We start from the raw sequence: 60,948 nt of genomic DNA on the forward strand, positions 1-60,948 counted from the left end.
CCCCGCCCCCCGCCCCGGAGTTAATATGGCTTAGGTGTCTGCTGTCTTTTTTGCTTAGTTTTCTGTATACACTCAGCACAACGTTTGCCTCAGTCTCCTCCTCTGTGTCATTACACAGGGACTGATGTGTGTGCAGGAGACGGAAGCATGTCAGACTTATGATATGGGAGCTCAGGCAGGTGGGTGTGAAGATTGTAGCCCCATCTCTGCAGTAAGACTTTCTAGATTCCCATTCTGGCCCTCCCCTTAATTGTGGTGTGATATTGGGCAGGTTTCTTAGCTTCTCTGTGCTTCAGTTTTCCCATCTGCAAAACATGCATAAAATAGTACCTGACTCATAGGGCATTGAGGAAATTCAGGTAGATAACATGTGGAAGATAGCTCAGTAGCAAGCAGCAATGAATATCAGTTCTTAAAATCTGATCCAACAGCACATGGCTCAGCTCCAGGGTCTCCCCAGAGCCTTGCACTGGCCCATCACGAACCTGTTGACATGGTGCCATAGGAGGCTGCCCTCCTGCTGGGGAGGACGTGGAGGCAGCTCCTCCAGCAGCAGCAGCTCACTGGAGGTATGTGTGACTGGCACTGCCCTGCACGAAGCTGTGTGCTGGCAGAGTGGCACAGCGCCTGGGCCAGGCTGATAGCCACCCCTTGGACGGCAGGTGCTCTGGGCACCGGGGAAGCCTGAGATGGAGAAGGGCTGTGGTGGGACAGTCAGGCTGGCAGGAGGCTGGACTGGCCAGGGAACTGCGGGTGCATCACGGATGGGGTGCTGCCCCCAGTGCACAGGATGGTGTGTGCTGGGTGAGGACTCCAGGACAGGGATTCTGTGAGGTGGGTGTTTGCAAGCTTGGCTAAGGAGGGAGGAATGTATTCTTGCCACCTATACAGTGTTGTGAATTAATGTTACCTCCATAAAAAGAAAAAGAAAAATGGCTGATTTCAGCACAGAGCCCCTGGGCATAAGGCTTTCACCCCATCGGTTAGCTACTGCTGTGTGAGAAACCACCCCAAGACATAGTAACCTATATGACAATCATTCCTTACTGCTCAGGACTCTGTAGGGGCAGCTGGGTGATTCTACTGGCCTTGTCTCTCCCTGCAGGTGGCAGTACCATATAAAGGGGATCGCAGACTGACCCCTAATCTGCCTTCTTTCACCCGCCGTAGTTTAGATTGGACCATGTTGTGTGTATCAGCAGTTTATTCCCTTTTATTGAGGTGTTCATTTTCTATTGCCTCTATAACAAATTACCATGGTGGCTGAAAACAACACAAGTTTAGGGCCTCCCTGGTGGCGCAGGGGTTGAGACGCAACCTATGAAGCAATCCACAGCCACTGCGCAAGAGTTCGATTCCCGGACAGCCAGGGAGAAACACACATGGTGGGACAGACCTCTCCTATCTCAGCAGTGTATTTCAGTCAATCTGCCTGTTCTGCTCCCCACTCTGTCTCTGGTGAATCCTCTCACCCCCCTGCATCTCTGGCCTGTACCCCAATTCTTGTATAAAAATAGATAAATCTTTTTTAAAAAAACAAAAAAACCACATGTTTATTGTCTTGTAAACTGGTTCCTCCTGGAGGCTCTGAGGGGGAGAATCACCAGCTTCTAGGAGCCACTCACATTCCTTGGCTTGTGACCTCTTCCTCTGTCTTCACGTCAGTCACTGCCTCCTTCTCCTCTGACTCTGAGCCCTCCTGCCTCCCTCCTGCAAAGACCTTTGTGGATAACTCCCCACCTCAAGATCCTTAATTTGATTACATCTGCAAAGCACATTTTACAAATTGAGGTAACATATTTGCAGGTTTTGGGGATTAGGGCGCGGACATGTGTGTGGGGCCATTGTTCTACCTACTGCAACTGCTGAGTAACAGTTCATTGAGTGCTTGTGTCCTGGACGGGTATTTATCTATTTACCAGTCTAAGGACAAGGGCGCGTATTTAAAAATAACTTTGTTGAGGTGTGTTTCAGATGTTCTGTTTGATGAATTTGACAATTGAATAGTGATGTAGCTTCCACCATCATCAAGGTGGGACATGGTTCCATCACCATAATGTTAGCCTTGGCCCCTCTGCATAGGCCTCTTCTCCAGCCCAGGTGACCACCCATCTGTCTCCCATCACTACGCTTTTTCATTTTCTAGAAATCTCATGGTAGATGTGATTTCATCTCTTTTACTTAGCATAGCATTTTTGAAATTCACTCGTCATATGAATTAGTTGTTATTTGTCTGTTCATTTTCTAACCGATTGACATATGGGTTGTTTCCAGTCTGGAGTTATCGAATAATGCACCTTCTGTGGAAGCCTTTATGTGGACATATGTAAGGATTCAGAATGGGATTGCTGAATAATATGGTAAATGGATGATTAACTTTGTAAATACTACCACACTGTTTCCCAAAGTGAATACACCATTTTGCATCTCCCCCCACCCTCCACGAGTAATGCATGAGAATTCTAGTTGTTCTGCATCATCTTCAACACTTATCTTTTTAACTTTAGCTATTTTAAGTAGGCATATAGTGTCTTTAATTTTCTTTTCGTGATGACAAGTAATGTTGAGAATCTTATCATGTCTTGTTGGCCATTTGATAACGTGACTGTTCAAATTGTCCATTAAAAAATTAGCACATTGAGTTACAGGAGTTTTCTTTCAAAATAAATTCTGGATACAAACCTTTACCAAATATTTGCTTTTTCCAATTTGGGACTTGATCTAAGTTGTACTTTTAAGAAGTTAGAAGAAGAACAGCAAATTAAACCTAAAATGTTGGGAAAAAGGAAACAAAAAAGAACAGAACTAAATGAAATAGGTATAGAAAACAGTAGATAAAATCAGTGAAACCAAAATCTGGTTCTTTGAAATGATTGTTAACATTGATAAGACTATGATTAACTTGAACAAGAAAAGAAGAGAAAAAAAAACATATTACCAATTTCAAGAATAAAAGAGGAGCTATCACTACAGATAATTCAGTCACTTAAAGGATTATAGGAAATATTATGAAAAGTTGGTGGCAATAAATTTGACAAATTGATGGGGGCATCCTAATATTACCTCAACTAAAAATAAATAATACACATAGAAGCAATTTAAATTAAAATAAATAAAAGATAAATATTCCATTAAATAGAGATAAATAAATTTGACAACCTAGAGGAAATGGACAATTTCTTTGAAAGACACAGACGAAAAAGAAATTTGGAATAGTGTTACATACACTAAAAAAAAAAGGAATTTGGGACCTCCCCTGGTGGCACAGTGGTTGAGCGCTGGGTTGTGAGGCTATCCGCAGCCTCTGCAGTGCCAGTTCCAGCCCCGGTAACAGGCGAGGGTACCACAAAAAAAAAAAAAAAAAGGAATTTGTCATTTAAAACCTTCCCACAAAGAAACCATTAAGGAAAAAAATAGCGTAAACCCTGCACGAATCATTTCAGAAAACAGAGGAGGAAGGAATACTCTCTCAATTTTATTAGGCAAATAAGACCCTAGTGGCCCAAACAGACAAAATATCACAAGAAAAGAGAATCACAAACCAAAATTCTTCAGAAATAAGCAGTCATGCCTGTCTTAACAGGGATAAGGACAGGGATATTTAGGCAACAGTGTCACTGGAATATCACAGAGTGTAATTCCATAACCTAGAAGGCCCACAGCCTGCCATACAGCTGCAGCACATGACGTGGACTTTGGGGATCACCGTGGTCTGGGCCATCTGCACTGACCAGAATGTTATTAAGTGACTCATGACTATAGATGCAAAACTCTTTTTTATTTGTATTACTTAAAAATATTTATTTATTTTCTTACATCATTGTTAATTTAACCCCTTCCTCCTCCCCTACCTCCCCTGCTGTATGCCTGACTGGGAGAACATTTTTGCACACAACACTAATGATAAAGGACTGATCACAAAAATCTACAAAGAGCCGATGAGACTCAACAAAAACAAAGAAAATAATCCTGTCAAAAAATGGGCAGAAGAGCTAAAAAGAAATTTCTCTGAAGAGGAAATGCAAATGGCCAACAGGCATATGAAAAAATGTACAACATCACTTGTAATCAGGGAAATGCAAATCAAAACTACCATGAGATACCATCTCACACCAGTGAGAATGGCACATATTAAAAAAACTAGCAACAACAAATGTTGGCGAGGGTGTGGAGAAAAAGGAACTCTCCTGCACTGCTGGTGGGAGTGCAAACTGGTCCAACCACTATAGAGAGCTGTGTGGGGATTTCTGGACCTAATAAACATAGAGCTTCCATATGATTCAGCAATTCCACTCCTAGGTATTTACCCAGAGGACACAGAAACATCCATTCCAAAGAGCACCTGCACCCCTATGTTTATAGCAGCACTGTTTACAATAGCTAAGCTTTGGAAACAACCCAAATGCCCAAAAACAGATGACTGGATCAAGAAGATGTGGTACATATACACCATGGACTATTACTCAGCATTCAAAAAAGATAAACCCATGCAATTTGCAGCAACATGGATGGCACTGGAAGGGATCATGCTCAGCGAAATAAGCCAGAAAGAAAAAGAAAAAGACCGGATGGTCTCACTCATAGCAGGAATCTAGAAAACTTAAATAAGGGACCAGCAAAAAGAATAACTATAAGAAAGAAAATATCAAAATCAACAAATAACTATGAACAAGAGACACTCTATGGGTGATGGGGGGCGGGGAAAGGAGGCCTTGGGGTCAAAATAAAGGGGTTGTATTGTACGGGGAATATAAAAATAAAATTTAAATTAAAAAAAATTGTTTTTCCTTCTGACTTATTTTGCTTAGCATAACCTCTTCCAGCTCCGACCATGTTTTTGGATGGAGTTAGGCAAGCTTTCTTAAGTAAGACACAAAAGGCACAATCTAAAAAGAAAAAAAATAAATAGAGATCATCTTAATTTTTTAAAGTCATATATGATACTATAACTCGGATTCCCTCCCACTTGAAATATATTATTGGGGCCTCCCTGGTGGTACAAGGGGTTAAGACGCAACCTGTGAAGCTCTCTGCAGCCTCTGCAGCACGAGTTCCATCCCCGCCCAGGGAGCTACCCACATGGCACAGCAGACCTCTCCTGACTCACCCACTGCTCCCCTCAGCAGAGTATTTCACAATCTGTCTGTTCCCCACTCTGTCTCTGGTGAATCCTCTCACCCCTCACACCTCTGGCCTGTACCCCAGTTCTTGTATGCATAAATAAATAAATCTTAAAAAAAAAGAAATTGTGGACAGTGCTCCCCATTAGCATATATGGATCTAACTCATCCACTCAAAAAATGGTGTTAATAAGCCAAATAAAGGTTGTTTTAGACTTAATTTACCCAGTGCATTTTTATCAACATTAAAGCTGTTTACACTATTTTTACTATTGTAAATAATGTTTGCACATTTATTTTCTCATGTGCTGGCATTTCTGCTTGCTGTCACCCTAAGTGTGTGGTGTGTATCGCTTTGAAATTAACGATAGTTTCTAGCTAACTGCTCTTCTGCAAAAGTTACATCATTTTTATTGATCTATTCCACCAATGGTGGAGGAGAACACTCAGTTATCTATAGGCCTGTCACCAAGGATATTCTCACTCTTGTTTGTATAATTTTCTCTCTCTCTTTTTTTTTTAAGATTTATTTATTTATTTATACAAGCACTGGGTACAGTCAGAAGTGCAGAAGGATGAGAGGATTAACCAGAACCAGAGTGGGGAACAGAACAGGCAGACTGATGAAATACACTGCTGAGGGGAGCTGTGGGTGTGGCAGAAGAGGTCTGCGTGTCATGTGGGACCCTTGCCGCCGGCCGGGGATCGAACCGGCGCTGCAGAAGCTGCGGGGAGCTCCACAGCCCAGCGTTCAACTGCTGAGCCACCAGGGGAGGCCCTGTGTAATTTTCTTTGTGGCCAATCTGCTAAGTGAGAAATGATATCTCACTGTTTTTAATTTTCATGTGTTTGATTATAAATGAGGACATGCTTTCTTTTCATATGTTTATCGACCATTACATTTCTTTTTGTGTGAATTTCCTATTTTTCTATTGGGTTGTTTGTCTTTTCCTTATTGATTTTTTAGCAACACTTTGCATATTGTAGATATTGACTGTTATTTCATTATATGTTTTGCAAATTCTCTTTTATTGTCTATTCTTTGTTTTTTACATTTGTTTATAATATCTTTCCCTATGTAGAAATTAGAGCTTTTTAAGTAGCCCAATGAATCAATTCTTTTTCTTTATATTTTCTGCTTTTTGTACAATGTTTGGAAAATCCCTCCCTACATCAAAGTTACCCTAAAGTTATTCATCATTTTCTTCAAAAAAGTAGTGAATTTTTGTGTTTCCGTTTTATTGGTGATGTTTTAACATTTAAGTTAGGTCTGGGGTACATATGTGTTTTTAATATTATTCTGGTTAATCTTTTGTGTGCCTTGAATATTTTACAATATGTCTTTATAAAGAAATAAAGAGAGGGTAAAATCTAAATACATTTTTGAGGGAATTGCACTGCCAGGAAAAAAAAAAAAAAGAAACTTCAAATCTGGCAGAGATAAACAAACAAAACAAAACTATGAGACATCATCTCTAAGCCTAAGCAATTTCTAACGTCTGGAATGTGCACCATCTGGAACTGGCCACTACGGAGATGAAAGCCCCAGTGCCCACCTCAGACGGGCAGGGAGAAGGGTGGGCAGGAAACAGCCTCTCAAGGAGCAGAACTGGGGCAACCGAATTGGCAGCCCAAGAAAGTCACAAAGAAGTATGACCCAGGCCGTGACATAGATGAACCTTCACGACATGTGTTAAGTGAAAGAAGTGAGACACGAAGACCACAAAGCGTATGGTTTTGTTTATATGAAATGTCCACAATAGAGACAGAAAGCAGATTCGTGGTTGCCAGGGGCTGGGGGTGGGAGAAATGGAGAGTTATTAGTAATTGGTCTAGGGCTTCCTTTGGGGGTGATAAAAATCTTCTCAACTTGGATTGCAATGATTTTCACCATTCTGTAACTATATTAAATTCCAGGCATGCTGTACCCATTTACCACTGATCTCCTTTTCCATGTTTTAGTGTGGATCAATACTTCATTCCTCTTTCTGTTCAAGTAATATTCCTTTATATGGACATACCACATTTTTTAAAAACCCACTCATCATTGGCTGGCATTTGGGTTGTTTCCATTCTTGGACTATCATGAGCCATGCCCCTATGAACATTAGCTGGCAGGTGTTCATCTGTGCTCCTGTTTTCATGCCTTTTGGGTGCATACATAATTGAATAGCTGGATCCTCTGATAATTCTAGGTCTAATATTTCCCAATGTTCTTCCTCTTTTTTTAGTTTTTTTTTAAAGATTTATTTATTTATGCATACAAGAGCTGGGGTACAGGCCAGAAATGCAGGGGGTGAGAGGATTCACCAGAGACAGAGCGGGGAGCAGAACAGGCAGACTGACTGAAATACACTGCTGAGAGGAGCAGCGGGAGAGTCAGGAAAGATCTGCTCGCCATGTGGTTCAGCTCCCTGGCCTGCCGGGATCGAACTTGTGCTATAGAGGCTGCGGACATCTTCATAGTTTGTGTCTTCACCCCTCGCGCCACCAGGAAGGGCCATTCCCAATGTTCTTCTAACAAGATGTGAGATGAGCTCTAGGCCAGTGCCCAGTGCTGTCGTCATCTTCTATCCCCTGCCCCACATGGGAGTTGATAGACTGTCCTCTCTTCTCTGTGCAGACAAGTTAACAGTTAAGCTTTAAAAAAACATCCATTTAGTTTCTCACAGTTTTTGTGGGTCAATATGCCCCTATTGAGTTTTCTACTGGGTGTTTCCCAAGGTTGAAATCAAAGTGTTTGCAGACTGAGCTCTTTCCTGGAACTCACTGAGCACGGACCCACTGCTCTGGAGGCTGTTGGCAGAATTCAGTGATTTACTGTTATAGGAAAGGGGCCCCCATTTGTTAGCTTTGTGGCCCCTCCATTTTAAAGAAGCAATAACCTTGGAATCCTTCTTAAAAGAAAGAGTCCCTCTTTCCTTTCTGCCACCTCTCTCTAATATCCTCGTCTGCTTTCTTCTGACAAATTCTCTGCTTCTAAGGTCTCCCTCCCATGGTAACGTGGTGCCTCTCAGAATAATCTGGGATCATCTCCTTATTTTAAGGTCAGCTGAGTAGTAACTCTGTCTGCCGAGTCCCCTTTGCTACACAAGGAACACATGCACAGGCATCAAGAGTTCCAAGATGAGAGGGGGTGTCTCTAGGGATGCCAGTGCTGCCCACCACACCTGGCAGGAGAGGGTGGCCATGGAGGCTGGGTGCGATCTGGGAAGACTTCTGCGGGGGCTGCTGCTCCACATACATGCCCATTTTTCTGAAATCCTATCTTGACTTTCCTGTGGGGTCGCTGCCCTGTCCCCACGGAGTTGCTGAGGGTGGGCTTGTGGCTCACATGGGACCAGTCTGCCCACTGGGTCCTTCTGGTCACAGGGGTCAATTCTGGGATGAGCGCCTGACCCAACCAAAGAGAGTGAGAATTTGCAGAAGCTGCTAGAGGAGTGTGTCACCGCCTCTGTGCGTCATGAAGTTGAGGGTGCTCTGCTAACGACAGGGAGAGCAGCCACCACTTAGGGACCTTGCGTCCAGAGACAGCATGGCCTGTGATTTCTCCTGGGCCTCACGGCAGCCAGAGAGCTTGGGGGGCAGTTCCTGAGGGCTCGGGTCCTGTTTGTGTTCTGACACCCACCCATGAGGCAAACATCTTGTTGGGTCAGCTCCACTCTATTTAAAGACCCTGCAGCCACCCTCTAAGTGCTGGTCACTCTCGTTTGGACTCACGGGCCTGTGCACAAACAGGCTGCTTTGAAACACCAATAAAAAGGAATCTACGTCTGTTCTTTCATGGCTGGCCTCTCCCCCTCACTGCTGTTGGTGAGATGCCTCCGCATCGCGGACCCCCACCACGGTTTCACTGTCACACACACCTCGCCAGTGTGGCTCGAACCCGGCTCCTTCCTCCCGTGCCCGGCCTCTCTGTCTTCCAGGTGTGTGATTGTTTGGTTGCTGGCGCGTCAACGGGTGCTGCTGAGAACCTTGCCCGAGAGTGAAACGCTGAGTTGAGGTGCCTGTATCTCTGCTGGGATCGCCAGGCGCTTGCTGTTGCACCTCCCCACCCCCATGGATTCCCCAGCTTGTCCTTCCATTTCTTTCTGCAGGATGTGGATGGAGCTGTCCCCACCCATGTGCCAGCCCACAGGAAATGCGTCTGATTTCTCTGCCAGCTGTGGGAAGCTCTGCAGGGCCCCATGTGCTCTCAGTCTGGTCCGTGCTTGTTTTACTGCGGGCTGGGCTGCATCGGGTGCCTGCCCAGTGGGGGGGGGCCAGGCCAGGCAGAAGCCAGCCCTGTCTGCATGCTCTTTCTCTCTCCTGTCTCTGTCTCTCTTGCCCCGTCTCTGTCTCTCTCAGGCTCGCTATACCTCCCCATCCCTCAGTCTCTGTCTATCTGTCTCTTATTCTATGCCTCTTGCCCCGGCTGGGTGCTCAAGGGGGCTGAGAGGGAGGGCAGACCCCCCTGGGCGGGATAATTAAAATGGAAAGTGCCTCTGTGATGCTGGCCAAGGAGGATTCTGTGGTCATACTGCCCACCTGGGATACCCCTCCCTTGTGGGCCTGGCACCCAGAACCCCCTCGTGGGGACTAGAATTATTTTGTGAACTAAGTAGCCACCTGCATATTACAGGATGAGAATCGCCATCCACTCATCCACTATCTACTGAGGTTAACTGTGTGCCGGGCTGTATCTTTGAAGCTCTGGATACACAGGTGAGCAAGAGAGATGAGGTCCCAGTGCCAGCCGTGGGCTACCTTTTCCTCGGGGCCACCCTTTGCCCTTGTCTCTTTGCTTGTATCCTGGGGTGGGGGAGGGAGCCTCTTCCTGCAGGGGTGATTTCCCAGACTCCTTTGCCAGCTGGGTTCTGCTGGATTCAGCCAGTGGCAGGCCCTAGAGGCATGAGGAGAAACCAGGGTACTTCTCCCCCTTCTTCCCCATCTTGGGTGGCATCCCTGGCTGTGGCTTCAGCTCCCCAGGGCAGGCCTGCCGAGCTTCCTCTCCTCTGGGTGGCCCAGGCGCTGGACTCGGGAAAGACCACCTCCTTCCTTTGTTCCTCCAGTTCAGGGAGAGATGGTAGCTCCCTGCTACTAATTTCTGGTTTGTCTCACTGTCTACTGTTCTCAGAGGTTCCACCCCTGCCTCATCGTGTCCCTGCATTTAGAATTTTTTTTTAAAGATTTATTTATTTATTTATACATGCACTGGGTACAGTCAGAAGCGCGGGAGGGTGAGAGAACTTACCAGAGCCAGAGCGGGGAGCAGAGCAGGCAGAAGGACCGAAGTACACTGCTGAGGGGAGCAGCGGGCGGCAGGAGAGGTCTGCTCGCCATGTGGGACCCTCGCCGGCAGCCGGGGATCGAAACGGCGGTGCAGAGGCTGCGGGAAGCTTGCAGCCCAGCGCTCAAGCGCTGCGCCACCAGGGGAGGCCCTGCATTTAGAATTTTGAATTAAGCTGTAAAATTTCCAAGTGGTTGCTGTTTTCCAGGCCGGACCCCAGGGCAGTGTCCCTCTCTTCATGTTGTTTACATTAGGGTGGAGGGAGAGGATGGTGAACAAATATGGAGACAGACAGTTATGTCACGTGCTAAGAAGAGAATAAGCAGGGTCTCCTCCGTGGGGATGAAGCTCATCCCGGGAGGGGGGCACAGAGAAAGGCTGTAGAGGAGAAAGGCCGGCTCTGCAGGCTGGAAGAGCAAAGGAGGAAGCAACAGCTACTGAGCACCTACCTGATGTCAACCAAACTAATGAGTCTTCACAAGAACTCCAGCCAAAGGTATCTGTGGCAGAGGCTGCTGGGTATCCTCTAAAATCCATTCTTTCTTCTTCCATAGGAGACCGAGAACATGGCTTCCCAGATGAAGACTACACTGCCCAGACGCCTTTGCTGCTAGATATGGTCATGTGACAGTGCTGTAGCCAAGGGGACATATGTGGCTGTGTCAGTTTTCACGAAACTTCCTTGAGAGACAGCTAATGTGCGTCTTTTATTGTCTTCTCTCTTCATGCTCCCTGGAATGTCGTCATGATGGTGAGACTGTAGCAACCATCTTGGATCATGGGGTGGGGCTGGAAATAAAGGCCAAGTACTTGCAGCAACAAGGTAAAGTTCTGGTCTCTGACACCAAGCAGTGACACAAAAGCTCTCGATCACCTACTTCTGGATTTTCACGTGATGGAGAAATGAACTTCTGTCTTGTTATATGTAGCAGAATCTATTATTAGCAATACACATTAATACTTTTGACTGGTGAAGAAACTGGGACTCACAGAAGGGAAACAACTACTCCTTGGGTCTCATAGCACAGTGGGGACTCAAAATCAAGGCCATCTGCTGTTAGGACTCTTTCGCTCCACTGTCCTACCCGTGCAGCCTTTTGGCCGGGTAGTCCTAGGCATGTCAGCTGTCCCACCTCTCTGTCTTACTTCTCAATCCAGTGGTTATGTGTGGCTCTTTGCTAATAATTGTTGCTCCATTAATCTATAACTATGTGCATGCACAAGAAAACCACAAAAAAAACTAAACACAAAAATCGAGTGGCTTAGAACAGTTCCTTATGAACCCATCTCGCAAAACCATGGAGCAGGAGTTGAGCTGAAAGCAGCAGGGGTTGCTCCTATCTGAGTCTTAGCCTGGATGACTCAAGTGACCGGTGGGTGGAACAAACAGTCAGGCAACCCTTTCTCTGCACCCGGTCTTTCCACTTGACGCGTCGGGGCTTCCTCACAGCATGGTGGCTCAGGGGAGTTGGGTTTTCTGCTTGGAGCTCTGGACTCCCAAAGAGAGGACTGAAGGAGAGGTGAACACTCCTGGTCTCTTAAGCCCCGACCCTAGAAACTACAGTGTCACTTCCACTATCTTCTCTTTGTCAGCAGGTCTCAGGGACCACCCCGACTCAAGGCCAGGGGCTGTTGAGAATAAGCAGGGTCTCCTTTGAGGGGGTGAAGCTCATCCCGGGAGGAGGGCACAGAGAAAGGCTGTAGAGGAGAAGGGCCGGCTGCGCAGGCCAGAAGAGCAAAGGAGGAAGCAACAGCTACTGAGCACCTACCTGATGTCAACCAAACTAATGAATCCCAGTCACAAAGATTTTGTGGCCATCTTTAATCTACAATAACTATGATTACAAAGACTCTTACTTTGTAAGAGGTGAAACCCCAACTCATATCAATAAAGGGAAAAAGAAACAATAGGGGAGGTTGTAATAATGGCTTGTGTGGCTGAAAAGGCCTGGGAGACATCTGGCTTCAGGCACAGAGGTCTCGGCAATTTGTTGAGTCTTGACCCTGACTCCAGGTTGTGGGGCCACCTGTCTGCCCAGATGTTGCCCAGAGACTGCAGGCCTCTAGAACCCATCTGTGGGCTGGCTGGTACCCACGCCTGGCTTCTCCCTTACCAGAAGGCATTCCAGGGAGACTTCTCACAGGAGGCAGTTTGGGCAGAGGCCAGAAGTATGTGAAGGAGCCATGTGGACTGCGGGCAGAGGGAACAGCAAGCACAAATGTCCTAAAGTAGATATGGGCCAGACATGTTGTGAGCAACAGCTTGGGCTTGGAATGGGCTGGAATGGAGCAAGCAAGTGGGATGAGATCAAAGGGCTGCAGGGAGGGTCCAGATGGTGTAGGTTTCTCCGAGTGAGGCGGGAGTTGAGGGAGAATGTGGAACAGAGCATGGACGGGTCTGACGCACATTTCACAGGACCCCTCAGGCTGCTGCATTCTGATTGGATGGTGCGGATGTTGGGAAACTTCCACAGCAATCCGGGTTTGGTGACGGAGCTTGGAGCAGGCGGCAGCTGTGTGGTCAGACTTGGGAGTAACAGCCCGAAGGTGCGTGTGCAGAGAGGGTGGTGACCTGGCTCACACCTCACTATCTCCTAGGGAACTGCTGCTCTGGCTGCCCCCCTGCTCGCTAGCCATCTTGTCTTACCCCTCCAGTACCTCCGGCCCACAAAATGCAGTTTTAACCCATCATACCCAGGTAATTCCAGATCACTTTATCTTCATAGTCAACAAATTTATTACCATGTGACAGAAAATACAAAATTGACTTACTGAACCCAAAATTTCATCTGTAATACAAATTCACTTTTTAGAAACACTGTGGTTTATAAAGCCATGAAATTGATTTAAAGAGCGAGATGAACAAAATAGCCCAGGAGGCAAAGGGAGTTGGCAAAAATTCTGAAGATGGCAACGGACGTGACTAGACCTAGGGGAGGCTCAACACACCTGGTTCCCTCCCATGATCCTGGCCTTTTCCAGAACAGGCCCCGTCCCTTTCACCTTCTGGCCTTTGCACATGCCGTTCTCTTGGTCTAGATCACACATGTTGGCTCCAAGATTTGTTGGGTGAGGTTGTTAGTCACTTATTTTTTCACATTTAACTTTTTAATCCATCTGGAATTTATTTGGGTATATGAGGGGTCCAATTTTATTTTCTTCCAGATGGATATTCACTTGTGCCAGCACCACTTATTTCACAATCTACCCTTTCCCACTGAATTGAAATACTACCTTTGTCGTATATTACATTCTCATATATACTGGAATCTATTTTTGGATTCTCTATTCTTTTCCATTGTCTATTCCTCTGCCAACGCCATATTGATTTGATTATAGTGGCTTTATAGTATGTTCTTATTTCCGGTAAGGCAAAAACCCCAAGTTATTCTTTTTCCAATTTTCCTTGGTTTATTCTGCCACACAATTTTGAGGTCATTTTATCCAGTTTTCTAAAAATCACCCTGTTGGTATTCTAATATGAATTACATTAAACTTATACAGAATTATGGAGGAATTGACATTTTTATAGTATTAAAATTTCCTATGCAAGAACATGACCTGCTCTTTTCCAGATCTTATTTTTAAATCTTCCAGAAGAATTAATCCCATTTATGTTTCTATACTTTTACTTTATAGGCTTCATCTCCATAAACAATATACTGTTGTGCTTAGTTAAAATGCCAACAGTTCTTTCTTTGACTAAAACACCATGTGATTTCTATCTCTCCTGACGATGTCACTGCTCTATGGCCTTCGATCCTAACAATATCCTGCTATTTGCTTATCCAGAATCCATGAGATGGGCCATTAGCTTACATCCAAAATTTCCTTTTCAAATGTATTTACAAATAAGTGTCCCGTGAATATCCTTTGCTGCATTTCTTTTGCTCACATATGAGGGTTTCTCACATGTCTAGAAGCAGAATTTCCAGCTCATGTGGCATTTGTATCTTCCACTTTGCTAGAAATGACCAAATTACTCTCTTAAACAGATTTCTGTTCCAGCCAATAGGGCAGGAGAATTTTTGTTTCCCTACATTCTAAGCAGGTGACATGAATTTTCTCCTTCAACTTTAAACTCCTGTTCTTCTTCATCTTTATTTTTTATAAAATATATTTTTATAAAATATATATTTTTATAAAATATATTTTTTATAAAATATAATATATATTTTTATATATTTAAACACATATTATATGTATATATATTTCACTCTATCTACCTAATATCAACAGTAATCAAAGCTAACACAAGGCAAGTCTCTCCCTTTCTCCCCAGCTACCAAAACCTTGGCCCTTTTGTGGATACCAACCATTGTTACCAGTTTCTTTTGCTTTCCATCCAGAGAAATTCTACATATATAAGCAAATGTATGTGTATCTTCTCTCCTTATTCCCATTTTTAATCAAATGGTGACATACCGCACTTAACTCTCCTGCGCCTTTATTTTTTCACTAATTCTATCTTGGGATCTTCAGTGTCTGAATGTAAAGAGCTGCCTTTTTCTGGTTTCTTTCTTTCCTTTTCATTTTTGTGACAACAGTATAACATCGCACCCTTGGGCTGCATGACAATACTTTTATGGGCTCTTCTAGATGCGCATCTTTTGTTTCCAATTGTTTGCCATAATGTACAAGGCTGTAGTGACTTTGCTTATAAATTTCAAAAGTGTAAGAGCATATCTATCAGATAAAGTTGTATAAATGGAATTCTTGGCTCAAAGCATAAATGTGTTTGTAAATTTGATAGTGTCACATTGCCTGGCCCACCCCAAGAGTGCATCATTGACACTCCCACCATCCCGTCTCCCTCACCCCTTAGGAACACAATATGTAGTCAAGGGTTTTGCTATTTGCTAATATTGATAGGTACAAATTGGAATTTTGATATATTTTTAAACTTATTTATCTTTATTTTATTATTATTTTTTAAAGATTTATTTATTTATTTACGTGCTTACTTATTTATTTATACAAGCACTGGGTTTATTTATACAAGCCAGAAGCGCGGGAGGGTGAGAGAATTCACCAGAGCCAGAGGGGAGAGCAGAGCAGGCAGAAGGACCGAAGCACACTGCTGAGGGGAGCAGCGGGCGGCAGGAGAGGTCTGCGCGCCATGTGGGACCCTCCTCCGGTGGCCAGGGAGCAGCCGGGATTGAACCAGCACTGCAGAGGCTGCGGGCAGCTTCGCAACCCAGCGCTCAACCGCTGTGCCACCGGGGAGGCCTAAACTTATTTATCTTTAAACAGCTTTCTTGTGGCATGGTTTACATTTCATACAATTTATTCATTTCAAGTGAACATTTCAAAGAATTTTAAATTGACAGAATTACAACTATTACAATCTAATTTTAGAACATTTCTTTCATCCCAAATAATTCTGTGCATTTTATATTTTCATTTCTCTGAGATTGAGCATGCTTTCATTAATTTGAGTCATTTCAATTTCTTTTTCCAATTCATACCCCTTGTCATTTTTTTCTATTTGCAATTTTTTTCTTATTGGTTTGTAAGCACTCTTTATTAATCATGCTCCCAGATTAGAGTAAATGCCTCTCCTTTTTAAAGCACCCCATGCTCTCCATTCGCATTGATCGGAATGAACAGGTTCTGTTGATGTTCCTGCACCTCCACCCCTGTGAGTTGCCTGTACACAGTGACCATACTAGGTTTAATTCCTTGTACCTACCACTCAGTACAGGACCTGACCCAGAATAGGTCTTTGCAAGCAAGCTTGGATTCAATATCTGTAAATATATGTCCCTTTCCTCTAGAGTGATAATGTGTTCATCCATGTGGTGAGTCATATCTGATTGCTCCTGGAGGGCAAATATCATAGCTGTTTTGTTCAATACTGTATACCCACAGTCCCACTCAGCAGCCAAGCACATTATTTAAAAATGCTGATTGGATTCATTAATTAACTAATAAATTACTAAGTGGTTTACTACCTGGAGGGAGAAAGATATTGGAAGTGTCACCAAAGGATACAGATAATGAAGGCCAAAGGCAGCACAGCTGCAGCACCCAGTATTTCTAAGAGCAGGCCTTAAAGTGGGTGGGCAGGAGCTGTAATGCACAGGTGGTATGTGCCCACCTACAGAGCAGAGACTGGTGATACAGAACTCCAGCACTACGTTACCATATAGCCAGTCTTCCAGTTTTTCAAGAAAACCTGGAAATGAGATTCTTTTTTTTTTTTTTTAAGATTTATTTATTTATTTATACAAACACTGGGTAAAGTCAGAAGCGCGGGAGGGTGAGAGAATTCACCAGAGCCAGAGGGGAGAGCAGAGCAGGCAGACTGACGAAGTACACTGCTGAGGGGAGCAATGGGTGGCAGGAGAGGTCTGTGCGCCATGTGGGATCCTCACCCGGTGGCCGGGGAGCAGCCGGGGATCAAGCTGGGGATCAAACCTGCAGAGGCTGTGGGCAGTTTCACAACCCAGCGCTCAACCGCTGTGCCACCGGGGAGGCCCGAAATGAGATTCTTTATGTGAGATTTCCCACTTCAAAATGTTGGCAACAATTAATCATTCCCTGGGCTCCTGAGACTTGGGCTGCCGATTTTCAAAGCCCAGGTCACAAAACTCGCAGTTCCAGCATGCTCATGAGTAATTCTCAAAACAGCCCTGGAGGGAGGTGTGCAGAGGCACACTTGAGAGCTCAGAGTTAAACAGAAACCTGCCTAAGGCTGCCCAGCACAACAGCTATGTGTGTGTGTTGGGGGGAACCTTGGCCAAAGAACCTGAGTTACCCCAAGCTCCTCTTCTGGTGGGAAATTGGGCATTTCTGAGGGAACCAGAGCTAACTCCCCTGGGGTTTGTTCCAAGCCCAGCTGGCAGGGTGAGGCTTGGCCCAGTGCCTAATCAGCCTCTCCCAGCATGGAGGTGGCACTTCACCTGTGTGGCACTCCACCTGGAGGCCCGTTCCAGCTGTGGCCTTCTCTCAGCACTAGATACCTTGCTGTCTATGCTGCATGCACAGCAATTAATCACCACCGCCTCATGACAAGTCTGGTATAATTATCTTGTATTATGAGTGCAGTCTTGCTGGGCATCTCAGACCTCCCCAAGAGGACACAACTCCCTGAGAGTGCAAGGAGAGAACTATTCTTTGCCCCACAGGCCCAGCAGGTGCACCATGTGGGGGGACCTTCCTCCTTAGAGGTCCCTTGGGACTTGTGAGCTAGGGCAGGATGGGAGCCCAGGTACCTCAGGACTGGAGTGAGCAGAACATGGGGGCTGGGAGAATGACAGAACGATAAAGAGAAATGATGATAAAGGTGCCAGGTCTGGCCCACTAGCTTGTCATTGTTCCCAGAGTTGTGACTGATGCCCACCAACCATGGTTCCAGCGGCAGGACTATGCCAGAAGCAGAACTTCTCCCTTACCCCCAGGGAGCCAGGCATCCCAGGGGGGAGCCCCAAGCAAGCAGGCAGAGACAAGATGATTTCACACGGGGCTGTTAGAAAAGAAATACATAGTACAGGCTGGAAAAGTAGGGCAGAGGAGGGCCTTTGCTCTCTGAAGGGTGACACTCGAGCTCAGGCGGAATACACTGGACAGCCGGCCAGGGACACAAAGGCCCTGGGGTGTGAAAAAGGAGAAACGAGATTCGAGCGGTCAGCACCAGCTATTACACGGGCTTCAAAGGAGTCTGGCTTTCATTCTAAATTCAGAGGATGCTTTCTAAGAAATGATTTCTTGTTGCCAGCTAAGCCGACTGGCCTCTGATCGCCCCTGTCTGTAATTTCCTGCCCATCCAACCATCCTCTCCACAAGCACTTCTAGGGCATCGCGGTGCATCCTCCTGCTCCACCTCTTTTGGGGGATCCCGTCCCGGGCGCGGGCTCCCGGAGACCCTCCTCGGGCCGCCGCGGCCGCCAGGGGGCGCCCTGCGCCCGCGCATGGACGCGGCTCCGGGTCGCGGGGCCGAGCCCGGACCCCGGTGGGGGTGGGGGAGGGGCGGGGGCGGGGCCCGCGCCGCAGGTTGTGTGACTTTGGTTTTGACCTGCCTGGAGATGAGCTAATCCCGTCGTATAATAGACTCCGGGGAGATAGGGAAAATGGCTGCGGCGCTATCTGCGTCGCCATGGGGACCATCGCGCGCGCACGGGCGGGGCGCGAGCCTGGAAAAATACAGCCTTTGTCGGTGGCGCGTGTCACTCACAGCGCGGGGACCCCGGGCGGCAGGCGCGGGCCTCGTCTTGCCCCGGGACCCGGGCGGGGAGGCTTTGTGGCCTTCCGTAGGCTGTGCGCCTTGAGGCAGGTTGGGACCTCTGGGTATCCCCAAACTCCGCGTGGGACCCCTTACCCTTCCATGCCCGCGCACCCCGCTTTCTGTCTCCAGCACTCGTGTCACACGGTGCATGCTGTTCCTCCTTCCTTCCCTCTCGTCCACCCGCACCCACCACCTCTCCCTCTGGAGGGCTTTTCCTCAAGTTGAAGGGAGGCCCCAGCTCAGGTGGCCAGCTCGCAAGCACAGGGACCGCCTGACTGCTTTTCTCCTTGCCTCTTCCGAACCCCCTTGCAGCACACCTGGGCATCACTGGGGCGACAGATACACAAGGACACCCTCTAGCGCAGGTCCCCGCACACCCTCGGGCGCACACCGGGGAGCGCTGACCTGCACGCGCGCTCCTGGCAGTCACAGGCATGCAGGGAGGTGTATGCTTACAAGCATGCGTGCCCCCCAACACCGAGGGGGGCGGAACACCCGCAGGCCCGCACCCGAATACACACATACACCCCACCCTGGCGGTTGCCAGTCCCCCTCCTGGGCGCGCCCCTAAACAGCTCGTGCTTGGCGCACATACACTGGGGCACGCACAGTACATTCATCCAACGCACTGCGCCCGGGCCCGCTCGCCCACGCCTTCCCACACGTGTCTACCCACCCTGCGTGGTATGGGAGTCCACACACTCACGTGCAGCACCCCATTCCCCTGGACCCCTCACGCGGCCTCATCTTGGTCATTTAGATTCCCAGCGCTCACGACCGTGATGCATGTGCACCTGGGCGCGCGCACGTGCGCTGTCTTGTGGCACACTTGTCTGACATGCTCACCTGCCCACCAGCACCCAACAAACACCCTTGCGTGGTCAGTGCCCATCCACCACACCCCCCAAACACGCGCGCGCGCGCGCACTGGGGTGCCCCGGCCGGCAGGCAGGCAGGCGAGCGGGCACCGGCGCCCGGCGTGCCCCCAGCTGACGGCTATCAGCCTGCCCATCAGCGCGCGGATCTGCGGTGGTAAATGATGCATTCGATGGCGGGCGCATTTGTTGTGCGCGCTCTGAAAGGGCTCCGATAATCTGGAAGGCAGAGATAAGGAACACCATTTATTCCGCGGCACTTTGGAAACAATTCCCAGCCCTGTACAACCCCATTCTCGGAGCCTCCGGGAGCCGGGCAGATAACGATTGGCTATTCATTATCTTCGCCGGGAACAAAGATTAGCCGGCCCAGATGAAAAATTACCCCGGACAGCGGAGCAGCCCGCGCGAGCCCCCTACCCGCCGCCGCGGGCCCGCCGCTCCCCGCCCGGCCCGCGGGCCCCGCGCGCGCCTCCGGCTGCCGCCTGGCGCAGGGGCTCCCCCGCTCTCGGGCCACCCGCCGTCTGGGCATCCCACCCGGCCCCCCTCTCGGGCGCCCCACTGTCCCTTCTTCTTCCCGGGCCCCTACTCCTCGCTCCCTCCGGGCCTCGGGGGCCCTCGGGGCTGTCCCCGTCTGTTTTTGTCGCCGTCTCTCTCCCCCCCTCTCTGGCCGCTCTGTCCACCTTCTGCGTTCCCACTTTTGTAGGTTCTGTTCTCGTGTCTCTGGCCATTTCTGCCACCTTAGTTGTTTCTGTCTGCCCCTCCAATGTACCCCCCTCCCAGCTGCTGTCTCTGTCCCTCTGTTATACTATTTCTTCAAAACAAAACAAAACAAAACAAAATCTGTCTTCGGTTTGCCTGTTCCTTCCTGCTCCCAGTCTCTCCATCCATAGCTACCCAGCACCCCCCACCCCCAAACCTCTCCAGGCCTCACACCTCCTGTGCTCTCACTGCTGTGTCCCCTGACCGCAAACCAGAGGCTGGGAGGCTGCAGCTGGCTGGGACCAGCCCTGGCCGGCCCTGCAGGGAGATGGGAGGTAGGCTAGGGGGGTGCAAGACCTGGAACTCCCTCCCTGGAAACATGGCAGGACTAGAAAAAGCCCTGCATGTGCCCAGGCTATGCTGGGGTCACAAGGGGTTGTTCTTGTGCCCCAGAACTGGCTCCCCCAGGCCCCTCCCCAGTGAGGCTGGGGACCTTGGGAGCTGGTGGTCCCAGTGAGGCCACCTCATTAGAGCAGTTATTCAGCAGGGCGCTGGCGACGACAGATAAGCCTTATCAGCTCATCTCCCCCTCCCTCAGACAGAAGAAAGTGCCCTGGCAAATGGCGCCCTGGAGCTCCGCTGGCCGACTGTCCTGCTGGTTAGGGAAGGGGCGCAGGGCAGGCAAGCTGCGAAGACACATAAGCTAGTGTGTCACCCAGGGACACTCCTCACGGACCACACACTGGGTGGCACTGGGTAGAGAAACACACACAGTTTAAAGGTAGATTCACTCACAGAGGCTCCACCCCCCAGATCCACAGACACAAGCACCCACCCAGCACCGGTCAGTTCATACATGGAGCTCTACTAGATATACAGGCGCACTTGCATACACCCTGCACCCAGGTTCAAAGATACAGTGATACACACCCGTTTCCACACTGTTAAAGACACAGACACACACGCACACACACCCCAGTTCAGAGGAACGGAGTCCTCAGGGACACGCAGCAATTTATAGACAAACACCTGGGAATACTCACTTCCCATCACATGACCCACGGACACAAGACCTAGTAAATACACAGCCACAGGCACACACATTCAGTCCCACACACAAGTTTCCCCCAGTGCACTTCTGAAACAGCCACACACCACACACTCAAAGTCTTAAAAGCCCTACACAAACTCTCAGGGACCCACCAGAAGACACATTAATATGCTTCGTTTTTGCAGACTTCCCGCTTGCTACAAAAGTGCGTGTGTGCAAGTGTGCACAGACACACAGGGCGCTTGGGACATATGCACAGGGCAATATACATGCAACATGGTCATACCCACTTTAAAGAAAGATACGCATGGCAGGTGCCCACAGAGATGGGGGACTGGGAGCACCCCCTCTTTGGGCTACACATGAGCACACCCTAGTTTTCTCAGGACTGCAGCCCTCCCACACTTCCAAGGCAAAACACTTTCTCTTTGGGCCCAAGACCCCCAGGCCACTCTCATTGTCTCTGGGTAGCTGCAACGGAACTCAGGGGACCCCGCTGCAGGATTGAATTTCGTGGTAGGGACTGTGGGAATTCAAACACTAGACTCCCCTAGCTCACAAACCCAGGAGTCTTGTGGGGTGAAGACTCCCACACCCCAATCCTCACCCGGTCTTCTAAGGACAAACTCTGGACTCCCTCTGGATGGGACAGGGAGTCACCTGAACCCTTGCTCTAGAATGCTCTGGAGTCGGTGCGCTGGGATCGGAGTATGGGTGGGGAAGGAAGAGGCTGTGTTTACACTCAGCCAAGCCAGCCCAGGGCGAGGGAGCTGTACGAGTGTGTCCTCATGTCGAGCTACATTTGCGTGTGTGCACACGTGCGCCCCAACACGTGTGCACAGCTGTGTGCGAGTCTGTGTGAGCACTCCTGGAAGGGGGTTGGAGGAGGAGCAGGTGTCTGTGTACGTGGTGTGAGCGCGTGTGCGAGCGCGTGTGCCCACGACTCCGGAGGGTACCGCGGAGAGCCTCTGGAGAGAGACGTCCCGGGCCTTCTGAGTGCGCCTCCCTGGCCGCAGGGGTGTGCGCGGACGCACCCCGGGGAGGGCGGGAGGCGTGCGGCGTGTGGGCGAGGTGGGTCCGTCGTGCCCTGAGTGCTTGGCGCCCGCGGCCAGCGCCCAGCGGCGGCTGGACTGGGGAGATGGGGCGCGGAGCGCTGGGCACCCTCCTGCCCCCCTGCGGCGCTCCCGCCCCCTCAAAGTGCTGTCGAAATAAAAAGCAGAGCTCTGCGGCCGGCCAGGGGAGAGGGAGACGCTGCGGGGACGCGAGGGAGGTAGCCAGGCCAGCGCCGCGGGGCTCTTCACCCCCGGCTGGCGTCACCCCCACCCCGCCGGCTCCCGTTGGCCACCCTGCTAACAAAAGCGCCCGCCGCGCACCATGCGGCCTCTCGGCGCGCCGCCCGGGCTCTGCGGGTAGACGCCGCCCGCTCTCGGCCGGGCCCTCCGGGTCCACCTCGCCGCGCGCCGCGCCCTGCCGCGCTCCGGCCCCGTCCGCTCGGGGGCGCCGCCCGCCGCACCGCGCTCGGTAAGTCTCCCCTCGGCCGGCTGCCCAGACCCTTCCCAGCCCCAGGTCGCCCACCCGCACCCCAGTGGCACGGTCTGCCCCGCCCGTGGCCCCGACTTGTGGCCTTCAGTGTTCGCTCTCGCCGTGCCAGCAGCGCGACCCCGAGTCCCCGCGGGTGCAGCCTGCGCCGGTGTGGGAGGCCCCCGGGAGCGCAGGCCGCCTCGGGCCTCCCACCTTCCCAGCTCCCTGACGAGGGATAGGCCGCCAGTCCCGGTGATTCTCGGCGCTTCGTCAAGGGCCCCCTCCTGGCCCCCAGAGCTGGGGCCTTTGTCTTGGCCGCCCCCCACCGCCGGGCCTTGGTGGCCGATGCGCCCGAGCCGGGCCTCTGAGCGGCGGCTGCACCTGCCGGCTGGTCCCGTGCGCCGGCTTTGCGCGGCTTTGCGCGGCTTAACCCGGCTCGCTCCTGCGTGCGTCCCCGCGCGCCGCGCCCCGCGGCCCTTTATCTTGTGTGGCTGGGGTGCGGCTGGGGGAGCGGGTCGGGGCTGGAAGTCTCCCCCGCCGCCTCGCGCCGGAGTCGGAATCCGTTTAGTGGAATTTCAATAAGAATGGGGCCGCCCCGGGCTCGGGGATCCGCCGCCGGGAGGCGAGGCGCAGAGGGCGGTCCGGGGCCGTCTGGGCGCGGGGCCCTGGCCATCCTCTGGCGGCGGTCAGGCTTGAAATTCAAGTTGCCCCCAGCCGCGCGGGGAAAGGTACGGCGCTCCCGGCCCCCGAGCGTGGCGGCCGCTTCTCTCCCGGAGAATACGGAAGGAAATTCGTTGTTTTGGAAAAAGCCACTTCTCCTGGCGGGAGAACATCTGGCGGAGACCTCCGGGTCTGCTCCGGCGCCTGGCGCTGGGGTTCGTTGGCGAGGAGGCGGGATTCGAGAAGCAGGTAGGGCCAGTGCGACCGCCGGGGCGTCTGGAGAGCGTTTCCCAGCCGGGTTGACAAATTGCAAACAAATTGCGTTTAACGAAACGGATTTACCAGTTGTCGGGCCGCCGGGCCGCCGGGCGCTCTCAGTGAGCCGTGGCTGTTGGCGGAGGGAGCAGTGCGGCCCGACTGGCTGCTGGTCTCAGCGGGGGCTCTGCGCGAGGCTGGCGGACTCGGAGGTGGGGGCCAGAAGCCGGTAAGGAGATACAGGATCTCTGAGGCGCCTGACCCAGGGCGCCAAGACATCTAGGACTTTGGGAGCCAAGCTATTCCATTCCAAAAGGGTAAAAAGACAAGATAGGGTGGGAGAGCCGGCACAGAGGCCGGAGGAGAGGGAGCCTTCAGATTTGGGGGGCTGGAAATGAATCCCAAAGAGCAGGAGGGACTGTTGGAACCCTGATCCCCCAGCCCCACCTTGGGAACCCCTCTGGAGGATGGCTGCAGCCTGAGCAGATCTGAGGCCTTGCCCCAGAGACTTCTGCGGCCCCCACTTCCTGCTCAGTACCCCTCAAGTCACCCTGCCAATGGGGGGCTGGAGGCCACTGCATTGCAAATTAAACATCCCAGTGGAAGGCAGTCCCTAAGGAAGCCGATTTCTTGGAGGACCCCCTCCCCCACTGGCCCAATTAGATGCCCCTAGGAAAAGGGAGAAGAATTAGCTTATAAAGAGAGGACAAACTCACGGCCCCGGAGGGCCACCTCCAAAGAGCTAAGTTTAAACAAAGGATGCAGCTGGGGAGGGTTGTGGGGGACCCAGGAGGACCTGGGCCGCTGGGAGCTGACCTAGGCCTGTGAGGCCCTCTGGAACCGGACTTAGGGCCCCTGCACCCCTAGCTTTTCGGTGAACGCACCTCAAGTGCACCAACTGCACGTCCATGCCGGGAATTTCGAGTCACTTGAAAAATACCGTTAGAGAATTCAGTTTCCCCACAGCCGCCCCGTCCTTCTCAGAAATCTTCTTCCCACATAAGGAAAGTGACAGCTTCTTCAGGCCGCCAGAAGGCAGAACGGCCTCGACTTCGCAACAACCCTCCACACAAAACAATGGAAGAGAGAAACTGTCCCTCCAAAGCTGCTTGGAGACCCCAAAGTCCAAGGTCATAAAGTGGCATAAATCTGTTCTTCTCACCCTGAGGGTTACCCCGAAATCCGGTCCATCCTGGGGGCTATCCTGGCCCTCCTTGAACATTTGTTTGGGGGCAGAAATGACAGAATGATCTGCACCAGCGGGTGAGGCCCTGGCTGGTGTCTCTGTCCATCTGTCTGGCACACACACACACTCAAGAGGGTGCCCCCCTTTATTGGCCAGGTGGAAGCCCTGCTGCCTGGCCCCCTGCTTTTCTCTCCGCTGCGGTTGGTTCCTGCCACAGTCCCGCGTCCAACGCAGGAACCCCCGTGCCTGCGAAGGCCTGGGCCCAGCCCTCAGACTGCCTCCCTTTTGCAGGAAGGCGAGAAACCCCCGGCCCTTAAGAGAACAGGCAGGGCTCCCCATGTTTCCTCAAGGCCGGGATGGCGGGAAGGGAGGTGGATGCGGGTCTCCCGAGGCCCCTGCTTAAGCATCGCTTAACTACCCAGTTAAGCTCCTCTGCGCGGCGATTTTCTGAGCCGCCGAGCGGGGTAATTAAATCCCCGCCGGCGCTTTGCTCTGCGCCGGGCCGGCGGGCCGAGCAGGGCAGCCGCCGGGGCCGAGGGCCCGACCAGCCGAGCGGGTCACCCCCACCCTCCTGCGGCCGGGACGCTGCCCGAGAGGGGCTGAGGCTGCCCCACGGGAGCCTGAAGCACAGCGCGCGGGGATCGAGTTGCAGACCCATTCGGAACCGGGGTGCACTTTTAGCTGCCTTTTGAGGGGGAAGATGAATTACCTGTTTTCCCGAGAGCTAGGAGCGGGTGCTTCCCTCAGCCGAGGCGCTGATCTGGGCCCCGCGGGACGCGTCCGCTGGGCTCCGGCGTCGCCAGTCCCCGGCGGGCCGGCGGCCGGCGGTCTCGGACACTGGGTCCGGGGGTTCGAGCTGCAGCGGGGAAGCCTCGCTGGGCGCGGAGATCGTCCCCAGGCCACGGTGTCTTTGAGAAACTCCCGCGAGGCTCCGGCAACACAGAAGTGCATTAGAGGCTTCGCGGCGATCTCGTTTTTACGCGCTGGCGAAGAGTCGTAAACTCAAGCCGGAGGAGAGACGGCGGCCGGGCCGGGGGCAGCGCGCTGCGGAGAGCGCGCGCAGAGGCCGGGAGGCCCCTCACCTGCCGGGCGCGGCCGCCGGGGCCCAGCGCGCTGGGTACCGCGCGCGCGCTCCGGGCTCCGGCGCGCCCTGCCCGGTGGGCGCCCGCCGCCTCCCCGCCGAGCCGCGCGCCGCGCAGCCCGGGCCCCGCGCGCCGCGGGGTGGAGCGGAGCGGGAGGTGCGGCGGGCGGCCAGCGCGGGCGGGTCCCCGGGGCCCGGGACGCCTCGACTCCCGGCCAGCCCGGCCCCCGGCTCCGCGCCTTTACCTGCCCCCGGGCTCAGACGGACGTGCGGACAGCCGGGCGCAGCGGCGGGAGGAGGCCCCGGCCGGCCCCGCGCCCCCCGCGCTGCCCAGGCTGCCTGGAACGAGGGTGACCGGGGCGCGCCCGCGGAGCTGGGCCTGGCCGGGCGCCCCCCGAGCCGAGGGGACCGAGGGTTTTCCTCCCTCCTCGGATTATTAAAAAGTTCATTTCCTGGCGAATCGGGTGACGTCAGGGGCCCGGCGTCGCGGTGGCGGGGCCGCCCGGCCGGAGAAGCCGCCTCCAGTTACCCAATTACCGACTGTCAATCCCGCCGCCCCTCCCCCACCCGGGGGGTGGCCCGCACCCCCGGCCGCCCCCCGTCCCGGACCCACCTGGAAGCCCTCGGGGCTGCTCCCGCGCGCTCCCGGCCGGGCGCGGGGAGCGGGGCTGGAGGACACTCAGGACTCCCACACCCCCCCCCCGCACCTGTCTCCGGGCCCCCCAATTTACTCCCGACCCCCCTCCTCGGCCCTAGGTTCCCTCCGACCCCGGCCTCCGCTGCCTGCGCAGAGGGAGCCAGCGGGGGGACTGCGCCCCGGCCCGCCCGACCCGCAGAGCCGGCCCCGGGCTGGAGACGTGCGGAGAGCAGCTCCAGGTGCCCCGGGGGACGGAGCCGCGCCACCTCCTCCCTCTCCCCCGGGACACCTTAGGGACCCCCCGGAGGAAAGAAATGTCTCCTCCTGCCGGGAGGCGTCTCCTGCGAGCCGGCGCCGGCGCCAGGCCGGGTCTCCGCGGCCTCGCCCCAGGCAGCTCGGGCCGCTGGTCCGCGGAGGCCACGCCCGGAAGGGGCCGCCCCCTCCCCCCGCCGCGCGCGGGGCCGCGCCGCCCGGTCAAGCGTGGTCCTGCGCCCGGCGGGCCCGGGAACCAGGTGTCCACTGGGGACCCCAAGTTCCTGCCCCTCGTGGCTGCGCTGTCCTCCCGCCAGCCGACCCCCCTGCAGCCAGCGCCGGGCGCGGGGAGGGCCGGGCTGGGTGGGTAGCTGGGCCCCAACTGGCCTGGCGCAGCCGTAAGGAAGGTGGGCTCCGAGGGGACGGACGGGCTGGGGTCCCGGGAGGAGGACACGCGGAGGGTGCGCGGCCTGGGCTCCCGGGGGGCGCCCCAGTTGGAGGCTGGATACTAGGGGGGCTCCCAGCGGTTTAGGGGATCCGGAGTGTCTGCAAGAGGGGGCGCAGCCGTCGGCGCGCGGGGCTAGGGCCGGGAGTGGGGGCGTTGGCAGCCGGGGCCGCCGGCGGGGCGCTGGGAGGGGGCCCCCGCGGCGGAGGGGGGCCGGCCCGCGGGTCCGGCCGGGAGTCCTGCCGGCCGGGAGTGGGGGGGCAGCCAATGGGAGGGGGAGGCTGGGCGGCGCGTGGCGCTGATTGGCTGGCCCCGGCTTCTTAGGCGTGCGCGGCCCCCGCTTCATGTCTGTGCAGGAGTCGCGAGCTGGCGCCAGGGCGGCCGGAGGATGCAGAAGGGCCGGAGCCGGGCGGGCCTGAGGCCGAGGCGCGCGCTGCCCCCGCTCCTGCCTCGTGAACCCCTCCAGCCGCCCCCCTCGCCGTGTCTAGGCGCGCCATCCCCGGGCCTCCCGCCGGTGCTGTTCTCCCTCTGAGGCCGCGCCCCCCCTCCCCGCGGCGCTGTGTGTGTAAGTTTGGGGTGCGAGAGCTGGCCCGGGCGTTTGGGGCGCACCAAGCTCTGAGAGGTCTCTGTGGCACCTCCAGGCCGGAGCCAGGCTTGGGGTGACCGCTTCGGCGTGTGTTGTGCGGAGGTCCGGGTTGAGTCCCCCGGAGCGCGCGCGGGAGGTGGCTCTCCGCGGGTGGGGCTGCCGCCTGCCTGTTGGGGGGCTGGGGGCGAGTTCTGTGCGTGGGTCCGGCGCCAAGTGGATGTGTCTGGAATCATGCGCCCCTCTGGGTGCCGGGACGCCTGTCTCCAACTTTCAGCCTGTGTTTATGTGTTTGCGTAGCGGGAAGGTGGGGGTTCGGTGTGAGCATCTGACTTAAAGTGCGACTCTGCGTGTGTTGGGGTAACAGGCTCACCCCCCCGGGTGACCGTGTGTACACGGACGTGTGGCGCTGGGACCCGGGGGGTCACCACGTGAGTGTGCGTGGCTGAACCCTCTCCCCAGCCTTTCTTTCGTTTTGAGCCTTGAGCTTTCCTCCCACCCGGGACTGGTCCGCGGCTGAGCGAGGTGGGGGCCAGCGGCGCGTGGGACGCCGCGGGGCGGGACTTTGGGGTGTCAGACGCCGGCGGCGCCCCTCACGCCCCCTTCCATAGCGCAGGGCCGCCCGCCACCCCCGCCCAGATCCCGGACCTCCGCCGCCGGCCATGGAGGTGGCGCCCGAGCAGCCGCGCTGGATGGCGCACCCCGCCGTGTTGAATGCGCAGCACCCCGACTCGCACCACCCAGGCCTGGCGCACAACTATATGGAGCCGGCCCAGCTGCTGCCTCCAGACGAGGTGGACGTCTTCTTCAACCATCTCGACTCCCAGGGCAACCCCTACTACGCCAACCCGGCCCACGCGCGGGCGCGCGTCTCCTACAGCCCCGCGCACGGTGAGCTCGGGGCCAGGGGTGCCTGGCGGCCCAGACGCCGCGCACCAGGCTCCGGAGGGGAGGGCCGGACCGCCTGCTTCCCGGATGTGGGATCCGCAGGAATCGTAGCAGCTGAGGAATCGGGGCGGGAAAGGTGGGGGCAGCAGCCTCCTAGAGTCTGGGCCCCAGAGGCTTTCTGCCCGCTCGCCTGCCTGTGGGCTTTGCCCCCAGGCCCTGTCCAGCGGGGTACCTTCTGGGCCACTTGGCCTTCAGCTTCGGGCTGACATTCCTGATTATTGACGGTTCGGGTGTTAAGTTTCTGGTTTTCTCTGGGGAGGGGGTTGCTGCTGGCTGTCCTGCGGGTCGTGGTGCCGGGTCCCTTCTGGCGCGCGCCCTGACCCCTCTCCCTCTCCCCACAGCTCGCCTGACCGGTGGCCAGATGTGCCGGCCACACTTGTTGCACAGCCCTGGGCTGCCCTGGCTGGATGGGGGTAAAGCAGCCCTCTCTGCAGCTGCAGCCCACCACCACAACCCCTGGACCGTGAGCCCCTTCTCCAAGACGCGCTGCACCCCTCAGCTGCTGGAGGCCCTGGAGGCCCCCTCTCTGTGTACCCAGGGGCAGGGAGCGCGAGCGGGGGCGGCAGCGGGAGCTCCGTGGCCTCCCTCACCCCCACTGCAGCCCACTCTGGCTCCCATCTCTTCGGCTTCCCGCCCACACCGCCCAAAGAAGTGTCTCCCGACCCCAGCACCACCGGGGCCGCCTCCCCAGCCTCCTCCTCGGCGGGGGGTAGCGCGGCCCGGGGGGAGGACAAGGACGGCGTCAAGTACCAGGTGTCCCTGACCGAGAGCATGAAGATGGAAAGTGGCAGTCCCCTGCGCCCAGGCCTGGCTGCCATGGGTTCCCAGCCTGCCACACACCACCCCATCCCCACCTACCCCTCCTACGTGCCGGCCTCAGCCCACGACTACAGCAGTGGACTGTTCCACCCGGGAGGCTTCCTGGGTGGCCCTGCCTCCAGCTTCACCCCTAAGCAGCGCAGCAAGGCTCGCTCCTGCTCAGGTAAAGGCAGGTGCAGGGGCGCGTGGAACTTGGGACAGTTTGCGCCTTTGGGAGGGCCGCGATGTGGGAGAGGAGAGGGGCCAAGAGCAGCCTCCTGGTTCTGGGGAAGGTTGGGGTCTTTGCCCCCACAGGTATTTGAGACCCAGAGCGGGAGAGAAGGGACCCCACAGCCTTGTCATTTTCTTAAGTGTTTCTGGTGGCCCCTAAAGTTCAGTTCCCTCCCCTCTGAGGGCGCCACGGCCAGGCCAGACCAGACACAGAGCGAGAATTCCCTCTGCCCGTCCCTGAATTTTAAGTGAAAACTTGAGCAGCCTCCTGACTGTGTGAGAGAATGCAACACGCAGGGGCGCGCGCTGAGGCCACGCGCGTGTGGTTTTGAGCGTGAGCGTGTGTGTGTGTGCGCTGCGGGTGCACGCCGGAGGCTCCAGACCCTGAAGGAAACTGGTTCTCCAACTCCATCCGTCCAGTCAAGGGATTTCGTTGACTCTCCATCTTGGGAGGTTTCCCCCAGAGCAAAATTCCCAGTACCTGTTCCCCTCCCTGCCCTTGGGCAGGTCCTTCACTCTCCCTCCCCCCCCCCAGGCGCCAGGTGGAAGGGCTGAAGCCACAGGGGCTTCGGTCCCTTCGCCCCGAGGAGCTGGCTGGGGCCAGGCTGACTGGGTGTTTGGAGAATCTGGTGGTGGCTGGCGCGGGGGCTTCAGCTGGCGATGCCCCTTCCTGGTGCCTTCACACCTGGGCAGGGGAATATTGGAAAAACTTACTCCCTGCGTCCGGGAACGACCTTGTTTTGCCCGTATACATCGACGATTTAGTTTAGACTAAATGGGGAAAAGCTTCGTGGTGACGTGAGGCTGGCTGAGGCGGCTACCCGGCCCGATGGCCGCAGCCTCTGCCCGCACCCGCCCCGTCCTGGTGGGGGGTCCCTCCCTGTTCTGCTCACAGCGGCTAACTCGCCTGTAATTAGTCCTTTCTCCCAAGTTGGTTTTACCTTCTATTTGAATTCCAGATGGTCTTTTAGCAACAACGACCAAACAAAAACAACAACAAAACAACAACAAAAAACCCGCACAGTCACTTAGTCTACTGAGCCTAACAATGAAAGGGCTACTGTTGATTCTGTTCGGAAGATTGCAGATTCGATTGTAGTTCGGGACTGAGTTCTGGTGCCTGCTCCGGCTGGGGGTGGGAGCGATGGGGAGAAAGAAGGAATTTACCTGGACTGGAGCTGAGCGAAGGGGCCGGGGCGAGGCCGGGGAGTGCGGAGCAGGGACTCGGGAGAGGGTGGCCAGAGTCGGGGCGAACAAAAGGCAGAAGCGGGGAGGGGACCGCGGCCCTCCCCAGGCCCAGCCAGGCTGAACTGGCGACTCCTGCCGCCGCCACCAGCAAAGTTTGCTGTAAATACCTTTCCTCGTGGCGAGGAGACTCCTGGGCCTGGCCCCCGCCTCCCTCCCGTCCTCGTCCCTTCCCTCCCAAGGTTTTGAGGAAGGGGATTTGGCCTTAAACGAGTCGCTTCAACCCAAGGGAGGCCTCCCCGCTTCCCTCTTCGTGCCGGGCAGGGGCTGAAAGTCTCCCCCTGAAGCAGCCGGGAGGTGCACTGCTGCCTGACCGGCGCCGCCTGGCACCGGCTGTGCCACGTGTCTGTTTCTGGCTCCTGCCTTGACCTTGCTGGCTAAGCAGCCGGGTGTCTCTCCCTGTCCCCCTTCAGAAGGCCGGGAGTGTGTCAACTGCGGGGCTACGGCCACCCCCCTGTGGCGGCGAGACGGCACCGGCCACTACCTGTGCAACGCCTGTGGCCTCTACCACAAGATGAACGGGCAGAACCGGCCGCTCATCAAGCCCAAGAGGAGGCTGGTAGGCGCGGGCGCGGGCACCTGGTGGCTGGGGAGGGCCCGGGCAGGGGCCGAGGGATGCCACAGTCGGTTCCAAACTAACAGAGCCACAGTCGATTCCAAACTAACAGAAATAACCCGAAACCCCTCCGAAGCAGACAGCAGACGCGCTGCCCCTTGACGCTCTTTTGTCATTGAAATCACTTAGATGTCAGCTGCGCGGGCCCATTTTTCAGGTCAGATTTTTTTCAGGCAGGATTTCCTCCCGTGCAGCCCACTAGGTACCCTCACCTCACCCCGCTCAGGGATCCCCAAAGCCGGGGGGGGGGGCCAAGGACCCAGCTCCCGTCCCTTGGCCTCGGTTTAACTCTTTTTTTAAAAATAGGGCCATGAAGTAATTTTCCCTGCAGCTCAGAGCCGCGCTCTGCTTCCCAACACACAATCTCCTCGGGCTTATTTAAATAAAACACTCACACCAGCCACCAAAAAAACCTGCCCTTTATTATTTTTCCATGGAGTCACCTATACTGTGTATTTTCATTTGAGTGATTTAAAAAAAATGCCCTTTCGGATCTCCTGCCGGAGTTTCCTATCCGGACATCTGCAGCCTGAAGATAAGGAAACTTGCTGTATCTGTTTCCGGACTCTGCGAGTTTGGAGAGTCTCTTCGGCTCAGTCCTGCCTCTCGCTGGGCTGTTTTGAAATTTCTAATACCCTCCACTCTGCAAATAATGCGTAAAATGCTAAGAATAATAAATATATTTTTTCAGGGCGAAGTGATTTACGAGGCTTAAATGGCTTCGGCGCTGCCCCCCTCCCCCTTTTTTTTCCCTGGAGGAGGGCGGGGTGAGGGCCTGGTGAGGGTAGGGGTGGAGGATGCGGTGTTGGCCCCTGAGTCAGAATTCCAGCTTCAGGCTGCTTACTCACCCTCACCCCTCCCCGCCCCCCGTGGCTGCAGCCCTGCAGGTCCCTCTGTGGCGGGGCTCCGGCTGGAGGCCACTCTAGTCACCCCTGGCCCTGGCCCTCCCCCACCCCCACCCCTGCTGCTGCTGGTTCTCTGGGAAGTGTTGGGGGACCGCTTTCTGCTGGCCCTGGGGGGCTGGAGAGGGCTCTGCTCTCTTGAGTAAAGGCTTTCTTGCCTGCTCCTCTTGGGAGTCTTCAGTGCCCTTTTCCAGAAACCAGACTAAACCTGCCCTGTGTTCCCTGAGAGCTGGGGGAGGGGGCACTAACTCTGGGGTACAGGAGGCTGGACAGACGGACCAGCCCTATCCCACCAGCCTGTGATGAGGGGAATATCCTGGGATGGTAGCCTCCACTGCAAAGGACCGTTTTTAGCTCCTTGAAGTGTGGCCACTGTCTGGCTAGGGGCAACTGCCTGGCCCGGCATGGGCTCCACTCCCTAAGTGTTTGGCATCCCCACCCCAGGCATCCCCAGGCTCCCCCAGCCCCGGCCTCAGGGACCTGACACTCATGAATTTTAAGGGCAAAGTGTGGGAGGAGACAGAGAAGCAGAAGGGGACCCAGCAGCTTCCTCGAGTCTGCAGGGCCTCAGTTTCCCCAATTGTAGTGATGGATCATTTGGAACTTGGGGGAGGTGCCTGTTTTCCCTGCAGCTCTTCCTCTCCACCGATTCCGAGATCGGCCTTCTGAGAGTTCTTTATTCTAAAGTTCTGTGGTTGTTTCGGTCTCAAATTCTAAAATTCCGCGGCTCTGAGATCCCTTGATTCCCCAGTGAGATTTACCCTCCTGGCTAAGTTGGTGGGAGGTAGCAGGGCGCGGGCTGGGGAGGGAGGGAGGTCGAGGTGGGGCGTGGGAGCCCAGCCTGCTGACGCCGCCCCTCCCCTCCCAGTCGGCCGCCAGGAGAGCAGGCACCTGTTGTGCGAACTGTCAGACGACAACCACCACCTTATGGCGCCGAAATGCTAACGGGGACCCTGTCTGCAACGCCTGCGGCCTCTACTACAAGCTGCACAACGTGAGTCCACCCCGCCTGGCTGCCCCGCCCCTCCCCCGGGACCTCTGCTCTTTGTGATGCCAGGAGAGGCCCCAGCCACCGGAGCCAGCGTGGCTTGGCTTGGGAAGCTGCTGCTGCCCCGCGGGCAAGCCCCAAGCCCCGAGTGCCAGAGGGGCTTCCCATCTGAGGGGGCGAGCCTGCTGGAAGCACGTCCCCCTTCCCCCCACCCCCCTCCCGCAGCAGGACTCCGCAGGGCTAGGGACGTGGTTGCTCTGTTTAAAACAAAAGTCGGGGTGAGGGAGGTGGAATTTGGCTTGTAGGGTGGGGAGGAGGGGCAGTGCTGGCATTTGGGGGCACGCTGGCCCTGCAGGGCCAGCCCACCGTGAAATGCACCAGGGGCCGTAGACCTGCCCCCAGGTGTTGGTGAGAGGCCATGGTGGATGGTGGGGCCCCCAGCCCAGACCTCCCTTTGTCCCAGGCCAGAGCAGGGGGTGGGGAGGGGTCTAGCTCTGGGAAGGAGACTGGACCCCTGATGGCTCTGTGGATCCCCCAGGTGAACAGGCCACTGACCATGAAGAAGGAAGGGATCCAGACTCGGAACCGGAAGATGTCCAACAAGTCCAAGAAGAACAAGAAGGGGGCCGAGTGCTACGAGGAGCTGTCCAAGTGCATGCAGGAGAAGTCGTCGCCCTTCAGCGCGGCCGCCCTGGCCGGACACATGGCACCCGTGGGCCACCTGCCGCCCTTCAGCCACTCGGGACACATCCTGCCCACCCCAACACCCATCCACCCCTCCTCCAGCCTCTCCTTTGGCCACCCCCACCCATCCAGCATGGTGACGGCCATGGGCTAGGCACCGCCCCCTGCCGAGCGGACAGATGGACACTGAGGAGGGTGGCTAGCAGCGCTCCCAGGATGGGTGGACCAAACCCTTAGCTGCCCGCCCCTCCCCGAAGACTGATGCCACCCCTGCAGCCCAGCTGGAGCCCCGCGCCGAGTGGGCCCCGCTCAGCCAGGGGCTGACACTGTGAAGAGTCTCCCTGGGCTGGGAGGTGGCTTGGTCTGGCTGCTGCCCAGGTGGGGTTTCCATCACTGACAATTGTTTGGAGAGCAGAAAGGACAGCTTTGTGAAGAGAAAAGGAGGGGGCGAGGGTCAAATGAAACGGTTTTTAGAAGGAGAAGGGAGTAGGCAAAAATAATTTATTTTGCTCTTGTTTCTAAGAGGACCTGGAGACTTGGGAGGTCTAAGCCACCCCGAGTTCTCTGGGCTCTTCCTCAGGGCCAAGGGCTGCTTGGCCCATCCCCCAACCAGGCTCCAGGGGCAGGTCTGCGGCCCCGGGGGCCCAAACCCTCTCTTCTGGCTTCCCGCCCTGAAGCAGCTGACTCCCAGACTGGGCTGAGCCAAGGCCAGAGGGACCCAGGCTGGCAGGGGAGACCTCACCGGTGTGTGCCCTGCAGCTGGGCCCTGGAGGGCAGAGACAATCATGGGCGGTCCCGCGCAGATTCCCAGGCCAGGGCTGGGTCACAGGAAGGAAACAAGATTTTCTTGAGAGGGGAAACGTCTCCCAGTTCACTCCCCCCCCCCGGCTCTGAGGCCAAAGCTGTTGTGACCCGTGTCCCCATAACAGTCCGAGCCACAGCCTGCCTCCTCGGCCAGGTGGGCCTCTGTACATATGCCCCTTTTCTGCTGACCCCTCAATGCCCCCCACCCCCCACTCTAAGACAAAAGAAAAAAATATTAAAAAAAAAAAAAAACTGCATAAGCTTAACTCGCTGACGAGTTAGTTGTTTTATTTTTGAACTCGTTTTGGGTCCAGTCAACTGTACATTGCCACACAAGTCCTTGCTATGGAAAGGAATAAAACCTACAAACCAAGGCTGTAGCTTCGAAATTATTTTTGGAATAGTTCTTGGATCCCACAGCCCTACAACGGGGCGCTGAGGGCCAGGGGAGAGGCCCGGCTGCTCTCGGCTTCGGGGGGGTTGGTCTGGTAGGTGGCGAAGACAGGAGCTGGGGGCGGTCAGAGCCAGGACACAGGGAGAGGCCCCGACCTGTGGGGGGCCCGGGAAGCGCCCGGGTTCTGTGCTGTGTGGTGGCTTCTGGATCCTTCCCAAGGTACAGCTGTACATAACCGTGTCGGAGCTTCGATTCTGTATGCGGTGGCAGTGGGGCGCGGCGGCCCGAGGGGGCCCGGCCCGCGAGGAGGATTGTGCTGATGTAGTCGACCAAGTGCAATATGGGCAGGCGATTGCCGCAGGGCACCACAGCCAGAAGTAACTTATTTTGTACTAGTATCCGCATAAGAAAAAGAATCGGCAGTATTTTCTGTTTTTATGTTTTATTTGGCTTGTTTTATTTTGGATTAGTGAACTAAGTTATTGTTAATTATGTACAACGTTTATATATTGTCTGTAAAAATTGTATGCTATCCTCCTATTCCTTTAAAGTGAATACTGTTAAGAATAATAAAATACTTTTTGTGAATGCTCTGGCCTGTCTGGTTGGCGCCCAGGGCTTCGGGGTCCGAGTGTGATTAGCGGTCAGACCGAGCGGCTTTCACAGCCCGGTGTTTGAGGGAAGGATCCCCAGGAATAGGGGGCCCGGCCCTCTCTGCTCTGAATTGCTCCCAGCTGAATTTCCTCTTTATCATCTAACCAGGGGTCTGGGGGCAGAGTGGTTACTGCCTAGGCCCAGAGAGGCCCTGGTTTCTCAGTCTGTGGTCTGCACACGGCTCCTTTTTATGAAGGCTCAACTCAATTTCTTAAGACTCCAGCAAGGACTGGTCCCCTCCCTCCACCCCATCCCATCTACTTCCTCCCAAGGGCTGGTTAGTTCTTGTTTCGGAACTATCTGGTCACTAACATTCCTGTCAGTGACAAACCCGATCTCACATGTCTTTGATCACTAATGTCATGGACTGCTGGCATCCTTCACGACCCTGGTCATCAGAGGTAGCCACTGTGTCTGGTCACCAGACCGCATGATCAGAGACACCTGATTACTAATAACTGATCACCAAAGCTTAATCACCAGTATTATCAATGCTTCTGATCAACGTGTCTGATCACTGTCATTCACAAAATATGATTAACAAAGTCTCCAGTGACTATCCTTGTTCACCACTATGTCTGATGATGAGTGTCTCTTATCAGCGATGTTTCTAACCAACATATCTGCTCACCAATATTTCTGTTCAATGTGTCTGATTGCCAATATCTCCTATGATCCCCAATATTTCTATTCACCGTGTTTGTGATCACCCCCATCACTAATGTGTTGATTCCCAAGCCACTGTCACTAATGTTCTAGGTCAATAAGAAGTATGAGCACCAGTGTCATTGATCAATGTTTTCATAATAAATGATAGATTTTGTTACTCATCTGCGATCTCTCTCCAATCACACTATTTTTCCTCATCAATGTCTCCTCAATAAAGTTCTTGGACACTTGTCTCTAATCACCAATGTCTCCAGCCAACAATGTGCCTGATGACCAGTGTCCTTGATCATGGAATCCTCTTGCCATCAAATTTTCTATCCATGTGGTCACCAGGGACTGTGGGTTACCAATGTCCCTAACTGCTCAAACTGATACTATGCTCTGTAGTGTCCAACATCAGGGATTGGTTGACTCTCTTTATCTTCCAAGTCCCTGATGACCAATGTCCCTCATATTCCTGATCACTAGCAGCACTGGCCAACCACCCCCGCTCCCCACCATCGTTATCACCAGTCACCTGTGCTTCTGATCACCAAATTCCCTAATTGTTGGTGTCTTTGATTCCCAGTAAATCCCTTGTCACGAAGATAGCGACATCTCTAGTCGTAGAATCCGACCACCGATGTGTCACAATCCTTGGTTATTAAGGACACCAGCACCAAGTGCTTCCATCACTAATGCTCCCACTGCCCTCGTCCTTGGTGCCCCATGTCTCTGCTCAGTGATTGATTATACAGTCAATCAGTGCTCATTCTGCTCACTAGATCCTACACACTGCTTCCTGACCCTCAGTATGTGACCACTGCCCGCTCTGATCACACTGCGCTTGAATGAAGTCGTGTCCCCATGACTTGGTCATCACTAATTACAGGTCACTCGAGTCATGTGGCCCTGATCAATGACTTCTTTTGATCCGTCATCATCGTCATGATCGCCTGAGTCTCTGATGACTAGTATTCTTGTTTGTTCCTTGACAACACTGATGTTTACTGGTCCAGGAGGCTTCTCTTTGGTTCTTCTCAACCCAGACCACCTGTGTTGGCAGGGCCCTCACCTGGGGCTGGGGAAAACAAAGGTCCTGTGAAGGTGAGCACCTTGTTCCAGAGGCCCTAGCCCATTAGGTGAGAGGATTCTTATCTCAAGACACCTCTGCCCTGGGGTGTCACTGCCACCCTACCTCTGGAGTAGAACAGAAACATGGGGTAGACAGGAAACACGTGAGTGCTCAGTGGAACCCAGTTCCATGTCATTCTGCCCTCTTCTCCAGCTGGCGCCGTGGAGAGGGTGAGACAATCAATCCTGTGCCCAGCCCACCACCGCAGGGTTGGGACCACACGACCTGGTGTTCAAGTGTGCTCAACTGTGGGTGCTCTTCTGGGTGTGGGGGTTATACCAGTGAATAAAACATGAATTCCTGTCCTCAGGGGGATTCCATTCTAGTCAGAAAGCACAATGATGATGCTCTCTGGCCTCTGCAGTCCTACTTACTTGGCCCCAAACCCAGAGTGCAGAACCAGAATCTGGGGTCCAGGCTTAGAGTCTCCATCTTGCCATGGAGAACCCAGAGCCAGCGCCCAGAACACCAAGAACAGAGCCTGATCCACCAAATCCAGAACCTAGAGCTTAGAGCTCAGAACCCAGAATTTTCATCTTGGAACTCTGAGGCTGAGATGCCAAACCTGGACCTCAGAATCCAGATCTCAGAACATGGGGCCCAGAATGTGGGGCTCCTGAATTGTGGATCCCCAAATTTATAACCTTGAACTTGGAGCTCAGAACAAGCTGAGAACATGGCCTAGAAGAACCTAGATCCTGGGCCTAGAACATGGCTCTGGACCTGGGGGCCAGAATCTAGAGCCCAGAACCACCAGTGAAAGGTCCCCATTTCTCTATTTCTCTCCCAGCCTATCTCCTTCCTCCTGCCTGCCCACGCCTTGGGGCGCCAGCACCAGGCACTATCAAAGGTGCCAGGACACCAGCAACAAGAAACAGGTGCAGATCCTGTCTCCTTGACATCAGGTGCGAGAGAGGAGGGCCTGTTTGTCCCGTCACTCTTGGATCCCCAACACCTCTGGTGGACCCATTTATTTCACAAATGTTTCTTGACCCCACTTGTTCTTGGTGTTTGGTGGGGGCCGAAATGTACAAAGAGCACCTCTCTTTGCTGCCGGGAAGCTCTTGGAGGGCAGGGGCTATTTCTGACCAAGGAAGGCTGGGGTGGGAGAGGGTGAGGTGGCATGGGGAGGGGGAGACCTCCAGGAGTCAGGGTAACTTGCTGGCTCTGGAGGTCTCAAGTTCAAGCCCCAGCAGTTCACTTCAGAGCAGCAGACTTAGGCCCAGGGACCTGCTCCCCACCAGGTCCCTCCTCTGTAAAATAATCAGCTCCTAACAATGACCTGCTGCCAGAGTCATTGTGTGGGTAAACAGTTTCAATTTTGTGGCCTCAAAGCTCCCCGGCAGGGCAGGGCAGGCAGGTCCAGTGGCTGGCCTGGCCGGGCCATGGCTGCCTTTATGATTCCCTGGGGCCTGGCGCCAGGGCTCCTGGGTGGGCCGGGCCTTGTTCCGTGTGCTTGCACCCAGGTGGGGCTGGCTGCCCGGGGCCCTTTCCTCCCGCCAGGCTGCTTCCAGCCTCAGCATCTCACCCCCATTTTCTGCAGGGAGAAAGCACCCTGCCTTGGTAATCCTTAAAGACCAGCTCTGTCCTCAACTAAAGTCCCTCCTGCCTCCTTGGGCCCACCGCTGGGAATGGGGAAGGGAAACAGCCTTCCGGGTCTCCAGAGGCACAGAACTGACATGGCCCCAGGGGATAAGATTTGAGAGGAATCCACCTGGCAGAAGGACAAACTCATCAGAGACACAGGAAGGAAGACGCAGGACAGGGAGCTGTTTCCCAAGGAAGGGGTCAGATCCTAAAGGAGTTTGTATATCAGACAGTACCTTGAAAGTCTAGTAGGCTATTTATTTATTTATTTATTTTTGCAAAATGATAAAATGATTCTATACTTTATCGGGGTGGGGGTGTTTGGAGGGGGGGAAACTTACAAGACCAGCAGAACAGGTCAGAAAATTAAGGAAAGTAAATGGAAGTGTGTGTGTGTGTGTGTGTGTGGAGGGGTGTGTGTGTGTGAAAGCGGTTGCGTGAAACACTTTCCAATATTAAACAAGATTTTATGATCACAATAGTTCAAACTTGGTGATTCTGTTGTAAGGATAAGCAGATCAATGGCTCAGACTCAGGTAGGCTGAAACAACGCTATTCTTTACAAGATAATGGATGATAAAGTAGGCATCCTGAATCAATGCAAGGGTGCAGGATTATTCAGTCTGGTGAATCTGGAGTAGGTGAAAAACCTACTCAGAGATCTGAAACCAGCAACCTATGACCTTATTCAGCCAGCAGATAAGTTTGATTTGGACTATGGGACATTTTGCAAACACAGGAATGAGTTACAAATGCTTTTAAATAAAAACTTTCACTTTCAGAAAGGCAGCAGGTGTGGCCCCAAGAAAACAGTGTGTTTGCAGGGTCATTTCTGCCTCTTTTAGCCCAGGTGAAGCCTCCCCAGGAAGCTGCACCTCCATCTCTACCTGGCCCCTCGTGCCCATGCCTAGGGGGGTTTGAATCCTGACATCATCACCCAGCTCCTGTTACACATTCAGGATTTATTGAGTTAGTTTTGAAATCAATCATTGCAACTAACCTGCTGTAGCACCAGACTGGTTCCTGCACAGAAAAACCGGCAGAGGAACAATGCAAACCTCAAGGCTAAGTTCAACCTTTCTAGGAACCAGAGAAGGAAATGGAAGAGTAGCTGAATGTGCAAGGTGTAAAAACTTTTGTGGGGGTAGAGGGAGGAGAGGGCATAGGGAGGGAGGGGTTGTTAGGATAATTTGGGATAATGCTTTCGAAATGAACCCTGAGATAATAATTCCAACCCCAAGACTTGATTGCTAAGTAATCATCCAAATGCCTTTGGCAAGAATGCTGGCACAGAGCTGTTCAGGACAGAATTCATTCCGATTTATTAAAACCAAGAGATTGGATACACTCTAAATGTTCAGCGAAAGGGCGTGGTGAGCTTACACACCCCAAATAATTGAAAACAGGGCCTCACGCAGGTATTTGCTCCCCCGTGCTCATAGCAGCATTATTCATGATAACCTAAAGGGAAGCCTGTGTCTACTGTGTCTACCCTGTGTCTACTGATGAGAGAGCAGATAAAAAAAAAGGGGTCTGTAATACCATGAATTACCCAGTCTTAAACGGGGAAGGAGATCCAGAAGGCCTGTAAGTATAGGGGAAAATGTTCCGCACCCCTTTTCATAAAGAGACACAGGTCAAAACCACAATGAGATGTCATCTCACACTGGTGAGGATGGCACATATTAAAAACACTCCCAACAACAAGTGCTGGAGAGGATACAGAGAAAGAGGAAATCTAGTATACAAGCACCGACTGTACCCAGTGCTTGTATAAATAAAGAAATCTAAAAAAATAATCTTGCTATTAAAAATAGAGCTACCGTATGACCCGGCAATTCCACTCCTAGGGATCTACCCAAAGGACACAAGAACATTGATTCAAAAGACCGCCTGTCCCCCTCTGTTTATTGCAGCACTATTTACAATAGGCAAAACCTGGAAACAACCCAAATGCCCAAAAACAGATGACTGGATCAAGAAGATGTGGTACATACACAATGGAATATTATTCAGCAATCAAAAAAGATAAACTCATGCCATTCACAGCAACGTGGATGGAGCTAGAAGGAATTGTGCTCAGTGAAATAAGCCAGAAGGAAAAAGAAAAATATCAGATAATTTCATTTATAGCAGGAATATAGGGGAACCCAATAAGACATCGGTGTAAAAAAATAATAACAGTACAAAGCACAACAAAGCAAAAGTGGACAATTATAAATCAGCAACATCCTGCAGGGGCGGAGGAGGGAGAGGGGTCAGAGGGAGGGAGGGAGGAGCACAGGGGACTGAGGTGATGGTGCACAGGTGCCCTGGGGAAGGAAACTCTATGGGGACTCCACCTGAGGGGGTGGGGGGAGCAAACATTATTTAAAAATGAACAATGATGTAAAAAAATTTAAAAAATTAATAAAAAATAATCTTGACTATTTACCTTAAAAATAAGGTAAATAGCTAAATATGTATAGACCAATAAAAATGAGCACTCTAACCCAGAGTCAGCCAGCCGCAGCCTGCCGCATGTGGGAACTGGATATCTACTTGAGAGATGAAGTAACTGTTTAGAACTGTGAGGTACGCAATGGAAAGATGAGGTACATCCATTGCCAAGCGGCCTGGAGAGCTAGGCTGGCATGCGTGCATGATAGGAATTAGGGCTTCCCTGGGGAAAAACCGAAAAGGAAGGAGACTGTGACATGGCCTACAACATGGGTGCACCTCGAGGACGTCACGCCGAGTGAAATCCGCCCACCACGGAGGCAAAAGACCAGATGCTTTCGGATTCTGCTTCTATGAAGAATCTAGAGAAGTCGGTGTGTGGAGACGGGAAGTAGAAACGGGGGGTGCAGGGCTGGGTGGGGAGCTATGCTTCCTAGGTATAGTTTCAGTTTGGGAAGATGCAAGCGTTTTGAGCATAGAGGGTGCTGGTGGCGCCGTGTGAATGTTCTTCATGCCTGAGCTATTCACGCGTAAAACGGGAAATATGGCCAATTTTGTGTGATGTGTATTGGCCACAATATTAAAATCACGGTGGGGGGCGCTTGAGGACACCCACTAGCAAGTGTGTGACGTGCCTCCTGAAGGTTATGTCCTTAGGGCCAAGCCTCAGGGTGAAAGCGTAGAATATGATGCCAGCAGCGACCACAGCACCCAAGGGGAAGGGGTTTTCGCTGTCATCGAGCGCCACCGCCACATGACAGATGATTCTTCGTGTCTTCTCCCATTTTCCAAATGGTCCACCCACCATGAGGTGTAATAACTTTAATCATTACACAGTGGGAGATCATTTGTGAAACTCAAAATACAAAAATGCAAGAGATAAAAATACACTCCCCACCAAAAAAAAATAAATAAAAAGAAGAGAGGAAGAAAATCAAAGGCTATATGATAGGTCCTTCCCAGTAGTAACGTAAATAAACATCTGTTAAACATTCCAACAGGTGCTCAACCTCTGCAATGATCCAGTGCTTGCAAATCGAACAAGAAAGGACCCCTTTTTGCCTCTCATTTGGCACAAGTGGAACAGGCTGGCAGATGAGCTGTGATAGCGCCGGTCGGTCGTGGAGGTGAGACGTCGTCGTTGGGCCAAGTGCCTCGGGGGTCTGGTCCAGCAGCCCCTCCTTTGTGCATTCACACTAGGTGACAAAAAGCAAAATGCAGGTTTTTTTTTTTGGGGGGGAAGGAAACTTCAGAATAATATCTAAGCATGACTCTTTTTATTTTGTTTATTTTTAAAAAAAGATTTACGCATACAAGAGCTGGGGTACAGGCCAGAGGTGTGGGGGGTGAGAAGATTCACCAGAGACGGAGTGGGGAACAGAACAGGCAGATTGACCGAAGTACACTGCTGAGGGGAGCAGCGGGTGAGTCAGGGGAGGTCTGCTGTGCCATGTGGGTAACTCCCTGGCCAGGTATCGAACTCATGCTGCAGAGACTGCGGACAGCTTCATAAGTTGCGTCTTAACCCCTTGCGCCACCAGGGAGGCCTGACTCTTTTTATTTTAAAATGATTTGTGTCCAGACATAAAAAAGCATCTGGGAAGTGACATACGTAGAGTGTAACAGCTGTTAGTTCTAGGAAGGGTGATGCCAGGGGTTCAGGAGAGGAGGGGACCTGTCACTTTAAAAACTTGTGTTTTTGGACCTCCCTGGTGGCACAAGGGGTTAAGCCACAGCACTACGAATGGATCCCCAGCCTGGAAGCTGACCCACACGCAGCAGGCCTCTCCTGTCTCGCCCACTGCTCCCCTCAGCAATGTATTTCCATAGATCCACCTGTTCTGCTCCCCACTCTGTCTCTGGTGACTCCTCTCACCACCCCCACCCCCGTACAGCTGGCCTGCACCCCAGCTCTTGTATGCATAAATAAATAAAATAAATCTTTAAAAAAAACTTGTTATTACTTTAGAGTGTTATGACCATTGGACACTTCGGTAATTTAAAAAATAGTCGTTAACAAAAACCTGTTGCTTTTTTTTTTTTTTTCTTTTTTTTTGCCTTCTACCTATCTGATCTCTCCCCCTGGGATGTTTTCTCACTCAGGCCTGCCTGGAGAACTCTTCACTCTTGAAATCTCCCAATCTAACATCCCACGGGAAGCCTTCCCTGAATTCTTGCTCCTGAGCCCCTAAGGGTCTCCCTAACCAGTGTCTCCCAGGACAAGGCCTGCTTCTCTCTTGCTGTGCAGCCTCGAGCAAGTGGCTTAACCTCTCTGAATCTTCACCCCTCACCAGGAAGATAAGACTGCATCTTGCAGGGTTGTTGTAAGGATGATAGAAAGGCATCGTGTTGTAAGGATGATAAGAGGCAGGGTCCTCAGTCCTAGGAGAGACCACCCAGCAAGGAGACCTGCCCTCTGATGCACTTCACTGGGCTTCAGACTGAGCCCCCAGTCTTCAGGACTCCTACAAGGCCAGAGGTTTTGGGTTCCTGGGCAAACTGCCTGCCCTTTCTGCTCCTCCTTCCTCCATAGGACTTAAGGCTGCTGGGGCCCCTGGGAGTGCCAACAGGATGCCCCTGGCTATTTGGTAGGTATGTTTAGTATTTCCCCATTCCTGCCCCCAAGCCAGCAGGGTACCCACAGATCATCCTTCCTGTATAGCCGGGGAAACTGAGGGTCTATAAGGGAAAGTTGGGGGGATCTCACTCCCTGGGAGGGGGCAGAACAGGATTTTTCCCACTGGTATGCAGGCTGGATTTGGGGGGGTTGCCTCCCTGGAGAGGGGACATGGTGCACCCTGCCCAGCTGCTTCCTTCCACTGCCCCATCTGTCCCTCCCACAGCATAACCCCCTCCCCCCAGCGCACACTGCAGGGCTCCCGAGGGGACCCTGGGAAAATGCTGCCCTTGTTCCTTCTCCCTGCTCCTCCCCACCAGGCTTGGCTGTGCTGATGTGGGGGGCAGGGGCTGTGATGCAGGTTTACCAGACTTCGAGGGGATGCTGGATGGGCCTGTCCCTTTCCTCAGAATTTGCACATACACAGATCATGCCACCACCCCCGCTCTGACCTCAGTCCCCCACCCAGCCCTATCTCTTCTGGTTTCCAGTCTCCCCTGGTGCCCCACGACCCCTATCTTCTGCCATAAGGAACTTAACCTTTTCATCGAAATTATGAATTATTTCAGATATTCAAACTCTAGCTACTAATAGAAAAAACACCATGTCCCCCACCCCCAATGTAGTTTCTGATGCTGTGTAACAAGTCCCCACACACTCAGCAGCTTAAAACCACACATTCGCTGCCTCCTGGTCCCTGTGGGTCAGGAGTCCAGGCACCATGTATAAACATCACATAATGCATCTGCACATTCTCCTGTTTTCTACTCACCAACAGGGCAGCAACGGTGTTTTTGTTCCTATGGCTACATATGGGGACATTTCTGGGGACTTAAACCTAGAAGTGGAATTAGTGAATCAAGAGACTTGACATCTTCATATCTAGAAGGCCAAAGAATTTTCCAAAATGTTTGCTCTAATTAATATCCCATAGGCAGGGGATGGGAATTCCAGTTGTTTCCTGTCCTCCCCAACACTTGATAGTGTCAGATTTTTATATTTTTACCAGTTTGTTGGGTATGAAACTGAATCTCATTATTGTGGAGAGACCTTTCTAGAATATGTACCCCCTGGTCATCTTCACCCACCACCACCTCCTCAGGCCCAGGCACTGAAGTTTTGTGATTGCCACTTTTCTCATTGGAGCCACACCCAAGTTTTGAGGCTCCTGCTTTAAGAAATAGCAAATACACCACCTGTCATTTTTAGGTGTTGAGACTGAAGAAACAGATGCCTGTGGCCACAAAATATAATGCACTATAATTGTGCTCATCAGATGATGATTCCAAGGTTCCAAACTGGGTTCTCATCCCAGCACTGGTAACATTAGGGCCCAGATTGTTCTATGAGGTAGAGGATTGTCCTGTGCATCGTAGGAAGTTTAGCATCACCCCTGGTCTCGCCCTACGAGATGCTGTAGCAGCCTCTCCGGTCATGACAATTTAAAATTGTCAAGTTATTGCCAAGTGTCCCCTGGGGAGGAGGGATTGTCCCTGTTGAGAACACTGGCTTAGAGATGAATGCACCAAGGACAAGGTGGGCTGAAATTGGGACACCTGTTTACAGTCACACGATGAGCATCTTCCTGCCTTAGATGTTACTTAACTGTGACAGGGTGAGGGACATCCTTCGGATCCTGTGTCCAAGCCCAAGGCCCTCTGTATGTGTGAGGTGGGGCCTGAAGGTCACGCCCCCCCACGCCCTGGGACGGCCTCTTCAAGTCCTGTCCAGTCTTCCCAGGTGCCCCACACAGTGTCGCCTCTCCCTCGACGCTTGTGGCAGCTGCATTCTCTTGTTTATGTGTCTCTGCTCCGCTCCTATGGCCAGGGGTGGGGTGTGTAGGTGGTAGGGGGGCACAGGGGGGATGACACAGCTAAATTCAGCCCCATTTCTAGTCCTTATCCAGACAGGCACAGGAAGGATTTGCAGATCTGAATTACATCAATTGCTTAGAGTCACGTAGACCCTTCTCTAGCTGACCCAGTGAAAGCCAGTTGTGTGCTAGGTTCCAGGGGGGCAGGTGTGGGCGTGGGTCATTGGGAGGCCAGGACCAAAGACAGCAGGCCCTCAGGCCCCATGTGTGGGCATGCATGCACGTGTGTGTTCATGTGTGTACAGGCATGCGCACATGGGGACATGGGCATTGAGCGTGTGTGTGGAGCTGTGGGCATGCTGACTGCCCTGACTGGAGAGGAGCCCTGTCCTCTCTAAGCCCTCTTTCTGGCTCGCTTTTCCTTGTGGTACCTGTCACTACCTGACATTGTATTAAACATCCATTTATAATCACTTTCTTGTATCTCCCCCACTAGATGTCTGGTCCAGGAGGAAAGTCTCTGTCTAGAGTGTTCAGTGGCATATGTGCCTGTAGCACCTGGGACACAGCACGAGAAATCAAGGAACATGTGGGGTAGATAATTGGATGGATGGATGGATGATGGATGGATGGATGGATGATGGGTGGATGGATGGATGGATGGATGATGGATGGATGCATGCATGCATGCATGAATGGGTAAGAGGGTGGATGGATTTGAGGGTGGATAGGTGGGCAGGTGATTGGATGGATGGATGGATGGATGGATGGATGGATGGATGGATGGATGAGCACCTGCATGGGTGAGAGGACAGATGGAGAGAGAGATGAGTGGGATGTGGGTGGATCCATGCATGGGTGGATGGGTAGATGGAGGTGGATGGATGGATGAGGTGGTGGGTGGATGAATGGATGTCTTCTGGTGTGACTATGTGTCCACACACATAGGTCTTGACACCAGAAGACATTTCAGGCTTCTTCTATAGCTTTTCCAGAAGACCCGGGCAGTCCTATACTCCAGGAGCTGTGAAGGTCCATGGATGTGTGGAGAGGCTGCGGTGGTTGAATCTGCCTGGAAGGTCAGATTCAGCTGTTGGATCAGAGCCATGTCAGGGCTTCCCCAGGCAGGAGTGGGCTGAGGACTAGAGCAATGTGGACAGGGAGGGGTTAGTGCTGACCTGACAGGCCGGTTTACCTTGGACCTTGAAGGATCCCACAAATGATGCTTTTGCTCAGGCAGCAAAGCCCCACAAGGCTAGATCTGAGTCTCTGGAGCTCACACAGGCTGCCATTAAGAACAGTTCCCACCGGGGTGGGGATCAAAGGTGAGGATCCTGAGGACCCTGGGGGCAAGAGGCATCCATCTAGCTGGTCCTGGGAAGAGAAAGCAGTCTGAGCCAGGGCTGTGCTGGAACTTGAGCTGAGATTGTCCTGTCACCTCTGGAAAAGAGAGGCTGCCCCCCATTTCCCGTGGCACCAAGCACTTACAGTTCTTTCCTTCTGGCTAGCAGCTCACCCCCTGATAAGCTCCCATTGGCCCATCCACTTGTATGTCCATCTTCTTTCCTACTCATCCTTCCTTGGGCCTGTCCATCTGTCCTTTCATACATCTGCCTGTATACCCATCCTCACCATCCTTGCTGGCAAGCACTACACACAGCTCTCCCTGTGTTTCAAGCTGTCCTCACAGCAACCCTATGAGGAAGAGACTATCATTAGCCCCATTTTCCAGATGAGATGAGGAAACTGAGGCACAGAGAGGTTAAGTCACTTCCCCAAGAACATACAGCTTACAAATGGCAGAGCTTTTTGACTTGACAGGGTGAGCTCCTAATCTCTCAGCTGTCGGGTCCACCCATCTATCCACCCTTATAACTGCCCATCACTCGGTCACTTCACTCACCTGTCACGGTCCATCCAGTGGCCCATCCATCCATCGCTGTCACCCATCCATCCTGAGGGTAATGCAGTTAGAGAACCAGGGGCCCTGAGGGAAGAGGAGGCCCAAACTGCCCATCTGGCTGGGATGGGGTGGACTGTGGGGGTGGGGTGGGCTGTCCCCTGGGCAGGGCTGCATGGGGCTGGAGGGAATTAGCCGGGTGACTGCCAGGATCATCTAATTAGGAACGCTAGTGATAAGCAGATAGGATCGGGGGTGATTAGAATCCTTTTAAAAAGCCACTCCATTAATTACAGAGACAGAGAGGGGCCTCTGGCTGCCCAGAATACCAATTGGCTGCCTAATCGGCCTCCATCAGCTCACCCTGGGGAGGGTTCCTGGGACTGCTGTGTGACCTTGGGTGTGCCCTGCCCTCTCTGGGCCTTCCTGTGCACCGGGTCAGGCTTTGCCTGGGACCATCCAGTTACCCAAGGTCCTTGTTCTCTTTGCAGGGCATAGCTCAGGGGCTCGGCTTTAGGGCGGGACCAGCAATAAGGGGCCTTGGAGCAGGGAGGTGAGGCTGGCATCCCAGAGAGAGGAAGCCCCGAGAAGGAGGAGTTTCGACCCCACTGCAAATGAGGCCAGAGACGCAGAGAGAGAAAGTGACTTCACAGTCAGTGACAGTCCAAAGTGCGGAGGCCTGAGCTACTGCTGGATGTGCTCATCCCTGTCCCTCCATGCAGGTCCCGTGGGTGGATCCCAGGGGTCCCCGCGGCCCCACCAGTCTCTGCTTTAGGCCCAGAGACACTGGTCTGAACCCTTTGCAGAAGGGAAATGGCTTCTGCATGCTGCCACCAAACTCCACATTACTACCTCCCGTTATGGGAGCTTGCCCCACACACCCTGACAAACTTGGGGGGCCCTTCATCTGGGCACAGTGAGGAGCTGGGACCTTCCTCCAAAGGGTGGGCCTCCACTCAGGTCCTGCTGGCTGCTCTGCTCCCTGAGCTCGACAGTCCCGCACCTAGTCTTGTCTTCACCCCACCACCTCCACCAGAATCTCTGCTGCCACGACTTTCCCATCCCCGCTCCACGGCAGCCTCGCCACGGCTGAGATCGCCACCGCCATGTCCGGCTCAACCACCGCCCCCACCTCTGCCTCATCATCAACTCTGTCACCACCGCTGCTTTGTCTGCCTCAGTCGGACTCACTGCCCCTTGACCTCTCCCACCACCACCCTCACCCCCAATACCTCCTCTGACGTCACGCCATCACCACCCGCGTCAGCACATCATCATCACGCCCACCTCTACCACGACTGCCACCGTGGAGCCACCGTCCCCAGGATCACGGGCACGGCTCCTGACTGCGAAGGCGCGAGGACATTTGCTACCTCGGCTCAACCGCGAGCCGGGGTAAGTTCAGGGAAGCAAGTCGTCACGAAGGTCACAGAGTGAGTGGATCTCGACACCATGCCTGATGCCTCTGGAAACCCCAGATACTCTGGAAACTCCCCCTGGATATCCCAGAAGCTGCTGCAAACCTTTTCATTTGCCTACAACTGCCTCTTTCTCTTTCCACTTTCCAAACCTCTTTCACTGGCAGCCTCTAGTCTGGAAGCGCAGGGGTAAAGGAATTCTGGAACATCTTCTGGAGTTGTCTGGGACGCAGAAGAGGCCATAGAAGTGTGGTGGCAATGCTGAGCTAGCAACAGAAAATCTAGAACCCCGCACCTCCAATATCATCATCACCGTTAGTGCCTGTCGCTGCCCCCCGTGTCATCCCTCCATCCCTGACACCTCCGTTAATAGTACGCCGCCTCCCCATCACTGCCTCTGGTGGCGCTGGTACCACCCCTCGGCCCCCATCACCAGCAGTACCACCGCATCTGTCACCTCTTCCCGGAAGCATGTGGAAGTGTGGTCGGCAACCTCCTCCCTACTAGGACTGTGCCTCCCCAGCTATTGCTTTGAGACTTGCAGAACCATCGTGAAGTAGCCTCGTTCCCCACCCCTGGACTGGCGTTGACCACGTGATGTGAGCAGGAGTGACGCGCATCCCATCCCCAAAGTCAAGAAGCATCCCGAGTGCCACCAGCTCTCACCTGCTGGTGGCACGAGAAGGGCATGTTCCAGGCCAGAACTGCTTTTAGCCTGGGCTCCAGAAGGGAAGACGTGTGCGTTGGAGCTCATGGGTGCTGACGAGCAAAGTGGGCAAGAAGTGAGTATCTTCAGGTGCTGGGACGCAGGGCTGTGGCTGTAGGAAAGCTGAGCAGCAGGCAGACCTTCTCCCTTGCCGCCTTTATCACCGCAGCGCCACCCTCACCACTGCCAGGACCACCGTCTCCACCGCCGGGACCACCATCTCCACCGCCAGGACCACCGTATCCACCGCCAGGACCACCCTCTCCACCACCAGGACCACCGTCTCCACCGCCAGGAGCACTGTCTCCACCGCCACTCACACCAAGAGCTGCGTGAGCAGCATCTCCAGCACCCAGCACTTCTCTGCCACCACCATCACCACCCCATCACCCTGGTCTCACCGGTATGCCCAGTCGCCATCTTTAACACCTCCCTGTGTTCCTTCCACCACAGCACCACGACCGTCACCACCGGTGTCACCAGGAGCATGTCAGCATTGTCAGCTCCACCACTGCCGCCCAGAATACACAGTACCGTGCCCCGATCACCACTGTGCAGGCCACCGAGGCCACGGGGAACTGGGCAGGGCGGGCAGCTTGCCCCAGCCCAGCCTGTCAAGAACAGGTTCTAACCACGGCCACAGAAACAGTCACAAGAGCTCGGGCAGGTTGGCGTCTGTGGCTGCGCCCAGGGAAGTCCCGTGGCCCTGCGCTTCCTCTCCCTGGTGCCACGGGTCAGGTGTGCGGTTCCGAGGGTGGGCGGGGAGGGCGCAGAGGCCAGTGGTGGGCTCAGCAGCCTTGGGGGGGCGGCACTCCAGGGCTGGCTGGCGAAGGGTCTCCAGACGCTGCGTTCATCCCAACCGGCATTTGGGATTGTGTAGAACACGCTGCTGCCCGCCGGTGCCGCAGCTTCGCAGCAGGGAGAGTGGAAGGAAAGAGGCAGGAGGAGGGATAACAGCTAGGGATGAGACTAGAACCAGGGGAGGGAGGGAGACGGAGGTCGGGGAAGGCTGCTTTCCTTAGGACTTCGCTTCGCGATCCTGGCTGAGCGCCTGCTGAGTGGGCCCGCTGGCAGGTGAGCGGGAGAGCCATGCGGTGGCGGCAGGAGACTTCAGGCCTTGTGATGACTGTGCGCAAATAGGACCCACCACCAGACAAGAGGTGCAGGAGCACAGCCGCCCAGGAGCCTGCCTTATCGGTTCCTAGGGCTGCCGAGAACCAGTCACAGTGTGGGTGGCTTAAAGCAACAGCCATTTATTCTCTCCGGGTTCTGGAGGCTCAGTGCCCAAACCCAGGGCTGGGCAGGGCTGCACTCCCTCTGGAGGCTTGCTCGAGCCTTCTAGCCCTGGGACTGTCCTGCACCCCTCCATTTCTGCCTCCATCTCTCGGTTACCTGTCTGTCTCTCGCGAGGACACTGGCTGGGGACTTGGAGCCCACCCAGATAATCCAGGGTGGTCTCATCCCAAGAGCCTTCGTTTAATTACATCTTCAAAGACGATTTTTTCCAGATAAGGTCACAATGAACGGTTTCAGGGATTCTGGGACAAGGATGTGTCTTTTGTGGGCTGCTGCTCAACCTAGTAGTCACTCTACTTAGGTTCAATTCCCATCTTCTCACCAGAACTGGGTGGAATGCTTCTTTTTAACTTGCTGTCCGTGACAGCCCCAAGCAGCCCCGGGTTCGCACGCCCCTCCCTCTCACTGACTTGCTGTGTGACCTTGAACATGGAGCTGCATGTCTCTGAGTCTCATTCATTCAACAAATGATTCTGATGGCCGCCATATGCCAGGCACTGTCCTACACACTGAGAAATCATCCAACTTCTGTGGGGCTCACCTCTGAGGATCTGGTGGCATAGGAACTTCTGTCCCTACCCCCACTCTGCCTGGTCCCTCCACCTCACACTCCTCACTCCATACCAGTATCCCAGTCACTGGGCTCGGTGGACACATCCCTCAAGCCGTCTCTCCCTCCTGGACCACTATTGTTGACCTTCACTGCCCACCTAGTGCAGAACCCATGGCTAATCCAGCCTCTGCTCCCCAGCACCCAGGGGCTCGGCCAGAGCCCATGCTCTGGATTCCCAGCCACTATGGCAGCAGGCCTTCTTCCAGGGGCCCCGCCCCACCCAGGGGCTGATGTCACAAAGAGCCAGGCCGCAGCTCTGGAGGGGGGCCTGCCAGGCCTGGCCCACGGTGACAGTGTCCTTCCCCTCCCCCCACCCCCTGGTGGAAGGTGCCCGCCTGTCCCTGAGACCGGGGAGGGACTATGAAAAGGTAAACTTGCCGGGCAGAGTCGTGCCCGGAGCCAGCAAATTCCAGCAAGGTCCTGCTGCTGAGGGGCCGGCACCAGCTGCTGCCTCCTCCGCGTCCATCCCCCGCCGGGCCCGGTGCCCACGCCACCGTCTCGCCCCACTGTACCCCCCTCCCCCGGCATGGCTAACTACTACGAAGTGCTGGGCGTGCAGTCCAGCGCCTCCCCAGAGGACATCAAGAAGGCCTACCGCAAGCTGGCCTTGCGCTGGCACCCAGACAAGAACCCCGACAGCAAGGAGGAGGCGGAGAAGAAGTTCAAGCAGGTTTCCGAGGCCTACGAGGTCCTGTCTGACTCCAAGAAGCGCTCCCTGTACGACCGGGCAGGCCGCGACGGCTGGCGGGCCGGCGGCGGGGCCAGCCACCCCTACAACAGCCCCTTCGACACCGGCTACACCTTCCGGAACCCCGAGGACATCTTCCGCGAGTTTTTCGGTGGCCTCGACCCCTTCTCCTTTGACTTCTGGGACAGCCCCTTCGGCAGCGACCGTGTGGGCCGGGGCCACGGCCTGAGGAGCGCCTTCTCCTCCGGCTTCGGCGAGTTCCCGGCCTTCATGGAAGCCTTCTCCTCCTTCGACACCCTGAGCCGCGGGGGCGCCGCCAGCCGGACCACCTTCTCCTCCACCTCCTTCGGGGGCCCCGGCTCCGGCAGCTCGGGCTTCAAGTCGGTGATGTCGTCCACCGAGATCGTCAACGGGCACAAGGTCACCACGAAGCACATCACGGAGAACGGGCAGGAGCGCGTGGAGGTGGAGGAGGACGGGCAGCTCAAGTCCGTGACCATCAACGGCAAAGAGCAGCTCAAGCGGGTGGACAGCAAGTAGGCGCCCGCCCGCCCCCCAGGCCCCCGCCCGCCCCCCAGGCCCCTGCCCGCCGGCCGGCTGCACGCTCGCCTCGCAGGCCTCAGACGCTGCTGATGGTTAATAAATGTGCCAAGTGAGTTCATGGAAACCGCTCACGCAGCTTTGTGGGGGCTGCTGGTGGCGGTCGCCTTGGTGGACGTGCTTGGGGCTGGCCGGGGCCCGAGTGGACGTGCAGAGGAGCGCGGGGCAGTGGGCCTGTGGGCGCTGTGCCCTGCAGTCAGCTGTCGGCGCCGGGAGCACAGGGCTGGCTCTGCAGTGGCTCACCATCTCTCCTGGTTGTGCATCCGGGTCAATAAAGACCGTGAGTGTATATTCAAGCCCCTGCCTCCACGCCCATCCGCCCCAGCGCAGGCCAAGTCCTCTCCCCGGGGCCTCCAGCTCCAGCTCTCATCCTGCCCCGAAGTGCTTCACGTGGCCGCCCTGCCAAAGCCGGAGTCGCATCTCGCTCCCTGCCTTGCTTAAACCTTTGGTGGCGCCCTCTGCTCTAAAGCATAAAGACCTCAGGCCTCCCTCTCATGGGAGGCCCTTAGGAAGGGATTGTTCTTCTCTTCAGGTCTCCTGCTCCCGCTTGGTGCTCAGTCCCGGCCCTGCCCTGGAAGAGGGGCATTCGCACGGCAGGAGCTCTGAGGGAGGTGGCTGGGGTTGGCGGGAGGTTGGAGGCACCATCCTCTGAGGGAGGAGGCTCAGTCTGAAGAAAGACAGCCTTGTGGAGCCGCCCCTCTCCCCAGGTGTCTGCAGGGCTAGTTCAGGCCAGGCGTGCGTGTGGGTCTGAGGCCCAGAGGTCAGGCCTGGACCCACCAGAGGGACGAGGAGGGTGTCCTAAGGAACCAGCCTCCCCCTCAGCCAGAGCAAGGCAGGCTCCCCATGATGGAGGAGTCCGGTGCTGAAGAAGGGGAGCGGGGTTCTGATAACCTCTGGCCAACTGAGTGTCAGCCTTTTAAAAAGTATATTTTTATTTTGGAATAATCTCAAGGTGCCAGATGTGTCGGGCACTTTTCACTCAATGAATTCAAGAATGTAGGCTGAGCACTGTTGAGAGCCAGGCAGAGTTCTGGTCCTGAGGGTCGGGAGTGGGCCAGACGCCTGCCCTCAAGGAGCTGATGCTCCGCTTGGGTGCAGAGTTGTGGGTCGTGGCGCTAGGGAGGGCATGCTGGCAGGCACGCTGATGGGGAGGGTCAGGCTGCGGGGAGGAGACTTTCAGGCTGATGGTCCCAGAAGGCCTTTTTCAGAAACTGGGATGCAAAGGAGACCACAGAGCATGTGGCTACCTGGGGGAAGGACCCTGGGCAGAAGGCACAGCAAGTGAGAGGACCTTGAGGCAGGAGCAGGCTTTGCTTAAGGACCAGGAGGAGGTCAGTGAGGTGAATACACTGTTCCAATTAGTGCCACGACTCTCCAGACAGGGGTGGTTGAGCCTTGTTACACGGGAGGAAACTGAGGCACGGAGAGGAAAGGTTCCCATAGCTGGTAAGTGGCAAAACCAGAATTTCACCCAGGGTATTGACTTTAAAATAATAATAATAGCGACAAAGTAAGGTGTGCATGTGTGTACGTGTGTGTATGTATGTGTGTGTGTGTGTGCGCATGAAGGACTGGTATGCTGGCAATTCCTGGCTCCTCGGGGCTGCAGTGGAGCCAGAGAAGGGACTGCAGGTTTGAGGGTTCAAGGCAGGGACTCTGGCTCTCAGGCTGAGTAGAGGGGGGTGTGGGTGTGGCCAGGAAAGGGACTGTGACTGCCTGGGACCAGGTCAGATTTTGCTCTTTTTTTTTTTTTTTTAAGATTTATTTATTTATACAAGAACTGGGGTACAGGCCAGAGGCGCGGAAGGGTGAGAGGATTCACCAGGGACACAGCAGGGAGCAGAACAGGTTGATGGACCGAAACCACTGCTGAAGGGAGCAGCCCGCGAAAGAGGAGAGGTCTGCCGCGCCATGTGGGTATCTCCCTGGCCAGCCAGGAATTGAACCCGCACTGTGCTCAACCTGCTGCACCACTGGGGAGGCCCATATTTGGCTCTTCATGTATCTCAGGCTGCAGCCCAGTGGCAGGTGTGCGCTGAAGTCAGGTAGGAGCAGACTGCTCCAGGAAAGGACCAAAAAACACCCTGAGGACAACTTCTGGAGCTCATAGGGGAGAAGACACTGGGAGGCCTTGAACCTTGGGGCAGGGGAGGGAGAAAGGGTAGGGCCTGATCAAAAACAGACCCAGGGAGGATGTCACCCCCATTTCCAGATCAGACCTGGAATGAGCAGCACCTGTGGGGGATGGCTGCAAGTCTGGGTGCTGTTCCCCGAGGACAGCCCATTGAAGGGCTCTTGCAGGAAGCCAAGGAGTGCCACCCCAAGATCTCTAGGGGTTGCAAAGCCCCTTGGGAGTGCAACTACCCCGGCCAAGAGGACACAGTAGGCAACCTGGCTGCTCGGCCATACCTCGAGTGCAGGAACCCCTGGGACAGGCCAGCAGCTGGAGCCCCTAACCACGTTACCCAAGGGGCAGGAGAGCCCGGTGAGGCACAGAAGGCCGAACCCCAGCTCCCAGTCCTGCAAGGGGACTAACTTCATCAAAGCCCCCACTATAGCATTAACCACCTGACCTCTGCCCCCACAGACCTGCTAATTTCACCAATTACGGCCAACCGCGGCTGCGTCAAGTGGGCCTGCTTAGCTCCGACAGCTGCTGGGCAAATCCAATTACGGCCCAGCAGCCCTGGCAGCCACCCGGCCACAGGCTGGGTGCACGGCAGAAATCTGGGTGCTTGCAAGGCACCTGAACACCCCAAGAACCCCAGGGTTGGGGCTCACTGTGTGGGCTCCTTTCCTTTCACAGCACCCCTTCTCCCCAACTCCTCCCACTGCTACCGAACGCCAGGTGCTGGCAGGTAATGTACTCGCTAAGGCGGCCACATGGCCTAGCTCCATCTTTGAATCCTGTCTCACCTGTAGCCCCATCTTTCGGATGGAGAAACTGAAGCCCGGACGGGTTGAAGTGAACTTGGGAGCACACCCAAGAGAAACCCAGCTCCCCAAACTGGCATCGGAGGCCCCTGTGCCTTCCCAGGGTATGTTCTTCCTGGACACAGGTCCTGCCTGCTGCAGACTCTTTCAGGGTCCACGTCTTGCATGTGCTGTCCCCCCAATCCAGGCCACCCTTCCCATGTCCTCTAGGTCTGTTAAGTGCATTTTGGAGGCCCTGCTTGGTGCCACCACCTTGGGGGGGGCCTCCTGAGCCCCCAGTTCCGGATGTTCTGGTCGAGGGAACTTCACTAGGCTCTGGTATGTGTGTCAGGTGCTGGGACTGAAGCCTCGAGGGAGCCTGGGGCCTCCTGCCGAGCCCCCCAGCATGCACATGCTGCTTGGACCCGCTGGTCAGGCCCAGCACTGTGCCCCCGCAGGAGGGCCCTGGGGCTGGGGGCTGTGTTGAGTTGTGTTTTGCTGGTCTAGCTCCAGCATGGATCCGGACACAAGGGGGCTCCTGAGTATGTGTGTGGGGGGGTCCCTCGTTCCCTTGTGCTCTCCTGGACGTTGTGCCTGCCTCTTCCCAGGCTTCCTGCCTCCTCCCTTCCCCGCCTTCATACTGTGCTCATCCCTGCAGTTAGAAGAATCTGGTGAAAACCTAAGAGACACTTCAGAGTAAAAGCCAAAATCTGCAGAGTGGCCCCAAAGACCCCCACGACCACCCTGGCTTTCCTGTTGCTCTCTTTGCTCCAGCCCCACTAGACTGGCCGCCCCACCCACCCACCCTCACACCAGCCTCAGGACCTTTGCATCCACCGTGCCCTCTGCCTGGAACAATCCTTCCAGATCTCCACATGGCCCTCTCCTCTGCCCCCCTTCAGGTCTTGGCTCACCGCCCCCAACCTCCCCCTCACTCTGTGCGACAACCCCTCCCCACCTGCTCCAGCCTCAGGTCTTCTGGCCGGGTTACCTGGATGCCTACCTCCACTGAGCTCAGGGGGACCTCCTCACGGAGAAGGTTCCCTCCTCCACACACCCTCCTGGATCCCCTCACCTGCCAGGCCCCTGGCAGCCCGCAGGGACCCAGAGCCTGGAGGGGCCGTGTTCTCCCTGTCACTGGCGGGACAGAATGGTGTCCGAGAGGGTCTCTCCTTGGGCGCTGCAGGCTCCTTAGTGGGTCTGCCCCTCTCTGCTGGGAGGAGCTAGGGTCCGGCCGGGCAGCAGCGCCTCAGGGTGGTGGTGGGGGGGGGTTGCCCAGGGTTCCGGTATCTGGGGAAAGGGTGGGTGTAATGTTCTCAGCTCCATGGAGCCCCCCCGCTAGCACTGTGCCTGCACACTCTCCCTGGAGACTAGCACCGACGCCAAGAGAAGCCTGGCTATTTGCTCCCATTTTACAGATGGGGAAACTAAGGCTCCGAGGGTTAGAGACCCGTCAAGGTCACACTACCTCAGGGGGAGCCGGGCCAGCCATCCCCATGCTCTCCCCCTGCACCCCTGCCTGGGGCGGGGTGGGTGGGGCCCAGCAGCCTCACCAGCCTTCCCTCCCTTTGGCCAGTCGATGTTATCACAGCTGATTTAATTTCAAAGACGGATTGAGCTGTGGCGGGAGGGAGAGTGGCTAATCGCAGCCGCCATCTGCCCTGTTGTCATGGGGATGGGCTCCCAGCAATTGTGCAGGGGCTGGACCCAGATAAGGGCACCAGAGTGGGTGGAGGGGACTGCTGTGGGCGGGGCGGGGCTGGGCCCGGAGATGGGAGAGCAGGCAGAGACACAAAAGGAAGGCGAGACCAGAGACCCCAGAGGCAGGGACAGAGGGGCTCAAGGGACAGAGAAGCAGAAGGGCCAAAGGAGGCAGCTTGAGGGTGCCCAGGCGAGGAGAGAGGTGGACGGGCCCTGGGAAGCAGCGGTGGCATGGATGCACCTCTGGGGGCTGCAGTGAGGGCCCCCGCTGTGCCCCTGGCCACCGACTCCTGCTCTGGTTCCATCCCTACTGAGCCACTGCCACAGGCCCCCACAGCAGTGCTCCCGCAGGGCAGATGACCCCAGTATACCCCTTTGGCCACGTAGGGTCCCAGGTCCCTCCCTGGCCAAGATCAGCTCAGAACTGGGACTCCAGCTGCTTCCACCAAACAGCTGGCAGCCCCCTGGCTTTCAGACAATCACATCCACGTCCAGTCAACCACTGTGTTGCCGTGGGGATGGAAGGTCAGCGCTGACTACCTCCTACGTGCTTTGTCCCTCACGTGGTGTCCCCCTCCAGGCAGCCTGCCCATTTTATGGGTCAGGAACTCGGAGAGAGAGCCCCCAGGGTCAACAAATATTTACCCATCACCTCCTAGGTGTCCGGCCTCAGGAGTGCTGGGGTAAGGTGTCTGGGCCCGGCTCCGTGGACTCCACACCTGCCTTCCCCAGGCTCGGCCTGGTGGGCCTCAGCCTGATGCTTGAGGCTCTCAGGCCCTGGCCCGACCCTCCGGCCTTGATCTGGGGACTTCCCTGCCAGCAACTAAGGCTGCTGCATCCCCGGCATCCACAGCCCCCAAGCCCAGCTGGCAGCTCCTTAGGACCCAGTCTGGCCTCGCCGTGCTGTGGGCCCTGCCTGGCCCTGTCTCTGCACCAGGCTGGCAGTGGTGAGGGCTGCTCGCCTCTCTCTCCACAGGGAGCAGCTCAGAGCATGAGGGGTGGGTATATCAAGGCCTCAGGAACTCATGCCCCGCAACAGGGGCCAGCTCGGACTTCAGATCTTACACCCACCATGTGTGCTTGATGCCCCCCAAAACACACTCCTGCCTCCAGCGGTCCCCAGACATGGGCAGGATGACCTGGGCATCCCAGAAGCCTGACCTCTGCCCCGGTCTCCCCGTGGGCTTCCTGCTCCCAGCACCAGGGGCCCCCTAGGGACCAGCGCTTCTCCCACCTGGTCACACCCCTTCCCTCAGAAAAAAACGAGGAACCTGGTTTCTCCAGGGCCCCAAGGGCCACATCGCACCTAATTTGTTCTAGAGCGACTCCTTGTTATCTCTCTAAAGCCCAAGCTCCCCAAAGTGGTTCCCAGGAAACAAACCCCTTGGACTTCAGGACCCACTGGACAGGCACCGAGGCCCTCTAGGAGGCCTGGCACAGGGTCCGGTGCCCACCAAGACCACAGCTCTCCCCGCCACCCCTCACCACCCCGCCTGCTCCTCTCTCTGCTGTGGGTGACTTATTTATCTTGAACGGCAGTGGAATGCGCGGAACCGCAGACGAGCCGTGCTGACCATGCGGGGTGTCCTGTCCACCCACCACCACCGTCCACCTCCAGCCTTGCTCATCTCCCTGAAACGAAGCTCTGTCCCCGTGAAACACTAGCTCCTGCCCAGCCCGGGGGACCCCCCACTCTACTTTCTGCCTCTGAGGCCGACTCTTCGGGGCTCTCGGGGAAGCAGTGACACGGCACTCACCTGTTCTGGGGCTTCTGCTTGAAGCCTGGACTTGCCTGCTCTCTGGGCCAGGGGGCGGGCGCCCCCCCACCCCACCACAGGCAGTGTGGCCTGCACGCGAGGCTGCCCCCCCAGGGTGGGAGGGGTGAGAAGCAGTATTTGGGACCAATACTGTGAAGGGAAGCCCCCCCACCCCCCACGGGCCCTTCACACACCCAGCAATTCCATCTGGAGAAGTTTGTATGACAAATTTGGAATTTATTTTGCAGCTCATGCTTATTGTAACAAATTTAAAATGTATAGGAAAATCTAAACTAAAAACCACCCCCATAAACACACCCCACGGTCTGCTCCCTTGAGGGGCGGTTTCCCAAGTCTCCTAGCCAGCATTTTGGACAACTCTGCTGCGCGTGCATGTATTTTCCCTCTGTTAGCAGAAGGCGCGTCAGGCCACACGAGTGCCACGCTCCCCGCTCTGGCCTCCGACGGTGCATCTGGACGGCGGCCACCCTCCACCTCGGGCAAGCTGAGCTCTGACCCCCCTCACAGAAGGGGAAGCTGAGGCCTTGCCATGCAGGGGAGGAGAGTTGCTGGAACTCACCCGTCGCCGTGGCCAGCTTGAAGCTCACACTGGACACCAGCCCCTGCGGCCCCCAACCTGGGTCTGCTCCCCTGAGCTCCGAGGCTCAGCATGTCTGGTGGGAGCAGAGGCCTCAGCCTGTCTCAGTCGGGCTATTTCTGTCACCAGGGCCGCCGGAACTAGAGTGGACAGTGTGGGGAGGCCCCTAGAGGGGTGGGGGGCAGGTACAAGGACTTCCAACCTCAAGCGGGCTGCACACCAGGCAGGACAGCGGGGTTCTGAGTCAGGCAGACGGGGTGTTGGGGGGCTTGCTCCTGTGCCCCTGCGTGTATGCTCCCCTTTTTCCCTCCGAGGCCCCAGGCTAGGAGGAGGGTGGGGAACTGCCCTGTCCCTCACGCTCCAGGCTCCCTCTAGCCTTTGTTTGCCCCTC

At 55.0% G+C, this 60,948-nt stretch overlaps 2 protein-coding genes and 1 long non-coding RNA gene across 5 annotated transcripts; 2 read left to right on the forward strand and 1 right to left on the reverse strand.

Moving 5' to 3' along the window:
• The first annotated feature begins 27,785 nt into the window (after positions 1-27,785).
• Positions 27,786-36,087, forward strand: GATA2 (GATA binding protein 2). Its single transcript, XM_037524064.2, is given in 7 exon segments — positions 27,786-27,846; positions 28,481-28,755; positions 29,154-29,294; positions 29,297-29,794; positions 31,500-31,645; positions 33,473-33,598; positions 34,131-36,087. Coding segments are annotated over 6 exon segments (1,440 nt in total). The 5' UTR covers positions 27,786-27,846; positions 28,481-28,526; the 3' UTR covers positions 34,431-36,087.
• A 6,634-nt stretch (positions 36,088-42,721) lies between these two features.
• LOC119256224 (uncharacterized) lies at positions 42,722-52,500 on the reverse strand. Of its 3 annotated transcripts, none has more exons than XR_005127670.2 (3): positions 52,229-52,500; positions 48,271-48,354; positions 42,722-43,133 (listed from the first exon to the last, which is right to left on the reverse strand). It is a non-coding gene; the product is annotated as an uncharacterized LOC119256224 (long non-coding RNA). The 3 variants fall into 3 exon arrangements; XR_005127669.2 differs by lacking the exon at positions 42,722-43,133 and adding an exon at positions 47,686-47,741; XR_005127668.2 differs by lacking the exon at positions 42,722-43,133 and adding an exon at positions 47,861-48,062.
• Positions 52,501-52,552: 52 nt separating this feature from the next.
• DNAJB8 (DnaJ heat shock protein family (Hsp40) member B8) lies at positions 52,553-53,559 on the forward strand. Its single transcript, XM_037519799.2, has one exon. It carries the CDS (start codon positions 52,827-52,829, stop codon positions 53,526-53,528), a length of 702 nt encoding a protein of 233 aa, XP_037375696.1. The 5' UTR covers positions 52,553-52,826; the 3' UTR covers positions 53,529-53,559.
• Positions 53,560-60,948: the final 7,389 nt, after the last annotated feature.

This window comes from Talpa occidentalis, unplaced genomic scaffold, assembly GCF_014898055.3.
Source record: "Talpa occidentalis isolate TD23 unplaced genomic scaffold, MPIMG_talOcc4v2.1 talOcc4.10, whole genome shotgun sequence".
Taxonomy (NCBI): Eukaryota; Metazoa; Chordata; class Mammalia; order Eulipotyphla; family Talpidae; genus Talpa; species Talpa occidentalis.

Bases quoted from the DNA above. Each gene is read 5' to 3' on its own strand.
- DNAJB8 (XM_037519799.2), top strand. From the start codon at position 52,827: ATGGCTAACTACTACGAAGTGCTGGGCGTGCAGTCCAGCGCCTCCCCA.